The sequence below is a fragment of the Zonotrichia leucophrys genome, chromosome 5 (genome assembly GCF_028769735.1).
Source record: "Zonotrichia leucophrys gambelii isolate GWCS_2022_RI chromosome 5, RI_Zleu_2.0, whole genome shotgun sequence".
NCBI classification, from domain to species: domain Eukaryota; kingdom Metazoa; phylum Chordata; class Aves; order Passeriformes; family Passerellidae; genus Zonotrichia; species Zonotrichia leucophrys.
The window spans coordinates 12116019-12188107 of record NC_088175.1 but is presented as its reverse complement, the minus strand read 5'-3'; the positions used below and the strand labels follow the sequence as shown (position 1 = coordinate 12188107).

At 38.1% G+C, this 72089-nt stretch overlaps 1 protein-coding gene and 1 long non-coding RNA gene across 2 annotated transcripts; one reads left to right on the top strand and one right to left on the bottom strand.

Annotated features, from left to right (window-relative positions):
* Window positions 1–17512: 17512 nt before the first annotated feature.
* Window positions 17513–23993, bottom strand: LOC135448586 (uncharacterized). Its single transcript, XR_010440508.1, has 3 exons — window positions 23905–23993; window positions 20839–20957; window positions 17513–17709 (listed from the first exon to the last, which is right to left on the bottom strand). It is a non-coding gene; the product is annotated as an uncharacterized LOC135448586 (long non-coding RNA).
* A 10408-nt stretch (window positions 23994–34401) lies between these two features.
* Window positions 34402–71510, top strand: TDP1 (tyrosyl-DNA phosphodiesterase 1). The gene is made up of 16 exons (XM_064714751.1): window positions 34402–34474; window positions 35157–35707; window positions 36782–36825; window positions 37459–37514; window positions 39410–39506; window positions 40580–40614; window positions 41710–41802; window positions 43285–43449; window positions 44965–45043; window positions 47842–48021; window positions 48768–48816; window positions 50355–50421; window positions 55257–55364; window positions 56864–56966; window positions 65495–65609; window positions 69663–71510. The coding sequence occupies exons 2-16, from the start codon at window positions 35161–35163 to the stop codon at window positions 69734–69736; spliced, it is 1812 nt and encodes a 603-aa protein (XP_064570821.1). The 5' UTR covers window positions 34402–34474; window positions 35157–35160; the 3' UTR covers window positions 69737–71510.
* The last annotated feature ends 579 nt before the right edge of the window (window positions 71511–72089 follow it).

Genomic DNA, 72089 nt, shown 5'->3' with positions numbered 1-72089 from the left:
TCACTGACAAAAATAAAGGATCAGTCTAATTTATAAAAATCCACTCCTGGAACACATCCTGTGATGAGCAGTTTACCACTCTGTGGGAGAGCCCAGATGACCACTGATACCTCCCTGGGTCTCAGCTGTACTAAGGGCTAATTTTTACCTCTCATAAGAAATAAGAAATCAGATACTCCTGTCCATTGACAGAAACTTACCATGTAGGAATGCTTTTTAATTTTTATTAATATTACACCTGCTTGAAACAGCAGAAAAAACTATGATTTTTGTCTGTGAGCTTTAACAAATTGCAATCTACAGAGCAGATTAAGTTAGTAAGGGCCTTACTTAAACATATACTGAATGTATTCCATCCCTCACAGACCTTAGCCCCTTGTAACTAAGAAATCTAAATTTAACAGTAGGGTTAGCTGCTGGCCTAGCTACAAAAAGTAAGATTTTCTTTTCACATACAATTCCATGGTCATAGATGAAGAACTGAAGATACAATTCCTACCCAGAGTCTTTGTGAACCATGTAGAAATGAAAGAAAAACCCCAGACTCTTAGCACTATATATCAACTGTCCAGAGTTCAACTACAAAACTTGCTTATTGGAGAAAAGCTAGTAGGAAGCATCAGATTAGATTCTGGTTGCAAACAGAATTAAATATTTTATTTGACTACTCCCCTCATCAGTCTTACATGCCTATAACCACAGAGGCAGAGTCTATGAGGGAAAGATGCAAATTTTGCTACTTATTTCATTCAGCATGGCATGATGTTTCTTGCATTATATCTCGTATGGTAAATTGAAGTAAGAGTTACTTCTTCTGCCTGATGAACAAAGAAAATAGAACAAACCATAAATATAAGAAAAAAGTAAGAAGTTATAAAAAACTGTATCAAAGATTTGGCACAGTCCCAGATCATCCTAAGAATGGAACTTAATTGTGTACAAAGCCAACACACATAAAGCAAATGATTCCTAGAATGGCAGAAACTCACTAATCAAAAGATTTGCATAATAATCATCCATCTGTATGATGCACCATATGGCAAACAAGACTGTAATTTCACTAAATATGTTTTCCAGGGGAAACAGGTTGCTTGCGTTTTCAACTAAGTGAAAAAAATCCCCCAACCTAGTCATAAATGACTGATATACCCAAGTCAGGGAAAACTTTTCATGTAAATCTGAGGAAGGCATGGAAAGCAGCATGTTGCAAGAATCACACACTCTGAAAAATATATTTCATGCGTGTAGCAGAATATGTAAAAAAACAGTTTCAAGAAGAAGAAAAGCAGTGAGCTACTGACAATGAATTACATGTTCCAATCTTCATAAGATTTGTAAACATACATAATTCCAAGTTACTAATGTACCGAAAACTGAATTCCAGCTTTGCTGTTCAGAGTTACATCTGTACAAATAAAATGAACACTTCAACACTACTTTGGCATACATATCTGAAATAACAGAAAATATAATCAAGATTACATATGTAGGGATAAGAGTCAGAACGCCTCTGTTTATGTAAATTCTGAGGATATTAATACTGACAGCTTCTTCAGGAAGAGAATCAAACTGTAGAATAGTTATATAAATCACGTACCAGTCTTCCTAAATTTAAATAACTGTGCTTCACCAGAAACATGAGTCCACAGATTTTATAGTAAACAACAATTTTAGAAAAGCAATACTTTCAATATGGTTTTTAGGAATGCTGGGGAACTGCATGCTTCCTCTTTTTAACCATTGCTGAGACAGTTTTTTGGGAACAGCACTTAAATAGACTATTCCAGGCATTATAGTACATAAATCTTGTTTTTTACAAATTCAGGTGCTTAGAGAAATGTCCAATCAAGGAAGAAACAGAATGCAGCAATAGCTGAATGGGCCTGTTGTGTGGATGTATTTTTACAAATGGGGTATGGTGAGTGGGGTGAGGAGCCTCTTGCCTTTGAACAGGAGGACAAGCAAATCTGCTTTTGAAGCCATATAGTCTGAGCTGCTCAGAGCTTTCAGCAGAACACTCACTAAGAAGATACAAGAGCAGCTGGGATTCAATTTTAAGGAAAAAATCCTGTCAAATCTCAAAATCTATGGGAGTAAGTAAATAAATAGAAGAACAGGAAGAGAGTAAAAGGTTGCATTGACTAAACCAAATAATTGTGACTACATAGTAGAATATGTAGGATTCTTTTATGAACCTAGACTTACAGAATGAAATATCTAAATGGAACTTGCACCAAAAGGAAGTACCTTATGGAACATGATTTTAGTTTCTAGTAAAAGGAAGTTAAAAAAACCCTAAGAACCTGAGAGGTGCTGTTGAGAACATGCTCATTTTGCCTCCACTAATCATGATTTCCAGCATGACAGGTCTTCTTGTCAGCTGACCTTGAAAGCACTAGAAACTGTCATAGAAATTAAAACAAAAACAAGTTGGAAAGAGCTTCTCAAGCTTATCTAAAGAGAGGTTACTTGAGAACAGAAGTGACTCCATTCCATGTCTTTGGATGAAATCCTGTCCCACAAATACAATAGGAATTAATAATTGTGATAGAATCAGCCATGCATGTTTCTTCCCATGTAACAAATTTTATGTGTTCATATTAAAATAGAATCTGCTCCAAAAGCAAAAAATTCTGGCACTGCTGTGCATAACACAATTTTGATCAAAGAAACTTAAAAAATCCAACAAAGTATGGAATTTCTGCCATCTTTTCTTACTCTTCATACTTGAAAGTACTTTGAACAACTGTATATTTGGAGGAATTGGGCTCTGTTCAAAGAGATTTGTAATTGGACAGAGGACTTCACCTTCAATTTTCCAGATCTTATCTATGTTCTTTAAAATTCTTAAAACCATTAAACCAATTATTACCCAGTTACAGTATTAATCTAGTTTTTTACAAGTTAATGCCTCTGTCAAAAACCTACCACTTGCAATAGCTCCATGTGCAGTCTCAGCAAATAAACTTGAAGGTAAAAGCCAGGAAAACATAGAAATCAAGTGATAAAATCAGCACAAAAAGGAATTCTTTACTTATTGTTACAATGGGCTCCACTAGCCTTGGCTTGAAGCACAAGAAATGGGCAGTGTAGAACAGAACACAGTGGAACTATACCTATAGTAAATAATTCAGTTAAATAAAACATAATTTAATCTAATTTTAGATATGGTCTCTCTGTATGGCCATATATTTATGGCATCTCTGTATGCTCATGCAAAATCTTGAGTATCTAAGAGACAGAGATTCCCCGACTTGGATAATTTTAGATTATGGAATTACTTTTGAATATTTAATTTGATTACAAAGAAACAAGAGCTGTGATTTATTTTTCCTTCATTTGTATGCACAAGCTGGCCATGAGCCAGCAGTGCCCTTGTGGCCAGGAGGGCCAATGATATCCAGGGGCGCATTGGGTACAGCATGGCCAGCAGGTGAAGGGAGCTGATCCTCCCCTCCTTCTCAGCCCTGGTGAGGCCAAATCTGCAGTGCTGTGTCCATTCTGGGCTCCTCAGTACAGCAAGGACAAGGAGCTGCTGGAGAGGCTCCAGCAGGGGCCAAAAAGATGAATGCATGTAAATATCTCAAAAGTGGGTGCCAAGAGGTTGGTGCCAGACTGTCTTCAGTGGTGCCCAGTGACAGGACAAGGAGCAATGGCCACAAACTAAAACACAAGAAGTTCCACCTCAAGACAAGGGAAAATTTGCTTCCATTGAGGGTGGCAGAGCACCAGAAAGCTGCCCAGGAGGCCATGGAGTCTTCCTCTCTGGAGACATTCAGAGCCCACTTGGGTGAGATCCTGCTCTAGGTGACAGTGGCTTGGTTGGATTGGATCTCCAGAGGCCCCTTCCAGTCCTAATAATTCTGTGATTCTTACAATAAAATATTGCTAGTGTCCAAGGAATGTATACCAGGAACATGGTTTTGAAACACATTTTTCTGACCTTTAATAACATTATGTTTTTAATTCTCAAAACTGGAGCACAGAATTTTAAGCTATTTCCAGGATCAGCAGAGTCCATAAAAGTTCTATAGTTTTACCACTTAAAGAATTGTAAGCCTTCTTAACATTCCCACTACTTATTTTAAAAAAAAAAGCATAAATACAAGATATTAATGGGTTTATGTGGACAATAAATTTCACATATTAAACTTAAGATACTCAACCAAATCCAGTACATGTAAAAGAAACTGATTCAGGCTCCATATTTTTCTTAAGTATCTTGCAGAACTCCTGTTACTGATTACATATCTTTATGAAAGAGAAGATGTGGGTAGGATAATTAGTATTGTCAGGTAATCATGAAAAAATACACACATAGGGCAGGTAGGGGATTCTAGTTAAAGAAAGTCTTTTTACCGACAGAGTCTTCTGAACTTTTCTATATGGTTGCACATATCTATCATGTTCATTTTAATGAGCTCTACAAAAAGGTTACATTTTTGACCTCCAGAGCTCAAAGATCAAGTTATCACAGTTTTACTTCTTGTTAAAAAACTCTGGAATCTATTCATATCATGGGCATTATATGACCAATTGTTATAATGAAAATTGGGGAAATTCTGAAATATGAGTCAAAGTAACATGTTGCCTACAGCTTCAGTGTCCATAATTGATTCATCTTTAAATAATTACCATAGCACCTATAACCCTGCCAACACATGTTTTAAGACTCAGGACTCTCTGGAGAAAACTGTGTTTTATTACTAATTGCTGTAGAGAGAAGAAGATGGAGGGAGAAGGCAGCTGGCTTTATCTCTACTTCTTCAATGTTAGGATAAAAAACAGGTAATTATTTCCTTTTCTGCTGAGCTTCAGTGTTTCTAGGTTTTTTCAGTGCCCACCTTTATGTAACTGTGTAGCAAGACTAACTTCAGGTTAGTACCAGGTCTTCAATGACAAAGCTGCAAACTGCCTAATTTCAGCAGCTATGGTGCAGTAATCTCACTTTGCACTTCACTTTGCTTTCTGAGTAGAGTTAATGAAGGTGAGGCACACACAGAACCTGAGGCAAAATACAAACCCCCATGTAATTATTTCAAAAAGATGGCAGGAACCATGCAGTAGTTCTGAGTTTGTTTCCTTTTGCTAAAGGACATGGACCCATGCACACTGAGTAACAGAACTATGATGCTGAATGTCTTTGAAAATGGATGTTGTAATGGTTGGTTAAACAGGGGGAAAAAAGACCTGTCCAAGGAAAAGAGAATGACTTTGGGGTCCCTATATCTGTCAACTCTCATAAATTCTGTGTTCAGCTTATGTTTCACCTACAAATTTTATGTGTTATCTTCTGTATGTCTCATTTCTTTGACTCAGTGTTTGATCTGTCAAATGAGAATTAAACTCCATATTTATTTTCCTTCTCATTTCCCTCAGCTCTGCTATAATTCCATTTGAGACTATAACAATGTAAAGAACCTGGATACACTGTCATAGTTCATATTACCTCTGAATGGTAGCAGTAAAAAGCATGGTCTTTCCTGTAACTTATAAAAAATACTAGTGATACCTTATAATGGTCCAGAAAGCTCAGTCTCGAGCTAAAGATGAATATCAGACACTTCAGAAACTTGTTAACCAAATAGCATTATTAAAACTATAATTAAATGTCATTCCTTTTGTCCAAGCTACATGAGATGGGAACTCTCAAGGGCACTTATGCTTCATTGCTGGTATGTGACCTAGAATTTAAAGCAGATGGTTGGTTTTGACCCAGATCTGGAAATGAGACATTTGCATCTCACTGGGCTGCCTCACTAGCATCACTGACAGTGCTGCTGCTAGGAGAGGTCTTGGCTACATGTCTACATCATCCTGTGAGCCTGCAACAAGGGCCTGAGGAGTATCCTGAAGACATTCTCTGGGAATGGTGAGCCATGCCTATGGATGTGCTTAGTAGCTGGGTACACCATGACACACAGCTACACGGGCTGTCTGAGGGTTACCACAGAGATTAATATGTTAATCTGACCAATGACAAATGTTTCTAAAAGTAAAATGAACAATTTACTTGCCTTCTGCAACTGGAATTGCTGGCCACATGAGGAAAGGCTGAGAAAACTGGGTTTGTTCAGCCTTGAGAAAATAGGCTTAGGCTTTATTATCATATTCCAGTATATAGAGGCAACGGGTACAAGTTACCCCTAAGGAGATTTCACTTGGTCACAAAAAGAAATTTTTGTACAATGAGAAAAATCAGCCCTTGGAATAATCTTTCCAAGGAAGTGGTGGATTCCCCAGTGATGGACACTTAAAAGATCCAGATAGACAGGGTGTTGGAACATGTTACCTAGACTGTGCTTTTGCCAATAAAGGCCAGACCAGATGACCCATGAGGTCCCTTCCAACCTGGTATACTATGTACATGGTAGAGTTCCTTAAGGTAATATTATACTGAAATCACCCTCTGGCAGTAATATAAAATTGGATTCCCATTCAAAACCCAACTCTTCACTGGCTACTTCCTATTCAACAGCAGAAAAATTAGCCATCACATGGGTTCAGGAATGGACACAGAAGCACCACAGTTCTACTTAAAAAGTAGAGTAGTAGAGTAGTAGTAGTAGTAGAGTAGTAGTAGTAGCATAGTAGTAGTAGTAGTAGAGTAGTATTTGGTAAGGACTTTTATAAGCTGTAATTATCACAAGATTGATTATTCCCTCCAAGCAAAGCACATGGATATGTCTGCTTTAACAAACATATTTTTGAGGAATCTCTTTCTTCTGAGATTAGAACTACTGTTTCTACAACAGAAAGTATGTTACTTTTGGAAAGATTTTGACTATTAAAAATATATTACCAAGAAAGTAAAATGAAAGAGAATGTCAGGATTTGGAAGTATTTTCAGTCTAGATTCCTCTTATCAACTCTATAAGAACTAATATGTTACAGAATTTTTACCTTAAACCTAAGCCAAAGGTATTTTATTGTGTACCTGTGAAATTGGAGTCTTGCCTGTATTTCTTAATGCCCAGTTCAGAGCAGCACTTGTTGACCAATTGATTCTTGATTCAGCATATGCTGCAGTACCAGTGCAGCTGTTAAAACCAATGGATCTCAGTCAAGAGTGCAGCACTGATTTATCTACGTACAGGCCCACAATTGGAATATTTATTTGTTCAAGATTTAAAGAAAGATTGAAGAGTCAAGATCAGAAGTCAAATCCAAACCAAATAGTCATTAGGGTAGAACAGTTTTCTACTTGTTGTTTTCTCTAGGTAACAACATGAGTGTGAGATGGCTAAGGTTTGGTAGCCCAGCCTAAGCAACTAGATACCCATTTACAACTGATGAATTCTGGCACAAATTCAGATAAAGATTGAATTTACACACAAGACTGATAAAGAAAAGCTTGGCCTTCTGACCTCAAAAAAAGCTGTTACATCTGAAAACCTTCAGGTTTTCAAACTGCATCAAGTTTTCTACAGAAAATATTATTTACAACCCATCTATGGGTTTGTCTCATCTATGTCAGTGCTGACATTTGGCCATTCTCTCACTATATCCAGCAAAGTTGAAAGCCAGCTCCCATCTCAAAGACCTTTTAGGATCCTTAAATATGGAGAAACTTTGTTTCAATGTTCATAGCATAACTTTCCTGCACCTTCCAAAAATTGCAAACAAGAATGAAGAGAAAAAAAAAAACAAAGCAAAAGAAAATACTTTCTTCATCTAAAGAACATTTAAAAGATGACAGGTATTTTACCACAAGATCACCACATTTTACTTCTATGAAATGAAAGAATGACACTCTCTCTTAGACAAAGAGATTTGTGATGTGCTGATGAGAAGTACTATATACTAATCAGGTATTTTTTATGAAGTTTCCACTGATCAGGCTCTCCAGAACTATATCTTATTCTACCTTTGATTAAAACATACTTTATCTTCCACTACAGAGAAGAAAAAAAAGGGTAATATTTGATAGAATTGTTATAAAAAATTCTTAGCCATATTTGAAGACAGTTAAGTGAACAACTGCACTATAAGATACTTTGTCTAAGCATTTGAAAATAAGGCTTTAGAAGAAAACACATGGACACACTGTTTGGAGAAGTGATTCAGAGACAGGCAAATTGGATTTTTGCTAAAAAAGAAGGCTACTCTTTCAAATGCTCATTTCCTAAGTAACTTAAGTAATTAAAACTCTGTGATAATTCTATGTTGCCAAATAAACTTTTATTGTATTTTCCATTTATTATTTTGTGTGAGTGCTTTACATTTTTTATAGTCAATTCACATTTTCAAATTTATTTTTCCTTACAATAAGCTGTATTATAGTGAGGCATTATTACAGAGGAAATTGCTGCCTTTTTTTTTTCTAGCTAATGTTATTGGGAAAAAATCCATCTACAAAGAATAAAAAAAAAGTTTCACTATTTCTCACAACATTCTTTAAATCTGTTTTTTTTCTCCATCTTTGCTTTTCTCATCTTTTTTGTATTTCTGGTTGTTATCCATACCATGCCATGCACATGTCTTTTTCTTTTAATTACTTTTTTCATCCACACTTTTACTGCCTGTTGCTAAGCAACATGCATAACATTAGGATATACATTCATTTATCTTTGAACAGATTCTACTTCCTGTTTGTGTCATTTGTTTCCAGTATTTTATCCCATTCCATCCTGCTGTTATTTCCACATTTTTTTACACCTTGTTCAGAGTAACTTGACTAAGAATACCCATAGACTTTTGAAAATAATTCCTAAACGGACAATATAGTTTAGTATGCAATGTTGATGGTATTTCTTTGATTTTTATCTCTATTTATTTAAAAAGAAAGATAATACACAAAATATTCTCTTTGAAGAAATGTATCTGTTAACTTGGATACAGGTGCAAAGTCAAGAATACAAAAAAGAGAAAAATCTTCCAAAATAGACCTGCAGGAAGGGTAGAAGACACATGAGCTAGTACCCAATATGGACCTTGTTTCATAAATATGACAGACAGAGTAGAGTAAATCTGATGTAGTTAAGACAAAGGAGCAAATGTAGGAGTTAAATCATAGGATGTTTTGGATTAACCAATTGCTTCATCCATCAGGAAACAGAAGACTTTAGTACTGTATGTTTCTTTTAAGATACACAGAATTGCAAACAGGTTAACTTCAGTAAGCTTTCTCTGGGAGACTGTTAAGACTTCCTATAGAGACATCACAGGTGTTTGCTTTCAAGCATCCCTATTAACACTAAAAACTGAAAATCCTTGGCCATAAGCTATTACAGAATATGAAAGAAATTCAATCACCTGCCATCCTTCAGTCTCCTGTAACTCTATTCATTTTTGTTCTCTGACATTCTTTCAGAGTCATGGAATATTTAATCAATTCTCTTCAAAAAGCCACTCAGGGTTATAGCAGGCTAGTAAGGGGTTAATAAGGTCCTAAGGAATTAGCCTTGCCAATAACAGATGCTGTCAGCATCAATCCAATTTTCTCTTCTAGAAAAAAAATTACTTAGAAGAGTAGAAACAAGTTGTTTAATGAAGGGAGAAATAATTCATCTAGCCTTCCACAGACTTGTTTCATCTACCTACCACAATAACCTGACTCCTCAGTGACTTCTCACTTTACAATATTCCTCGTTCTCTTCACGCTTCTCACCCTTTTCTTTTTCCTTGTTCTTTGGCTGAGTAAGAGACACTATATGCCACAACTGATTGAAGCCTTAGCTATGTTTAAAAATAATATATATGCAAGAAATTAATAAATACAGGCTTAACAGATAATTTGCTTCTATTTCTCAGACAATTTCTGCCTCAGCTGGAAAACAATACATGTTGCTGAATTATAGAAACTTAGGAAGATTTAGCCTCTATTTGTCTTTAATTCGGTTGAAATTGGACAATGTGTTAAAAAATAATTAAGACAGGATAGGCAGAAAGTGTAAATGCATTGAAATTACTTCCCAAGAAAACCAGAATTGTATACAGTGAAAGAAAAAAATAGTCAGTATTGATCAAAAATCACCACAGAGAATGAAAAGCCAAGGTGTCTCCCTACTCCAGAGTAGGCAGCATGCTGCAATTTGCTCCAGCTACCTGGTCTTAGGTCTTTCTTCTACATGTCAGCACATACACTGTCCCTTCACAGGGCTTCTAACTTGGCACTGAATTATACAATAAAGATCGACCTCTTCAATCAATACTATATTCAAGCACTGCCAAAAGTACTCTGTACCCCTCTCTGAAAGTACACCAAATGGCACCACCCACAGGCAATGCATAAGATCTTTAATAAATTGCAGTTATATGATATGTCAGTCTTGAATCACTCTTCTGACACAAAGAAGAAAGCTTTATTCTTTGGCACGGAACTTCATCTCAACCAAGTTTTTCTATTTCTTCAAAAAAACTTGTTGCACTTTACACGTCTTCCTGGCACTAAGAAGCATTAAAACATTAATAGGGCTGAGGAGGAAGGTAGTAGAAACCAGAAATTCCATCGATACAACAATTTCTCCTAAGGTTTTCTCTAACACATTATACCATTCGTATGGGAACACAGTTTGGCAGCACCAGCTTCAGCAAACAAACCAACCAAATCAAAGGTCCCATATCCCTTTGGTCACCAAAGGTAAATCACAGCTGGATGTGGCTGGACATCTGCCATCATGCTGGATTTTCCTGAATTTTCAGAAGATTAAACCCACTTAATCTAAATGAACTTCAAAACTATCAAGTATGCTTCATGATTCCTTATTAAAGCTGCAGTCGTAGATAATATTTTCTGTAACATCTAAAAGGCCCTATACTATTGGCCTGGTTTTGGCAGCAATACATGTTTTCCTAGTAGCTGGCACAGTGCTGTGTTTTGGATTCAGTATGAGTACCATGTTGGTAACACACTGATGTTTCAGTTGCTGTGCAGTGCTTGCCCTAAGCTCTAAATCAAGGACTTTTCAGTTTCCTGTGATCTGACAGTGAGCAGGTGCTCAAAAAGCCAGGAATGAGCATGGCCAGGAGAAGGGACCTGAACTGGCCAAAGGGATATTCCACACCACAGAGCACCATGGCCAGTTTATAAACTGGTGGAATTGGCTGGGAGGGGCCAGTCATTGCTGGGGAAGTGGCTTGGGGTCACTCTGTGAGTGGTGAGCAATGGTATTGAGCATCACTTGTTCCTCTCACCTTTTTATTATCATTATTTTACTTTGTTTCAATAATCAAACTGTTCTTATCTCAATCTGATTTACCTCCCCACTGGGGGTGGGGTCAATAAGCAGCTGTAGGCTTTGAGTTTCCAGCTGGAATTAAACCATGACAGTTATCAAGTCACAAGACTATGAAGGAGATCACATGACACTAGGAGGCTGTATATGGTATCTTGTTACATTGAAAGTTCATGAAGATTTGAAAATGAAATAACATATATGCTAAATAAGCAATAAATGCATATGAGTGCCTCTGTAGGCTTCTTTAAGCATTCAGTTCAGCAAGATAACATCATTTCAATTCATGCCAGTGAAAAAATCCTAATCAAGTTTCATAAAAACCTTTTGATAAAGTTTTATGGCATGGTCACCATGTTCCTTGACATTAATTATTGAGTTCTGGACTTAAATTAGAATTAGTTGTTACCAAAAACTAATTCACCAAAAAACTAGGAAGAAGTTATTTTCAGCTTCTGTGTAGATATTCCACTCCTAAAAGTGCAAGTATAAAGCAAGATAAAGTACAAAAATGTCCACTATTACAAGCCATTACTATGAAGAACTGTTAACATGTAAGAACAGTATTTTACAAATCCATTAAAGTCTAACTACAGACACTGCTCAGGGGAAATCAATGATCTTTGAGCACTGATATTAGTCACTTGACTTCAGAAGTACTAAAATTCATACCGTCCTGAGTTATCTGTAGGCACATATATGAAGTATGACTATTGTTTACTCTCTTCTAAGTGATGGACATAAGCAAAAGGAAATCCACTATGAGAGTGGGCTGATGGTGAAAATCCTGCAGTCCCAAACAGTCAGGATTTTAAATGCATGAGAAAGAGAGGAATGAGTCTATAAAACAGTAGGGCTGGGCTTTGTACATCCATGAAAACAAGCACAGCATATATAAAGCACTAAGATAAACAGAAAAAATTGCACTAAGGCAAGGGCCAGAGAAGAAATTAGTTAATCAAGGCTTGTTATTGAAATGCATCTTTGACTCCTTACTGACCATTTTACTAGATGACTGCAGATATGACTCCATTTGAAGTGTTTATGAAGCACAGTTTGACAGCAGGAAAATGTTTGTCTGAAGAATGTAATAACCTTCCAACATAAGAAGCCAGGAGGAAAAGAAGAAATAGTAGATCTTCTCCTTCTTTCAAATAAAACATAACACGCCCTTTAAAATTACACTGAAGTGCTACTGGTTTTTGCAGAATTATTATTTTTCCCTATAAAATTAATATTTTAAAAATCTATTAGGTCCTTAAATGGGACTAACACTCATGCTTAAAAATTCTAGTCATAGTGTATTATGTATATTTATGCATAAGCAGAAGACAATGCCACTATGCATTAACATTCCCTAACTTAGGTAGAGAATATTACATTTGGCATTGTAGTGCATATACCATATTTCTGTTACTCAGGGGAGAAAAACCCAGCAGATAAAAACCAATAGAAGGAAGAAGAGATTTGCTGCCAAGTTTGTGATTTAGATGTGTAAGACAAACATCTTAGTATTTATTAGATTGAGCAAGACACACAGTTGCAGTAGATAAGACAAATCAGAGCTATCTGTCAAGAAAACAAGGGCTGGTAATTTGCTCATTTCCTAGAATTATTTGATTCCAAAAGAGATTAACAGTACTAGGGGTTTATAATCAGAAGACAAAGACACACATATAACACAGCAGACAGACTAACTAAGAATATGCTAAATAAAAAAAAATCCTTAATACAAGGCAGTTACAAAAATTCATTATTTTGCTTTGGTAAATGTACTTATTAGTTAAATTACAGAGATCATAGATTGCTTTCTCTACAGCAAAACTGCATTCTGAATATGGGAATTGACTTGCTTTCATCAAGACTCATAAATAGCTTGGAGAATAAGACTTTGACTCATGAAGAACTCAAAATAATTTCTTTACCTGTTTCTGCAGGCCATTTGGGAATATGAAGTGTTGGGTTGTCTTGATAGTAAGATCTGAATCTGTCTCCCTATGCATTTTTGAGTGTAGAAATACAACCTCTGCGTGTCTGAGCAACTGCAGGGCTGTTCTCTACTGCTTGAACAGTGCACACATATTCTAAGGCCTTCTACTAATTCTGACACCAGGCTTTCAACAGTCAGTCAAGTAATTGATTGAAACATGACAAGTAAAACCTTGATTTTCTTGGAGTTGGTTTAAATTCCAGACCAATTATTCTTATCATCAAATTCTATAAAGAAAATACTTAAACAGATACAAGAGACTCCACAATGGCTAAAACCCACAATCCTATTTATAAGGGAAATCTTTGTGAATTCTAGATTGTTAGCAGCCAGTTGGAAATGAAGAAGGAAAAAAAGAGGGGAATCTCTGCTTCTAAGCTAACCAACAGTCTGAGTATCAGCAATGTGCTTTAAAACTCTAAGGCTATTGCTACTTGATTATTCTCTTAGAGGAAAATATCTTGAAAGAGAAAAAAACCCAAATCTAAATTATTGAATGAATTTAGAGTTTGTTAAACACAGGTACACATTCCAGAAATTCACCTGCAATACTCATGCAGTATATACAAGGCATATCCCATATTAAGATAGAAAGATTATGTCATGCCTAGTAGTCCTGACAGAGGACCCAGAGCATTGGTGGTACATCAGATTTTTATAAGAGGTTAATTTGTCTTGTTAATATCTATCTGGGTACAAATTTAAGTAATGAGGCCACATCAGATTAATCCCATGCTGTATCAAGTGATGATAGAATTGGAAACTTAAACCTTCACCACATTGGCAGGATCTGAAAATAAATAAATAATAAGAATTGATTTAGAAAGGTCTATGCAAAGAATACAATTTCAGCTGTTGTTCAATTCTAGGATACAGAACCTGAACAGGACAGTTCCTGACTGAAACGGAATTTTGAGGAGCTAGGGAAAAATAATGTTTTTCAACAGCAACATAGCAATAACAACAGGCTATCTGATGAGTAACTCCCCCATTACCCACCTATCACAGTGGGCATAATCAGATGTTCCAAATAAAGAATAATTATGGAGCACTTTAGTTTCTAACAATTTTTTTTCCTATTCCTAGTTAATAGCCAAAATGGACAAAGAAATAAATATCATAAAAAATAGTTGTGAATTCATAGGGAGGGTGAGATGGGATGAAAAACTAAAAAATTTTAAGACATTAGAAACCAAAGACCAATAGCATGAGTAATTGCCATGAAAGATTTATTTTGCAAAGGAATAGAGAATTTAGCGTGAACCAACTGCCTTTCCTACAATGACTGCAGTGTATAAACACATTGAAGAAATCTGACCCAATTTCTGGCTCCATCTGAGAGAAGAAAATCTACAGTGGGGCTATTCTCAACAATGAAGATTTTTTTTCTCACATTCAGCCAGAATTTTCCCTGGCACAATGTGTACACACTGCCTGTTGTCATGGTGCATGGTCATCTACTGAGGGCTCCTCTTCTGCAGCATCATCAGCGCACCGAGATGCGAGATGCAGCATGTGCTCCAGCACAAATGTAATCTTATTTTTTCTAGGAATCTCCTCTTTAAGGGAAGATTAAAAGGGAATCTTCTCTTGACAATAAGTTTATTTCGAGAGAATTTGCACAAGGTGTAAGAGATTTGGAGGAAAAAATCAGTGAATGCGTTTCAAAAATTCAGATACTGTTTTAAACTTTCAGGATTTATGGCACTATGCTTTCCAAACTGCTGAGGGAAATATTACAAGAAAAGAAGATAAAATTATAGATCATATCAAACAATTCTGGAAATAGTTGAACTAACAATTCCTGATTCCTTGTATATTTGTATGTTATTACTGACAAAGTATCAAGTCTGATGAAATCTTTGTCTAAACCTTCTCCACAGTTGGGTCTTCATGAGGTCTTGCTTCCATGAAGATTCTGTGATGCTTGCTAAGATTCATTTTCTCATATAACATCCCTTTCCTCTGTTGGAGTAATTGCAGCATCTCTGTCTTCTTCCCTCACCTATTTTTATAAAACTTGCAGAAGTAAAATGATTTCTTTGATCTCAGCTCTCACTGAAACCAGCCTGTAAGCTCCACAGGTGTCAGTAAGTGAACACCCATTATTCTATAAGTCTCATAAGAAGACAGTTAAAAATCCCACAGAAATTCTTGTAAAGCTGAAACAGGAATGTTTTAATAAACTTTGTTCAGTTCAGGAATATAGGGATTGCTAAGAGCATATAGATCAGTTAAATGCTATTAATAACATCATTAATTTAAACAAAATACTAATGATGAAGGGACACCATGCAGCTGTTTTATAAAGAGTATATGTTGCCACTTAAATTTATTAAATTAAATAATAACTTAGTCACGTTAAAAACAAGTGCTGTCATCAGGTATTTTGTATTTTTTAAACTAGTTAGCTTAAGTTTTGTTAGGATGCAGTATTACAATATCCCCTTTTTAATTGTGTTACATTTCTGATGCTGATTCATTTTCTCAAAATGCAGCAGAGACTGCAAGAGAAGAGAAAAAATCCAAATCCGAAGAAAACTAGCTAACTATTTGACATAAGACTCTTGTTTTACTATGCCATAGACTGGCTCATTTTTATTTTTGTCATGTTTTTTCCTGCTATAAAGGGACCCTGGACTTTGCAAACACTTCTTTGCTACTGCAAAGGAGTTATTGCTATTTATATTATTCATACTATTTGTACTGAATTATTCTACTGTACTCTCTGTGGGGTTTTGCCTCAGTCTTTAACAACACTGGTGGACCTTGGTCTGCTCAGGCCCTTGACTTGGACTGCCACAAGTGTGGGCACAGTGACTTTCCATTTGGGGACACAGAATTGCAAGGGATCAGCTGTACTGGCTGAATGTTCACAGGTACATAAAGCCTGATGGGATCCATCCCATGGTTCTGAAGGAACTGGCAGATGTTAGGGCAGGATCCCACTCTGTCATCTGTCAAGGATCTTGGGAGCCTGAGGAGGTCCCTGCTGACTGAATGCTAGTCAGTGTTATTCCTATCTATAAAAAGGCTGTGAGGAAAAATGCAGGAAACTACACATAGTCTAACCTCAGTTCTTGGAAAAATTATTGAGATCATCATACTGGGTGGTATTGAAAGGTATTTAAAGAATACCACAATCATGAGGCACAGCCAGTGCAAGTTCACAATGGGAAAGTCTTGTTTAAACAATTTCATATCCCTCTATGATATGGTCACCCACCTAGGGGATATAGGGGAGGCAGAGGATGTAATTTTTCTGGATTTTAATAAGGCCTTTTATACTGTTCCTCATAGCTTCCTTCCAGACAAGCTGCCCAGCTGTGGAATTCACAATTTAGAATGAGCAGTCTCATTGTGTACCGGGTGAAGAAGTGGCTGAAGAGCTGAGCTCGAAGAGTTGTAGTGGATGGGGCTGCATCTGGCTGGTGCCAGGTCACCAGTGGTGTGCCCCAGGTTCATATTCTAGGGTCAATAGAGATATTCAATATAGGTTCAATATATTCATCAGTGATCTGGATGCAGGATTTGAATGCACCATTAGCAGGTTTATTGATGATACCAAACTGGGAGGTGCTAGGAGGAACAGAAGACATCGACAGAGGGATCTAGATAGACTGGGGCTTTGGACAAGGACTGATGGGAGGAAATGTAACATGTCAAAATGCTGACTTTGGCACAAGGACAGAGCAGGGCCAGGCACTAGTACAGAAAGGGAGAGGAGTGGCTGGAGATGAGCCCAGCAGAGAGGGATCTGGGGTGCTGGCTGGCAGCAGCTCGGTGTGAGCCAGCCGGGTGCCCAGGCAGCCAGGAGGGTGAGCCCCAGCCTGGGGTACATCAAACCCAGCACAAACAGCTGTTCAGCAGAGATGGTTATCCCACTGCACACAGCAGGGGTGGGCCTCACCTTGACTCCTGGGTGCCTTTCTGGCCTCACAATTTAAGAAGGATGTGAGATTCTTTGTATGCATCCAGAGGAGAACAAAAATCTGGAAGGAATGTCCTGCAAGGAGCAGCTAAGGACTTTGGGCTTGCCTGGTCTGGAGAATAGGAGGCTGAGGGATGACCTCATTGCTCTCTGAGGATGGGAAATGGAGAGGGAGGTGCTGACCCCTTCTCACTGTGGTTCAGTGACAGGACATTTGAATGGTTCAAAGCTCATTCAGGGGACTTCAGACTGGGCATTCCTTACCTAGAGAGTGATCAAACCCTGCAACAGGTTTCCTACAGAGGTGATGGATCAGGTTTTCAGTCTATCAGCATACATCAAAAATTGCACTTCAAAAGAAATCTTTTGTTCTTAGTTCTGGAGAAAAATCTGCTTTTAATAAAATGTATGCTCTGAAAGAACTTAAGTAATAATTTTCCGTTCAGAGTAAAGGTTCAGCTTCGGATGAAAATGAGCATGAGCTGTTGTCATCTAATGGCTGTTCAATAATTTTGTTCAACTCATTTGAAATCAGTTGGTTGGGTCAGTCTTTTTTGCAGTTTCTATCATCCAATGCAATTAAAAATCATCAGCATCTGTGTGGGTAGTCCCTGTAAAGACATCACCAAACGGAATAAATACAAGCTATTACTAAAAGAAGTGATTGGCATTTGAGGCATGTTGGCAGGTGTACTGCTATTACCACAGATGTTAATCACAATAAAAAAAAAAAATAAATCTTTGATGTCTATTTTATAGCTGTCACATTCTAATAGTTTTATTATGTCACAGTTTTACTGAATATGAAGGAAAACAGCTTGAAAAAACAGTCCTGAGGATATGACCAGCTAAGCACTTCCTATGGCATTGACATATTTCAAAAAATTGTATCACCATGAATGCATTATGGCAACTGACCACGTGCATATCCCTACTTGCAGCAATACAAAATAAAAAAGGATTCATGTTAAATAAGAATGGTCTCTGTTAAAACAATTTACGCTGAACCTCAAGGACCAATGAAAGAAGGTCAGTGTGAAAGGCAGGAGTGAGAACTAAGAGGTAGGAACCAGTGACTTATTTAAACTTTCTAAAATAATTTTAAACACTTGTTTGGACATACACTCAAAAATATAAAAACAAATTTTAAATTTACATATGAACTTAATTTAGATCAATAACTTCAAATATTCCATGTAGTAATTTGGCTCAAATTAACTATTTAGAAGGCATAAATGGGTGTGCAGCACATTGTATAACACTTGCATGCTAGGTTTTGCTTTCAAACCTGAAAAAATACATACCTGTAGTTATGCAAAACTTTCTTCAGAAAAAGTGATAAGCAAGAGAGGTCAGATTTTTAAATGAATTTTATGTAGTATTGGGATAACAGACAGACTTGGGTTATAACCACTAAAAAATATATTTAAAATTTTTGTTAGAATGATTTGGTGCCAGATATATCTTTAGTACTTGTGACAAGATAGGGACAATAGTTTTAATTATTAAGAGGGTCTGCTGCAAGGAAGAATTTTTACAGTGAGGGTTGTGAGACACTGGAACAGGTTGCTCAGAAAACTTGTGGATGCCCCACACCTGGAAATGCTCAAGGCTCTGATCAGCCTGCTCTAGAGGAAGATGTCTATGTCTTCCTCAGATGCCTATGTCTGGGGAGTTGGACTAGACAATGCTTAAAGGTCCCTTCCACCCTAAACCATTCTATGATCCTTTGACGTCATGCTCAGCAATTAAAGTTTAGGGAACAGAAAAGGAAGGAAAGGAAGTTTGTGGTGATGGAGTTTATCTCCCAAAGTAATGATTAGCTGTGCTGCTTTCCAGGAAGCAGCTAAACATCTGCCTGCTGATGAGAAGTCGTGAATAAATTCTGTATTCTGCTTAGCTGGCATGCTCAGCTTTGCTTCCCTCATTTAAGTGTCCTCATCACAGCCCACAAGTTCTCTTGCTCTCTCCTTGGATTCCCTGCCCCGCCCCACTGTGGGGGCAGCCAGGGAGTCACTGGCTGGGGTCAGCCCACCACAAAGAGCAAGTATGTTAAGTAATTGGATGACAGAATTGGCAACAGAGTTAGAGATAGGAAAAGCAAAACAAACCTCATTTGTACTACTACTACCCAAAAGATACATCTATCTTTAGGTGTTAACTGACAAAGTTTGCTCGCAAAGTATCACCCCACTTACACAGGGCCTGGGACACACAGACTCTTCATTAATGTGTTGGTTCCCTGTGCAACAAATTATGAAACAGATACTGCCTCAAAAAAGAACTTGTGTTGGGGTACAGACTGCCAATGCAATAAACATTCAATTTGACTCCTGTTCCCCATAACACCCTTAGTATTTTTTCAGGTAAATTATGAGGATCTCCTTTTATTTCTCCAATTGTTCCCTCACAAGCGTGAAACAGAGGGAGTATTTTGAGACAGTTGTTGGATTTTTGTACACTTCACAAATACCAGCTAAGGACAGGTGGGACAGTCTGATTAATTTTCCTTTCTGTCTTCCTTGGGTAGGATACTGGTTGGAGAAAATAATTCTTAACTCTAGTCCCTGACAGGAAATGGTAAATAAAGATGCTGACACAGATGCCTTACATTCTGATGTGCAGTCTGGTGCATCTTTTTTTACCAATGTTAGGACAATGGCATATTATTTTTGGGCATGGGACAAGCTTTTAACCCATGATTGAAAAAAAAAATAAACGTACTGACATGTACAGGTAGAGAAAAAATGGATCTTTTCTATTAGATATGGTCCTCAAGAGATAAGGAAAAAGATTTGTATAGGTGATGGAGTGTGATAATATGAAAGGCTGCAAGACAGTTGCTTAAGAAACAAGAACAACAAAGGGATAAACTACTGCAGGCATCACCAGAGCTGGAATGACATTGTACTGTGTACTATGTTTCCATAGCAACTAGCCATAGGAAGATGAATGTCTCATATTCACTGTGCTCTGCACTACATGTCTATAAATCAAACTTGCATAGAAGAGCATAAGATTTCTTCCATGGGGTGGCTCTGGAAAACAGGTTATTTTCTCATTACTAGATAATTACATGAAAGAAAAATGAGACAATTAGGTCATTTTTTTGTATGGAAAGTACCAATACATACAAAAGTACTAATATACCTCTACTGTGAGATACTATCAATCTAAAGGCACAGTAGCATAAAAAGCTGATCATGAATGCCTTCTTTTCTTCCTTAAGATCTGAGTTATGCTTGCTAGCTTTAAAAACTGTATGGGAATTTTCTGTCCACTTTTGGTTTGTAAGACATTTTTCATCATTTATAGGTTCATCCACATTTACACATGGTTGGTTTTCAGCTTACTACTGTTATTATTCCCATTATCATGCTCTGAGGCTTTAACATACAAATAAACTGTTTTTCTGAGCAAATGTTACAGCTAGAACAAATATTTTTTTCAGCATATGTAATTAATAATACTGTATAATTCAAATATGACATTCATATTCATAAAAAAAGGAAAACTGTACTTTAAGTAGTTTTTTAAGAATTTGAATCCCACCTTAAATGACAACATGTTCACTTACAGATGGCCATTTATCACAAATAATTTTTGCAAAGGACTTGGCACACTTCATATACTTGTAGCTACATGGAGATCAGCAGCAATAGTATAAAGCAATTCTTCTTCTTCTCATGGGTGTGTTACCCATCACAGAGAGCCCCACCATGGAGGAATACACCATTTACCTTAGCAGCCACTTCTGCAACTCCTGTGTCCAGAATGTTGAGTTTTTATGGTTCAATGGCATTCTACTCAGGTGCACATCAGGTGTATAATAAACCCCTGATCATTTTGTTGAGTATGACTGCAATATTAGATCAGAAACAAATGTTACTCTACTGTTCAGGCAAGATTACAGTCAGTTAATACAATCAAATATAAACTGAAAACCTGTCCATATTCTCCAAACTTCAGCAACAGCTGTAAGCAGTATATTACTGACATTTGTAAGAAAACAACCCTGGAGGAGAAAGAACATCTACATGAAATATTATTTTATCAGTCTGAGATGAGATTAGATATGGTCCTCAAGAGATTTCAGTAAATTCAGTACAGCCACTCCAAGTAACAGGCCACAACTCTGCAGAGAGTTTGCAAGGACTGAGGCTTTTCAGGCTTTGTCTGAACTTGTTTGACCTGCCCTGGAGATTCCACTTGCTTTATTTATCTGTAACAACAGCTCTTTCAAGGAGCAGGTGGCTCTGTCTAATTTGTTCTTAACTTTATACAGGATAAACATAGCTTTACACAGATAGTAGTAACAAGAATTTATTCTATGTAAAATTATATATTTATGTAGAGAAATACAGGCCTGGCATGACAGCAGATGCAATAACATGCCATATGGAGTAGTAAAGGCATGGGATGTTAAAATACAGGGCACAGGCTAAAAGTGAAAAGCACACTGAAAGACCAAGACTAAAAACTCACTTATGGTCAGTTAAAGACATGCAGACACAGGAACTGGACAAAAATATTTTTATAGGTGACAGAGCAAAGAACAAATATCTGAAATATGTAGTTTGTGCCATATATTGGAATACAATGTGGGCTTGCAGACCTGAGAAGAAAGACAAAGGTGTAAACTGGGCAGGCAAACATATTTAAATTACCCAAAGTAGATGCTAGAGAGACAAGAAAACATGAATATTACACTCCTTCTGGTGAAAAGTTTGGATAGTGGTAATTCACCCTAGCATGCCTGCCTTGAACCTGTGGGCTTGGGGACTGAGAGGGACAGTGGAAGGTTGAGAGAAACCACAGAGAAAGGGATAGGTAGTAGGAGGAGCATAACAACTGCTTTGAGACATTTTGCTGCATTTTGCTGCATAGTGCTTTTTGATCTCTCTTTTTTTCAATTATTAAATCTGTATTAAAATAATTCTTTAATTAGATTGCTAAGATTTTAGTATATAGTAAAGATAAATACTGGCTTCAAGCATCAAGTGGGTCTCCTTTGTAGCCAAATAAAGATTTTGAGCATAAAAGCTCTTAACGGGTAGGTTAGAAGAATAATCCAGAATAATCCATTGTTCTTTCTTGCTACGTCATATTTAAAGATTTTTAATATTAATAAGACATATATATGAATGATAAAGAAAAGGATTCCATTTTCAAGCTGCAATTTTGTTAAAATTAGTTCAACATGTATATATGCCCCTATTATGAGCATTTTGCATACCTACAAATCAACTCTACTTTCTCTGAAAGGTAAATGACTCTGGTGGGGCCCTTCACTCTTCATGCAAATCAATTACTGCTATTATTCCTTCCTTGTGTTCTGCATAGCTTGAATACACTTGTTTTCAATTTTACATCTCAGAATATGTTGAGAATTACATTCCATAGCATAAAATTTCCTGCTCTGCATGGTAAGTAGACAAGCTAAGTATCATGAATGTGCCTTTGACTCTTTTCCTACCTCCCTTCTGTTCCTGCCTTTGTGACACTAGGCACAGACTTCACTTATTCTGCAACATCTCACTTAAAGTATAAGAAAATAACACATGCAACAATGCATTCCAAATTAAAGGAACCAGTCTGAAGCCAGCACTTCCACCAAAGAGAAAATTTTATAAATAAACATAAGGAACCCTTTTCATTTAACAATATCACAGAGATCTGAATATACAAATTAAACTTTTCCCCCTTGTCTCAATATTTACCTATGCTTTACTTTAGACTTGGAATGCTTTTTTATGTTGAATTTCCCTGTCTTCATTACTGACTGTACTATGGGGAACATCACAGTGCTCACAGTACACAAACTGCATTTATTCCAGATGAAATGAAACTGAAGGATATGCTCCTGGCATGCACCCAAAGCACTCCACCCTCGGCTGACCAGACTAGAATTGGGCCAAGTAACCCCCTCAATACAGATATTGGGTCCCCATCATAAAATTCCTGCTCTACAGACCTAATCCCTTTGTGTTGTATTAACTGCTAATACACAGATAATTTTAGAACTCATATATGGTCAGTCATCACATTTAAAAACTCTTAAAGAACTTCTAAGTATTGTACATTATTTTACTTAACATAAAAGAAACACTTTGAAATTATGTTCAGTCCCAAAATTTAATTTTGATCTCTGTGGTAAAAAGAGGGAAGAACAAGAAATGTGTCAACAAATATGAAAATATATATGCTTCATTTATTACAACAATCTATTGTAATATAGATTCTGTGTCACAAATACATGAAACTTCTCACAAATATCTGTGACCAAAATATTTCTTACGCCTTTCTTTTCATGCAGTCTTAATCCAATTGTACAGATCAATTTAGGACGAAAGTCTCAGCTCTGTTTGCCTAAATAAAGCTCAACATCCACACTTCTGAGCCAATCTCACCTTGCAAGAAATCTCACCACTACTACCTTGCAATATACACTCCTGTTTAAGTAAATTTCATTGAGACAGCTCTTGAACACGCATTTCCTGATTAGAAGAGAAAAATGTAAAAGCAAATAGTTTTAAGCTTCTTAAGAAACAGTACAGGCAACAAATTACCTTCTGTGCCTGTTATTTATTTATTATTATTTTAAAAATACTAGTTATAAAATTTATATTAATTATTGCATTATTTACACAATAATTTGTGTATAATCTTTATTAATAAAGACACTGAAACAGTAATGGGTGCTGAAGCTTTTATCTTCAGCTGCATGATAAAATCGAATAATTTCAATTAACTGAAAGAACAAAAAGACTTCTATCCAGGAATATGGATCAATTTGTTAATCTTACCTGGTGGCTTCAAATAAGATTTTCTCAGATAACTTTGAAGAAACAGAATTGAAAGCTCTCTTGAAGTCTTCAAAAGGCAAAAATCCTCTATCTTTAAGATTAAGAATAGGCAAGAGAAAAATAATGTAAATTAGGGTGTTTTTTAAAACTACTTAATACAATGTTTGCATGTAAGCTAATCAATTCCCAGTTTTGAAATGATGATACACTCTAAGTTACTGCATTAGAAAAATGTTTTAGAAAGGCAACTATATAAAGCTGAACAATCTAAAACAAATTTTATACTGACTATTCCTTTTTGCTAGTGTGAACTCTCCAAAAGTAATGTGCCTACATCTACAACTCTCTTATTTAAGTTTTCATTTTACCAGTAGCATTTTGAAAAACTGAACAAACTAATTGAAAATTTGAAATTTGCAAAGCTTTGAAAATAACTATAAGATATTCAAAATTACTTTTCAAATCTACCATTTTCATTGACAACTTGGATATTTTGAACATTGTGTTTTAATTTTTTTTCACAAATGTTACTTACTCAACCTATTAGTTCAGTTTAATCCTGCTGAATGCATTATATCAGAGCAATATCAGCTGATCAATCACTCAGGTTATGAATTCACTTCCAGACTCATCTGGAAAATAAAGCATCTCAAACAAGGCTACTGTAGACCATAGCAAGGCAAACAAAAGCACAGTGCTTGAAACAGTTAAGTCCTTTGAAATAACCCACTAAAAATAACACTTGAAAAGCTACTTTTAGTTCATGGCAAAAAGCTGAATGCATGCTTATCAGATCATCCCAACATCTGATCTGCCATATGTTTCACTTTCCCTCTTTTCAAAGACCATAGTCCTGTCTGAGATCAGGAAAAAAAAGGCAGAGGATCTGAAAATCCATCAGCTCAGAGGTTTCTGATAAAGTTTTCCCTTTTTCAGTTTGCTGATGGCACATCCTTTGCTATTTAACAGGAATGAGAAAGAATCTCCACATCTACTTCCCAATGAGAATGAGAAAAAAACCCCTCATTATTGGAATAAGAATCCCAATATAACCAGTTAGATTGTGCCTGGGTCAGTGTGACCCTCGCTGCTGGGCCAAAGGCGGCACTGTGGTGCTTTACCCCAGAGATACCTTGGCTGCTGGAGATTGCAGCGGGGCACTGGTGCAAGTCCAGGCTTGTCAGGGACTCCGTTTACCTCAGGAGAGAGAGCTTCTGGCAATGGTGAAGAGATAAAGGAGTGGATTCTGCTGGAGGGTTATATCCAGATGTTTATTCCATGGTTACAGAGGTCTGAACCGGGGCAACTGCTGCCAACAGAATGCAGGCCGCATGTGGGATCTCAGCACCTCGGGACTGAGGTGCCGAGTCACCGAGACCACCCTTGGGGGGCTCGGGAGTCCTGGAATGTTGCCAGAAGTGTCTGGTGGCTGGACTTTGATCCTACACGGGAGACGACACCTGTATGAGGATAGGAGGATTTCACCGGGGTGAATGGTGAAGGGATTAGTTAGTTAGAGAGTGAAGCACAGGGTTTAGGATTTCTGTACAGGGGGGTTTAGAGAAGTAAGATGGAGGAATTGGGGCGTGTCCTGTCCTTCTTCTTCTTCTTCTTCTCCTCCATCTTCTGTGGTGATGGTGGCACTTTGGGATTGGTCATTACTAAAAGTGCACCGGGCAATAAGGGTGAAAGGTATTGGGGAAAAATGATAAATATTGTACACGTAACTTTGGGTATAAAGATAGGTGACCGTCCGGAGGGCAGGACAGTGTGCTCATGGCTGGCTGCTGAGCAGACCTGTGTCGGGCCGAGAGAAAATCTTTTAGATAAACAATTAATAAACATAGAGACCGAGAAAAGATCTGAAGCCTCTTCTGTTCCTTTGAAACGCGGGCTGCCCCAAGGCCACCCCGGGCCTTTCCAGGCCATCCAAACAGCCGAAAACCAGACAGCCGCATGGTCTCATTAACCTTTTAAGCTCCGGGACAGGGGAAGGGGAGGGGACAGGTGAGCTACCAACCAGGTGATGGGGCAGGGTCTCAAGGGACTAGGGACACCTATCCAATGTCCCCCAGGCCTGAGGGACCAACCACACGACGCCTTGCTGGAATCTTAAGCCTGATTGACAGGGCACACTCAGCAAGGGGGCGAGGGGGAAGGGAGAGAGGCATAGGCACACCTGGGATGGGACCCGGAAGTTTAAAACAGGACATTACAACACACCGCAACACCTCATTCCTTTGGTGTCCCTTCCTTGGTCTGTCATGAGAAGTAAAAGAAATCTACAGCCACAAGCAAGGGAATTGGTAAAACCTGTGGCACAAATGAGTGGGGAAATGTGAGTCATAGAGACACAATGAGAGGCAGCAAATAGGAGAGGGGAATGGCAGAGATTTCCTCTAACAGCTGGAGGAGCTGCTGCCACCACAGACAGAGTTACAGTCTAGAACTCTGCAGGCAACTGAGCCCGACTTATTCAGCCACATCAACACCATCTTTATTAGCTAGTACTGCTTGATTTCATTTTGCTGCATCCAGGACATCGCGTCTTTTTATTTCCTTCAGGTGTTCTGTTCTGCTTAATTGCTTCAGAATTAAATTAATATTTCAAAGATGAAGAAGGAAAAATCCTTATAGTGCGTATCAAGAGCTGTAAATATTTACTTGTTTCATTACTGCATAATGGTGCAATCTTCATTGTCCTCATAAAACTTAACAAACTTTTCAAATAATGGATCTAGAAAAATGTAAAATAAAATAAATCTCCCTGCCAAAAACAAAAAGCCAGTTTCATTTTCCTCCTTAAAAATATGTACGACTAAGGTCTACTGATTATGAATAGTTTTAATTATAGAAATAAAAATAAAACTGCAATAATATCCTTCAAAGTTAGAGAATAATCATGAAAACATTTCAATATAGTTAAATTTTTCTCACATATTTTCTATACTTGAGTATAATACTTCTGTTTACCTCTACTTTTTTTTTTGTTACCTGCCATCTCATGTTTCTTTACACTGGAGAGAAACCTGGACTTTTCTAAGCCATTTGCATGCCATGGATAAAGATCCATGCTGCATAAACAATCTATCTGGCATCATTCCCAGAAGCCAAGTCTGAAATAATGTATAACCCCAGCTAGAGATTCCTGTGAAACCCATAATAAAATTGAGTGTAAAACTGAATTGGTTATTCCTTCTGTATGTATGCTGTGTGCAAGTCTTGTACATTTATCTTTACCTTTCTAAGGAACAGAAAATTAAAGAAATTAAAATATAAATCTTGTTTGTAAGCTCTGAATCGACCATTTATTCTAAAATCAAATACAACATAAAAATTAAGAAACAAAAATCTGACCCACAAAAGTTAAGGTCTCTCCATAAAACATGCAAAAATCCTGACACAAAAATTCAGCAGATGCATGTTTTTTGGAAAAGGGATCCCACTTCAACTCAATGTATAAACACACATTAATACTCTTCTTGCATAATTGCTGATATATGACTTATGTTCATTTAAAACAAATTACTTTTCTTGAGAAGAAAAGATGACTGTATTCTACAGGAATTTTTCCTTTATCTAGTAACATAACAAAAGCTCTGCACTTCTTTTCCTTTTGATTCATTCATAGTCTCTTCTTCCTGCGGTGGTTCAAAAGCACAACTCCTTCAGCTCCACCTGCTGTCTCAATTTAAATCTATCAGTGTACAGATTTCCAGTGCCTTTTTGCTTACTTCTTCTTGAAAATCATATATTAAGAACTATTACCATCTCACTTTCCAGGATTACACTGTCTTGCTGCTTTCAACTACCAGGTTCTGTTCATGCACCATTTCTATAATAACAGAGGTTGCCCAAACATGCTGAACTTGCCTGCATGAGCAGCTTTCCATTCAATTGGATAACTATGGAAGGGAAATTATAAAAAAGGCAGTATAAGCTTTCCATCCATTTATTCCTTCTCTTTCCTAGTAACATGAGAGCCCAGAAAATGACAGTATACAATTTTCCTTTTATAGAATGACTCCTATAATAGAGTCCCGCCCACTCATTGATTTGGAGAGCTGCCGACTCATGTGCTACTAGAAAAGGCTGCAGAGCTATGTCAACACACAAAAAGGACAGCTTAAAAATTATAAAAGCCACTAGGTATTAACAAATCCATGATCTATCTTTTTATCTTCACTGTTTCTTATTCAGACATTCATGTGCTTTTTCTCCTGGAAAAAAATCCCAAGCCAAACAATCTTTATTTTGTATTTGTTGCCTAAATTAAAGATTTACCAGAAAGGGTGTGGCTTAATGAGCATGTGTTCTAGCATCATAAACAGAATCAGCTTCCCTAATGCCTTTCAAACAAATTTATACAAATACCTGTGGAGTCATGTGGCAAAAGGGAAGATGGAATTTAGCATAAAAGCAACCTCAGTTTTTTATAACTTCATTTTTTGTATGAATAATTTGTGCAATAAGACTTGCCACATGACCCCACAAACAGAAGTTTGAGTGTAAATTGGTAATGTCAAGGACAACAAAACCCAAGCAGGATTATATAAATGAGAAGCTTATTTCTTGAATTATGGCATAGGAGTCCAGTATTTTTCCATGTTAATAGTGTGTCATTATCAAAAAATTCATATAAATTTTCATCACCAGCTTGAACACTCAAAGTTACTAAATACTTTTCTCTGTCATTAATCAATATAATGTTGCTATTAAGAAATGCCACTTTGAGTGGCAAGAATAAGTTCAAGCTAAACCTAACATAGAAGCACTAAAAATACTACACAACTGTATGAAATGTCTTTAATAGCCACGGTCAGCTCAGTTACAGAATGAAAGATCAGAATCATGGCACCATTTAGGTAAGAAAAGACCCTTAAGACCTTTCAGACCAAGTGTTAACCCAGCACTGCCTTGCTCACCACCAAACCACATCCCTGAGCACTGCATCTACCAGTGTGTTAAATACCTCCAGAACCTCCACTGCTTCCCCAGGCTTCTGTCCCAATGCCTCACTGACCTTTTGCTGAAGGAATTTTTCCTAATATCCAGTCCAAACCCCCTCTGGGGCAACTTGAGGCCATCTCCTCTTGGACTCTTGCTGGCTGCTGGGAGAAGAGACCCCCACCTCCTTTCAGGTGGTTGTAGAGAATGATAAGGTCTCCCCTGAGCTTTCTCTTCTCCAGGCTAAACAACCCCAGATCCCTCAGATATTCCTCCCATGTCTGACTCTCCTGACCCCTCACCAGCTTCGTGATCAGTCCATATTATACAACACTAGCGACTATGGCATTTAAGTAAGAAAATATTTTATTCTAATTAAAATAAAACCACCTTTTTTATCCAAAAAAGAAGTATATATGTAGTCCTAACAGAGTACTAATCAATATCAAAATCTCAAACTCAGTAGTTTTAAACAAAGATGCTTAACTTTGTAGAAATTTGAGTTCTTTATGCACAAAGGAACTGTAATATTCAAATCTAACTTCTGGAGCATCAGCACCCACATCTGTTATTTCCTCTAAACAATGAAAGAAATTTCTGGTTTAATATTCAGATTGGAATTTACTGAAGACCAGCTGGATCAAAATTAATTTGGTAAATCTGTCTAAAATAAAAACTTCAACAAAAATATAGAAAAAAATAAGAGGAAATGCGAGAAATATTTGCATCATTTATGCTTCTACAGCTTTTCTGGAACCCATCTTATTTTATGTACTATATATATCCTTTAGTGTCTTTCAGCAGGTTCTTACCTCACAACTTTACCTGACAGGAACACTGGAGTGACATATATTGATTAGCAAATTTCCAAGATCCACTAATATTAGTGTGTTATCAGGATTCATTTATAGTAAAAAAGCAATAAGCTAAATTACATGAGGAAAACAGTAAAAAAAAAAAAAAAGATTTTTCAGAATTGATTTAGGAGGTGACCAAGAGATCCCTGCAAAACATCTTTAAACAATGTAAGGATCAGAAAGGGAGTATATAGACAAAGCAGAGAGGTCCCTTTGAGCTATATTATATTGGTTTTTGATGTGACTGCATGCTCATGAGTCTAAACCTGTCACAGAGAGCTGCTAAACTAAGAATAGAATAGAAAGAATCTATAACAAAGTTCTGTGTCCAGGGAATCTGTCCCTGAGCTGCTCCTGTGATTGGCCCTTAATGGTACACATGGAAGATGAGCCAATCACAGGTGCATCCTATTGCATTCCACAGCAGCTGATAACAATTGTTTACATTCATCTTCTGGGCCTTTGCTTCTCAGAAGATGGACAAATCTGAAAGAAAGGATTTCTATGAAAAAATGTCTGCAACATAAACCCTTCCATCTGTGTTATCAGAGTACAAGACTGCACACAGCTGCAGCACTGAGACAGCCACCTGAGGGGATGGGAGCAGATTCCAGAGCAACCTCAGCTTATTCCAGTCTGGAGAAAGGACAAGCCAGACATGATGAGCCCACTTAAGCTAAGGCTGCATGTTCCACCACGCCTGCAACACCTCCCCATGACCATGTCAGAAATATTAACAGGCAGGGAGTCCTGCCTAGAAAGCTCTGATAGGATGTGCCAGGAGAGCAGCTGGAAGCATCCTTGAGCTCACACTGCCCTTCTCTGCCCTGCTGCTGGCACCTCGTTCAGCAGCAGCTGCTGACCTGCTGGGGTCCTCCTTGAAGGCACAGCCTTGGGACAAGGAAAACCCAGGACATTGGGGCCTGGCCTCCCAGGAACACTGCAGGGAGGGCTTTTAGTCAGGTCTAAATGTAACAGTACCAGGAAGGAACTTCAGCTTGGAAATTACATATTTTAATGACTACAATTCCTTCAGTCCCCTTTTCAGTTGGAAGACTAAATGCCAGGAGCTAGTTAGCTGAATGGTTGCTGAAATATAAGAGCATTTTAGATGACTTCAAATAATTCTGAGGAAAAGAGGATCACTGAACCAAACTGTCAGAGAATGAAAAAATAAAAGTCACATAGACATGATTCCCACAACGTTGCTAGTTCTCAGAAATGATAGTATTTATATGCAGATATACATACAGTATCAGTTCAACAATGAGCTTAATCTCTGGTTACAGTTTTCCCAGTTATTTGCCTCAGAAGGTTTAATTTTAAACATTAAAATTACATAAAGTTCAAAATTTATATTAACAACCATACTAAAATAATATTTTACTCACGATATAGCATTGTTATTACAAATTATTTAGAAAAATCAAGCAGAATAGGAATGTGATTCAAATTTTTAGAGCTCAGCTTTTCCAAGGAAGAGTTCATTCATGACATCTAGTGGGTAAAGTTAGTATTACTTTTAACTTTTAGAATAAATGCAAACGTGATCAAAAAAAATGCAGCAACAATTTACTAAAAATTCAGTTGCTTGACTGCAGTTGATGATGTTAAGCAATTGCCATTTCTACTGAAAGTGTTAGTTAGTAGTGCAGCTGAAAACCAGTTTCACCTTAAGAAATAATGAATGCACACCATTCCCCATGTCTTGCAAAAACAATTGAAAGGACTCTCCTTGCCAGGGCTGTTCTTAATCGTTTCCAAAAAAATAGAAGGGCTGCTCCTGTAGCCTAGGATTTTGTGAATTTTGACAACAAAGCAATTGCACAATAACATGCTCAAGAACTGGATCCTAGCAATTAACTTTTAGGACTTCAACATCTGCATTTGGTTCCTCTCTGGCGCACAGAGAAAGTTGTGTTTCTCAGAAGCAGATTAAAAACCACACACATGCTGAAAGAAACACACTCAGGACCTAGTCATCAGCAAAAGCAAAACATGTGGCTGTGCTACAAACCTTACTTAATGCACACGAGCAGGAGCCACAAAAAGAAAAGTATCTGCCTCCCCAGGGACCTTTTAGGGATCTTCACAACGAGCAGTAATTGGGGAAAGGGCAACAGTTGCTGGAATTGGGCCCACTTAAGGAGCAAGCAAAACCACGAGATGACAGAATCAGCCCTAGAACAAAGGTTTCTTAATTAATTTTTGTGCAGCTGCACAGACCAAATGGTCACAGCAGTGCCTAAAGCCACAGCAGGTGTGACTTGGCACCTTTTCAGGGAGAAATAACTAAACCTGCATCTCCTGTTTCCCAGGAGTCCTCTACTTGTATTCTCCTTCCAAGGAGATGCCAGCAGTGACTCATGCACAGAGCCTGCTCTTGTTTAAATGCCTTAAGCATGTTTTGAGCACTCCTGCTGGAAGAAACATCCAGGGAATTTGACAGAACACTTAATTTTATATGGTAAAAATAGCTAGGAGAAGATAGATAAGGAAGAAGCTGAGCATTCTGAGATTCATAATTCAGCAGTTAGGGCTCACGTTAGAAGCCTTAAGCATTTTTAGATCTGGCCACAGTTCATTGAGAAAATGTTTACCCACAGCTGAAATACATCAGAAATTACTACTCTTATAGTTTACTAAAATATTTTTGTGGGTTTTACTCTAAATTATCATAGACACAATTTTGTTTATGACCTTGTCAAGACAGTTTTTGTAATATATGTGCTTAATTTGAAAATAATAATAATAATTAGTCCCAAGTGGTCATTAGGGAAGAAGATTGCTCAGGCTGAAGAAGAAAGATGATTCAGCCTTTCTATACTTTACATATATAATGCACTTTATAGTAGATTAGTCTCATTTATTGACATGCCATGAGAAAGACACACACACTGTGTGTATTCTAAAATCTTTTGTGTTCTTCATACTCTTTTTTAATTCACTTGTACTTACTTGAATAAAAATGTGACTTCTAAAACTACATCAAGACATACAAGATATCCTGTATTTTCCTCTAAGCATGGAAACACATTCTTTCTCTCAATCTTTCTTTTCTTAAGATTTCTGTACAGTTGTTGATTTACATTTGAGAAGTCATGGCTAAAAATGTCCAACTATTAGCTGAAACTAAAACCAGATATATTTTTGAGAATACACGTTTATTACTGGGATATGCAGCAGTTTCACATTTACTGAAACCACTGAATAAAGAATTGAACGTTCCACTAATAAACACCAATAACAAGCTCAGTAAGTCACTTTTTATATCTTGTACATATATGAAATACAATACAACCTTCTACTCATCACAGTCTTCAAGAGAAAAGCCAGGGGTTTGATGATTTTCTTTTGGAATAAATAGGTGCAAATTAGAAAATTACTTTTAGAATTTGTAGGTATTTCTGTTTACCACACCTACAGCAACACACTCCAATTAGTGTAGACCTGTGTTCTCAACAGTGAGACATCCATAAGCTGGATCTTCAGAACATAAAAAAAGTATGTACCTTTGAGGGTTTCTAGCAAATAAAACATTACTAGACCAAGTGTAGAGTCTTCTCTGCTTAAATAGCCCTTCCTGTCTTCATTGCACACTTCAAAAACCTACAGAAAGAAAGTAATTTGCATTAAAAACCAATAAACCTAACCTAGAATTTTTATTTTGCTTAACTGTTATAGGAAAAACAGAAGAAACACTAGATAAATCACCTCTATTCATCTACTCTGTTCCAGCAAAATTGAAAATGGGCAAGTCCATTGAGTTTGGGATTTTTAAGTTAAAATAAAATTTTTCATACTGCTACATTTTATGTGCTTACGATGAAAAAACTTTTTGCAAACTTAGAATACATAGTACAGACTCCCGGGAAACAAATCACATGAAATTTGCTTCTACCAGACCACCCATTTTTTCTAGAAAAATGCCAGATAGCTTTAGTTCTCATTAAGCCACTATACAGACAGGAACTATGAGGAGAGAGTGCAATGAAAGTGTAGTCAGAAGCCATCAAATTTTCTGAGGTACCTATAGAAGACAAAACAGCATTTCCAGAGAAGAGACTACACACTTAACATAGGAATCCATCCAAAGTTCCTCACAGAACACCTTCAGCAAGGGTTGATAATACAGCATCATATCTGACAGTAGCGAAGGTTTATCCACATAAAAGCATTTCAGGGAAAACCGCTATACACAGCCCTGCGGACAAGCACTGAGAGAATTACACAGACCAGCTGAATTTTCAGGAAAGCTTTTCTAAGAGTAGCCTGCCCTTTACACTGCGTGTTGACACTTCCAGAATTTGTTAACTGCAGCCACAAGCTTACAATAAATTAGAGTAATGAGAACCGAGAGCTCAGTTCACCGCAGCAGCCGAAGTGCGCTTTGATGCGGGCCACGCTTCTCCTTTGATTAACGTTCCACCTGCTTTGCTCCTCTCCTTGCCGGAGCCCTCACGCAGTTATCTCATTACCGGGGCACTTCACACACAGCAATTAACGCCGCGCCGAACGAACCATTATGCAAATTCCGCACCTGCCCATAACTAATATTAAGGTCCAATGAAGGCTCGTTAGAATAACTCAGCTCACTGAGACGCACCGGCTTTGCCGGTGCAGCCGCCCGGAGCCGCCGGGCCCCCTCACGGCGGCCGCGCGCCTTTGCCTCGGGGGCGGGGCCGCGCCGGAGGGGGCGGGCCGGGCCTGGGCCTGCTCTCGCGCCCGCTCCCCAGCGCGGGCGCTGCCGGGCGGGCGGCGGGGCGGTGAGTGTGTGCTGCCGCCGGGCAGGGCGGGCGTGGGGTCGGTGAGTGAGTGTTGGCGAGGGGCCCGGCGGGCTGCAGGCCCCGAGCGCCTGCCGGGGCTCTTTGGTGCCGTGGCCCGCGCGGCGCCTCCCCCGGCTGCGGGCGCTGCTTTCACTATGGAGCGGCGGCCTCACGGCCCTCGGCGCGGTGGGGGCGGCGGCTGCCGGGTTCTGCCGCCGGGTTTAGGGGGGAGGCACAGCGGAGGGGCTCGCCGGAGCCACGGGGTGACGGGGGAAGGCCGCGGTCCCGGCGTGTTCCCGCGGGGCTGCCGGAAAGCGCCGCCCCGGCTGGGCCCGGGCTCCTCAATCCGCTCCGCAGGGCGCGCTGGGTCGCTCAGCCATGGGGCAGTATCTGTGTCGTGCAAATCACACTTCTGATTTTTAGAATGCTTTCTTCTATCTTAGCCTGTTTTCCATGTGCAGGTTTTCACGTTTGCAGCTTCTCATTTGATGGTTACCCCCATTGCACGTGTTTCTTTGTTTCCCGGCCACCGAAACAAGCCTTGTACGCTGGGAAATTTCCCTGAGCTTCTGCCAAACCGAAGCACAATTCTTTAGTAATAAACAAGTGGGAGGTAGGAAGGGAGACAGGCTTGACCATAACAGAAACGTTCAATTTCTGCTTGGTGTTTTTTCATTCCTAGGAACATGCTTCGGGAGGACGCACACGGTAAATGGACAGTGTCCAGCAGTGATGAAAGTGCCGAGGAAAATTCGGACAGTGAAAAACCATGTACATCTTCACTATCGGATGCTGCGTGTGGTAGTACTAGTGGACCACAATATCCATGCTCTGAAGCTAGGAAAGCTGCTCACAAGAGAAAAGCTTCCCCCGTGAAGTTCACTGATACGAGTCTTTCTGCAGAAGCACCTCCAGCAGTAAAACAGAGACCAAGTCAAGAAGGTTCAGGTTGGTGTCTTTCTAGTAGTGATGAAGAGCCTGAAGACGAGCAAAAGCATGCCCACAAAGAAACAGTGAAAGAAGAAAAACACGATGTGTCCGAAGAGCATCCTTTGAATCTTTGCAAAGATGACAAACTCTCAGAGAATCTGAAAGAGGAGGAGTATGATGTAACACCCAGTGAAGCCCAGGATACCTGGGATTTGGTGACTGGAGGCAATCCTTTCAGGTTTTTTCTCACTAAAGTCAGAGGAATTGAACGGAACTATAATTCTGGAGCCCTGCACATAAAAGGTGAACAAGTGGCTTCTACTACAAGAGGGCTTTGGGGAGAAAGCAAGGGAATGCTTATTTTTAGTTAGTGGGTATTTTTAAATGCAGCTATTTCTTGGTGTTGCTGAGGTTTCATATTCTGAACGTGCAGGTTTGTAGAAATTGATTCTGTTATCTGGACCTTTCTCTTTTAGAAGTATAGTGTATACAACATTATCTGATGATACTTAATTGCAACTATTTAGCCAAGGCAAGTCATGCTGCTTCTTATTGCTGCTTTCCCTGTGAGCTAGTCTGGGGAAAAGCACCTGTGACTCTTAAGGGGGTGCTTTACTTGGGTGCATAACTCTGAGTTGTTGTTTGCGCTTGCCTTTGTGCTATTGAGTGGTTTGGACCTAGTAATTCACTATTATTAGGTGAAGTACTTCTGAAATTCTGTGTCTGGAGTTCATGGATCTGTTTAAATTCAGATGGGAGAGAGCTGTCCATCAGTTAATATGGAGTGGAGTCTTTGGTGTACAATACAGATGCCTCAGGAATGCTCTGTTAGTTGTTTGATGTAAGGGGGAAAGCTTTCTGCACCTGTAAACATCCCTGTAGTTAGAAATAAAATCTTACACATCACAAGACAGAATCAGAAACGAGATCTAATAAGAGAATTGTGTACAGTTTGCTATGTTAATGTGATTGAGCTATGGATACACGTATCCCACAATCAGTCTGCAGCAGATAAATCAGCATTAGCTATGCCCTTATTGCTGCTACTCTGCCACAGTTCTTCAAGCTCACTCAGCAGGGGAGAATATAATTTGTTGTCCCTTTCTCAATATGATGTTGGACTTTTTCCTAATCAGCTTTTAAAACTTGTTTTTTGTTTTGAGAGGATTATTAATTTTTCTAAGCATATGATCCTAAATGATTCACAGGAGAGTTAATGACTTGAAATACTTGGAACAATAAACTTATGAATGCCTCTGTTACACCAGGTCTATGAACAATCTGGCCCTTGTACCGTGGTAGTTATCAAGCTGTTCAAGATGCTATATGTTTACTTGAAGTTTTTTTTATTTATTCATGCTTTAATATTTTTAATAGATATTTTGTCTCCTCTTTTTGGAACTCTCATATCTTCTGCCCAGGTGAGTTTCCTGTTTGTCAAACTGATTTCTCTTGCTTGTTTCACTACATTAATCTTAAACTTGATAATCCATGCCTGAGCCATGTACTGATATTAAATGTTTCCAACTGTTAAACAATTTATTGAAATATAAACATCATCCTATGTTCTGCTGTAGAATTTAGGCAATTATAAAACTACTTTCTCCTGTTTTTGAGGAAAGTGCAACTGAGAAGCGTGTATTTATGTTAATATAAATGAGGTTTTTTGAAAGAAAAAATGCCTTGCAATCCAGGAATAATGTCTTTGTTATTGCCTAGAAGTTTTGCTATCATTCATGATATAAACACATGGCAAAGAGATGATCCTTGAACCTAAGCTTTTACATTATGTGCATGTGATTCTTTTTTCCTTGGATAGTAAATTTTGAGCACTAATGCACACTTTTGAGTAACTTAAATTCATTCTTTAGTTGTTAAAGAGGAATGAAAGAAAGGATATAAAAGTCAAAAATACCTGTTTTTAGAATATGCTATATATGAGGTAAATACTTATGTGTGATTAACATAAAAAGCTTTTTTGCTGTAGTTCATTGGTATAGCTGGTTTTTTTTTTTTCTTTTTAATGAGTCTGTTTTCTTTTTCTTACATTCAAGTTTAACTACTGTATAGATGTGGGATGGCTTGTAAGACAGTACCCGCAGGAATTCAGGTATGTTTATTTTACAAATGTGAAATGATGACATTTCCAGATCATTTCTGTTCATACAAGGTCCTGTTATAAGTGAATGATAAGCACTTCTTGCACTGCAGGTGATTGTTACCAATTTGATATGCACAGACTCTTAGTGTTCTTTCTTCTCTCATTCCACAGCTGTAGTTCTCTGATTTCTTGACTCTTTTCTAGACTGGAAAATAGTTAGAGTTCAGGATAGCTGGTTTCTGATTGTTATTAGTTCACACTGAGGAGGTCCCACTGTGGGCCTCAATGAGATGGCAGTAGGTGACCTATAAAGGTGGAGCAAGAAGCTTTTTTCCCTACAGTTCACTGAGTCAAGAGCCAGATAGTGCAAGAGAAAGGAGAGAAAGTAGGAAGGACACAAGAAAACTGTGTGGCAAGGATCAGGATGGCTGCATGGATATGATATAGTAAGTTGATGGGTATTGTCATGAAAGCAGTTCTTGTTTGCTTGAAATTCCTTTCTGATAATTGCAAACTCCTGCAGATGAAGTGAGCATATAATGTGCCTTTTTTTGTTTTGTTTTGCTGGAAGTGCAGTAGAACCAGAATTCACAGAATCACAGAGTGGATAAGGTTGGAAGGGACCACACCATTCCTTGTGGGATCCTCCACTACATGTGTCAGAAAGCTGTCATCAGTGCTTTCAAGGAGCTTCCTGTACTGTTTGTTTTGCTGTGTTCCTTCTCCACACACATCAGGGTAGTTAGTTCCCCACAAGGACCTGGGTCTGGGGCTGCTTGTGCTGCTGCTGTAGAAGGCCTCATCCTCTTAGCCATGCTGATCAGATGGCAGCAGCAAACACCAACAGTGTCACTCTTACTCATCTGCTTTTTTATCCTAACCCCTGACATCTTGATTGATATGTTCCAAGTGTTGCCTCATGTAGAGGGCAGCTCCACTACTGCACCTTCCTGTCCTTCCTAAACAGCATGTAGCCCTTCATGACAATATTCCAGTTGTGTGAGCTGCCCCACCATGTCTCTGTAATTGCAATGGATCAAAGCCCTGTGAGTGCACACAGCTCTCCAGTTTTGCCTGTTTGTTCCCTGTACTATGGTGTGCTGGTGCTTTATGGAAGTATCTGAGTGTGCCAGTATCTCAGGGGGGATGCAAAGGGATACCCCATAGTCCTGTCTTGTAGTTATGCATTTAACTGCTTTACTCTGTGCAGTTAGCTCCCCCCTGTCCCATCATTCCCTGCAGCTGGCAGGAGAGAAGAGAACACAACTTGGGCTCCAGTTGTCCCAAGGCCTTGAGGTCCCTCTCGCTTGTCTGCAGTCTTGCTGGGACTTTGTGGGTACTCTCTTAAAAAACCCATAATAATCAGTGGGCTGAGTTTTCTTGGTGGTCCAGTCTCTTACCTGACACACACCTCCCTATGGATTAGATCTGGTTGGCAGGACCAGAAGTTTACTTTTAGGAAGTGAACACCAAATTAGTGCCAGAATAGACCCTCTCCTTTTCCCTATCAGTGTTCCACCTTCTCTGTAGATAATAATTACTAAATTGTCTTAGGTCCACATTGTGTATATCGGTGCTTTTGAGAGCTTACATTTGTCTGTTCGAGCTCTAGGGAGAGTTTCTTTCATGATCTTGTATAAAAGTTTTTATTTTGGTGCCTGCTTTACTCCACACTTCCTGTTTCCCTTTTTTTTTTTTTGTTACCATTTTCCAGTGTCTATTCTTTAGAGGTTCTATTGTAGTTACTTGTATTTTGAATTAGTTAATAAGGCATACTGATTTCAGTGCCATCTTTCTGCTGGACTGTCAGATTTAGGGGCCAGATACCATAGCTACATGAAGGAATGGTTTAGGCTAATTGCTGATTCACTTGATGTTTTAATGGTAATCTCCTTTTGTTTAAGGAAGAAGCCATTGCTGATAGTTCATGGTGAGAGGAGAGAATCCAAAGCTGAACTAATTGCACAAGCACGGCCTTATGAGAATATTAGCTTTTGTCAGGTAATTAACATTTGTATCATTCTTTAGTTGAAGTTAAGCCATATCTTACACTCAGAGTCTTGTTACTGATGAAAAGACACCTTATGTGGGAAGGTTTTTGTTACACTTTGAGGAATATCCAGGATACCAGGACCATAGGAACATGCTAGCAGTGATCTTGGTCACATGTGATTATGGTAGGTTTCACCCCAAAAGTTTGTACAGAACAGCTGCCCACAGAAATGTCACAGGGCTCACAGAAGAGCTGGTCACCTTCTCCACTAACATGTTGCATTCAAATTCTTAAAGTGGCTGAAAAGGAAGCATTGTTTTTGTGTGAAACTCAGAACTTAGTCCTAGTGTCACTATAATCTTAAATCTCATCAAAGAGTTATTTCCCAAATACATTTTACACAAGAAAATGCTTACTGTTAAAATTGCTGTGAGCATGCCTCCTGGCAGGTGCCATTTTATCTCTGATGTTCTGTTCCTTGTTTTGCTGTCCCTAAGTGGTGAAGCCATTGGCTTCATCCTGGGGGAGGATGTGGCTGTGGCAATTTTCCAGTGTTTCAGGATTTTGCCAGGTGAAGTATATTAATGATCATGGGGACACTGTGCACTTTGTTAGTAGGAGAATGGTCTTGGAATTTTTTTCTCTTTGAAGCAGTCTGGTAATCCTGAGTTTCTTGTTGAATGTGAACCCAGTACTACAGGTGTGTCCTCCCTGGTGTTCAACAGTGGGGAAGCATCCCCTCCCTTGACCTGCTGGCAGCACTCCTCCTAATGCAGGCCAGGACCCTGTTAGTCATCTTTCATGCAGGGGCACATTGCTGGCTTCTGTTCCATGTCCAGCAGGAACCTTGAGTTATTTTCTGCTGACTCTTTCTGAAAATGCTGCTAGTAAAAGAGGTACAAATTCTGGAACAGTTCCAGCATTACCATCTAAAATCTAGCTTGTGGAAAGTGCATTAGAAATATGGAGAAGGAAGAAGATAATGTATTTTGTGATCTGTCCACTAGAGAGCAGTGAAATTAAACAAAATAAGAAGCAATGCACAATAGCAATTTTTAATGATCAACTTTTAATTTTGTAGGCTAAACTGGATATTGCATTTGGAACTCACCATACGTAAGTAACACCATGAAGCAGAAAAGTCTGCAGTAGAACTGGATTTCATAGAAATTGTTGAGTCTTAAAGCTTCCATAAGCTTCTTCTATGTAGAGATGACAGGATTGTTCTAGTTTAATGAGACAAATTAGCTATTTGAGTACATATGAGATGTGGAGGTTAAACAGTTGAATTTGAACTGGTCTAAGACAGGTGGACTGCAGGTCCTGGCTCTTAACTCATGCCTTAATACCAAAACTGTTAATGCAAACTTGTTCAGTCATAGGCAGGACTGACACAATACTGATTTACTGATCATGTTTTTCAGTTCATAAGGAGGATCTGAAAATAACTAGCAAATCTGGGGGTCTTCTCAAGAAAAAAACTTGAATTGGATATAATAGAAGTGTCTCAAAGAAAATTTTGTAGATGGAAATCTACAGAAAAGAACAGATCTTATGTTTTAGCAAAGATCAGTTGAGTTCAGTTTGAGTTTCAGATCTCATCCTTTGGGATCACATGGATATGCTGCCTTTACACAGCTAATGAAAACTTGGATATGAAAATCTGAGCAATTTTTTTACAAAAGATACAGATGTGTATGTTTATCTCAGTTACTAGTTTTAAAATTTCTTTGTGCTGTAGCTCAAGAGTTATGATAAATAAATAGCTTTTTTGCCATCACAATGTTTAGCTGTAAACATACCCACTTTTAAGGTAAAAGTCAGTTAAAGAGGAAGTAACTATGTTTTTTAATAAATTCAGTTATAAGTAAAGGCCTTTCAGTGTTCCTTAGTTCTTTTTCTGATTATCTGCAAAGAGATAAGTGTCTAAAGAGCTGTGCAAATATAGGAAGTGTTCTGCAAATATTCACTTTGTTGTGGGTAATTAGTTGCATGAGATGTTAAGTTGTACTCTGGGATGAAATATATGGGAATAGTCTAATGACTGCCATGTGAGCTTGCAATGCACATGGATTGAAGTCATAAGTGCTTGCATGGTGCAGAACATGTCTTTGAAAATAATTACCTTGGTGCCTTTTAATGAATTGCTAATTTATCTCCTACTCTCAGTGTAATTGAAATAAATGAAGAGTTATATATCTTTTTTTAAAGGAAAATGATGTTGTTGCTGTATGAAGAAGGTCTTCGAGTTGTGATACATACATCCAATCTTATTGCTGATGATTGGCACCAGAAAACTCAGGGGTAAGCAACAATCCCTAGTAGGTGAATGTTTAATACTTTCCATAGGTGTTTTCTTCTGCTGGAGATGGGATATTAGATTATGTAGTGTTGCAAGCCTTGACATTCTTAACATAGAGCTATTCTAAAAAAATTTAAAAATTGGACTTAAAATGCTGGTAGCTGTCTGGGTCTGAACTTTTCTTGCTTTCTCCTGTAAACAAAACTGTTCCTAGTAGGCTGATGGCTTAAAATCAATCTGACTGATACAAAATTTTATCGTGCTGTGCTGTCTCTTTATGAAAAAACTTTGTAGCTATAAAGTACCATTTATATAGAGCTGAAACAGCTATTTAAAACTTGCCTTAATACTTAACACTTGAGAATAAGGTGGATGTGCAAGTGTTCTGCTTTTGTTGTGATTGTATCTAGAATGCAATCTGATAAATGTTGGGCATTATATGACCTAATCTTCACACAGTATCTTTTCCTGGGAAGGAATTTTTTTCCTGTCTTATTTTTTGGTAGAAGTCTTTAAACTTAATGACCAACCTAGGACATAGTTTTGTTGAGAGCACAAAAACAGGATGAAGTGGCATGTTCATATAAGGGTCCTCAAACTCTTCAGTTTTTTGGCTATTTTATGGGAGCATTTTTTTAGTCAGATGACCGCAATAAATCAGGGTATAAAATTTCTTCAAACTAATAGAAAGTTGTTTTTCAGAGGTTACTGTCACTTTGACATCCATTTTGCTGCCATTAAATATGGCAGGGTTTTGAGACTTTACTTGTCTGAGACAAGCTCTTTGAGTGGCAGAAATAGACAGTGATTTTTTTTGCCTTTAAATCTTATGAGTGGCTTTAGTATCTTATGGCAGTTAGCTTTTCAGAAAGCTGAGAAGGCATGAAAATACCTACTGGGACACTTAGCAAGTTCCCCTACTTGTGAAATATGAGAAATAGTTTTCTTTTTTAGCTTTTGCATACTGCAGTGTTATGCAGGATCACAGTATGGTGGTTCTGAATTTCAATGGGTAGTATCAACACATTGTAAAGTTGATAATGCAGAATCTTTGGGTCCCATGGCTGCAGTAATGTGTGAGTGGAAAGAAATACTAAATGTTTTCCCTGGTGGTCTCTATCCTATTTTACTCTGACAAAGGTTCTTGAGAGACAATGTATTATTGTGGGCTACTCTTCAAATATATAAACCTTTCAGATGCTTTAACTGGTGGTTTTCTATGCAGTTGCACAAACCAATAGTTTAGCAGAACATATTGCAGTGTTCTATTCCTGTAGAAAATCTTGAAGAAAGAACTGATGGTTGCTAAGTCTGAGCCTGACCAGTTAGTAGAGACATTTATAGTTAGTATCACAATGAATCTGTCAAGTATTTGTTTAGGACCTTCAGATGTGTTTTATTCCCATACTAAGCCCATGTGTTATTAATGCATGGTGTGCTTGTTTATATGCCTGATTTTTTTTCTTTTTTTTTTTTTTTTTAAGAATATGGTTAAGCCCTTTATATCCAAGGCTACCTGAGGGAGCATCTGGTGGTGAATCTGCAACTAATTTTAAATCTGACCTAATAAGTTACTTGGCAGCTTACAATTCTCCTGCACTCAAGGAATGGATAGATCTGATTCAAGAACATGATTTATCAGAAACAAGGTATATAAAATCTTAAGGTAACTTGCACTGTGGGTTTTTTCTTTTTTTTTCTAGAAATTAAATATCTGTGTTAGGATCTGTTAGACCTCATGTTTATTTTGTAAGGTAATCTTGTTTCAGGCTTGAGTGTTCAAACGTGACTCTGTGGTTTTAAAAAAAATTCTCTAATGTAGCTTATGTCAAATAGACCAACTTCTAGTTTTATAAGCATGCATTTTAAAAGAAGAAAGAAAGGTGCACCAGCAGCAACTTTACAAAAGGTAGCTATGAAGTAATAAGGACTTGGTTTCATTTGAGCCTGTCTAGCTCAAGTATTTACTCCAGTAATATTACCAGTAGGAAAAAAACCTGTTGTATAGGGTTTATCATGTAAGAGAGATCATGTAAGCAAAGATTACTGGAATGAGGATTTTATTCAGAACAGGCTTCTGTTGGTAAGGCAGAGTTTAATCAACATACATATCTGTAGAATTTTGGATTGGTTTTGGTGGGCAGTGTTGTGCCTAACTGGTCTTGGAATAGTCTTCTCTAATATCACATTGCTGATATTACTTTAAAATAATTCAAGATGCATCATTTACTTCTAATAAGTAGTTGCACTTAAATATGAGCATTTACTTCAGAAGGTGTAAAGCTCCCTGGCAACTTAATTACTGTTTTATAATTTGAACAAAAATTGTTGAAAAGAAAAGCTGAAAATGATTACATACTGTGGTGGTAGTGAAGACTGAAACCTTGTCTAGTTTATACATTATTGGAGGGGGCAAGAAAAAAAGTGTGTACGTTATAATCAGGTGAGCTAACAGCTGCTCTGATTGCATTGATCATCAGCATGAGTTTAAACAGATGAGTTGAGCCCTAGCTCAACTAGCTAGTGATATGCATGTGGTAGGAAAGTCACTTGTTAGAATAAGGATTGCCATTTGATGTGCTGTAGGGGGCATTCAGTCATCAAGAAAATTAGGCATGAGATGTATACAGTAGGGAACATTAGCTTAAAGCTGCTTGTTGTGACTTCAGGCAGGTCTCTTCCCTTTTTTCAGGGTAAAGTCAAATAGGTTACTAAACCCATTACTAGGAAGTGTTGAAAAAGCTGTACTTTGCATCTGAACTATTAGGTGCCCAAATGAAAACTCATACCTGAATCTGCTGATTTGGATGTAGTAGTAGATTGGCTTTACTCAAAATTGCGTGCCCAGTTTGGGACAAATGAGCTGTTTGTGTGTATTGCCAGCATTATCTATCTTCTCCATTTTTGCACACTGAAAAAGATCTAGCTCTTGTCTCTGCTGTAGAACAGCCTGGTGATGTATGACAGCCATACAGGAGGTTGATAATAAATTATACAGCTGAAAATCCACTTTTCTTTGTATTATGAATCCCATGAGAGACATTAAATATTTCTGGTTGCACTTGAGTGTTCAATCTTGCTGGTAAGTTTTTCTTAAATAACTGCTACTTTAAAACCAAAGCACTTGAGATCTACAAAAATCTGTTGGTTTTTTTTTTTTTTAGAGTGTTTCTGCTTGGTTCTACCCCTGGACGATATCAAGGCAGTGATAAAGAAAAGTGGGGCCATCTTAGGCTCAGAAAGGTACCAAAACTGTAACTTTTATTGTTAATATTCTTTAAAATGTAAATAGAATTTTGGACAGAATTCTTCAGTTCCTTCCAATTTTTCCAGCTGTCATCAGTCTTTTAATACATTGTTACAGTTAAAGTTAGCAGTAACATATGTAGGCTTGCAACTTGGAATTTAACTTAATCTATCTGCTGATGAAAAATACAATAAAAATGCTTTTATGAGTACAGTAGCAATAAAAAGAGACTAACGAGAATCTCCATCATTTATTGGATGCAGGGAGAGACATAGTGACAAAGGATGAGGCAAAGGCTGAGGTGCTTGATGCCTTCTTTGCCTCTGTCTTTAACAGTAGGACCTGTTCTCCATGTGTTCAGCTCCCCAAGCTGGAAGGCAGGGACAGAGAGTGGAATGAAACCTCCATAACCCAAGGGGAACTGGTCAGTGACCTGCTGCAACACTGAAATGGACACAAGTCCATGGGACCTAATGGGATCCACTGAGGGAGCTGGCAGAAATGCTCATTGAGCCACTTTCAATCATTTATCAGCTGTTGTGGTTAACTGGGGAGATATCAGTTGGCTGGATACCCAGGTCATTCGGCCCATCAGCATGAGTATGAAGGCAGGTCCTGCTTGGCTTGGCTAACCTGATCTCCTGTGGCAGCCTGGTGGGTCAGGGAAAGGCTGTGGATGTTGTCTACCTGAATGTCAGTGAAGCCTTCATACAGAATTCTCCTGAGAAACTGGCTGCCCCTGATCTGGGCGGGTGCACTCATTGCTGGGTAGAAAATTGGCTGGATGGCAGATCTCAGAGTGGTGAATGGAGTTACATCCAGCTGGCAGACAGTCACAAGTGGTGTTCCCCAGGGCTCCTTATTGAGCCCACCAAGTTGGAGGGGAGTGTTGATCTGCTGGAGGGTAGGAAGGTTCTCCAGAGGGATCTGGACAGGCTGGATCGATGAGTGGAGATCAACTGTGTGAGATTCAACAAGACCATGTGCCAGGTTCTGTATTTGAGTCACAGCAGCCCCACGCAGTGCAACAGGCTGAGGCAGAGTGTCTGCAAAGATGTCTGGTGGAAAAGGACCTGGGGGTGCTATTGCCAACAGGTGGACATGAGCCAGTGTGTGGCCAAGAAGGCCAGTGGCATCCTGGCCTGTGTCAGCAGTAGTGTGACCAACAGGACAGTGATTTTCCCCTCTACTGAGCACTGGCGAGGCCACACCTCGAGTGCTGTGTTTGGGCCTTTTATGACAAGAAGAGCACTGAGGGGCTGGAGTGTGTCCAGAGAAGGGCAGCAGAGCTGGTGTAGGGTCTGGACCATGGTGCCAGAAGCAGCTCATGGTGTTGGAGGTGTTCAACCTGGGAAAAAAGGGCTCAGGAAGACCTTATTGCTCTTTACAGCTACTTGGAAGGGGGTTGTAGCTGAGGGAGGTTGGTTTCTTCTCCCCAGTAACAAGTGATAGCACAAGAGGAAATGGCCTCAGGTAGTGCCAGGGGAGATAAAGTTTGGATATTGAGAAAAATTCCTTCAAAGTCTGTCCAGTATTGGAACAGGCTGCCCAGGGAAGTGTTGGGGTCAGCATCCTTGAAGATATTTAACAGATGTGCAGATGTGGGATTTAGGGATATGGTTAGGGGTGAATGTGACAGTATTATGTTAATAGTTGAACTCTTGCCTTTAGAGGTCTTATGTTTATTTAGGTAAGCTGTAGTGGTAAATTTTCAAGAATGCATATATCAAGTTTGCAGGGACCCTTCTTGTTTGGTTTGGACCCTTCTTTTTTTTGACCTTCTTTTTTGTTGTTGTTTTTCAGAATGTCATGAGGTATTTCATGTAATCTATTAAATGCTTCTCATAATTGAAGAATTTTTAACCTGCACCTCCTGCTGAAATGGCATTATTTCAAATACTGTCCTGAATTTTATATGAAAATCTAATGCTGTCTGTGGCAAACTTCTGTGACATACAGAATATTTATGTATCACATTGCTTTTCAATGTGAGGTTACTCTTGTGGACATCCCTTTGCTCATTAGGAGCTTGTCCTTTCTACTACACTTTGTTTGATGTTTTTTGCCTATTTAGACATAGAATGAAGAAAAAGAAAACAGAAAAAGCTTGTAAGGGAAAAAGACGATTTTGTGGCAGATGTTTCTGTGATTTAAAAAGGTTTTTAGTGACAATGCAGGTAGACCTGATGATACTAACATTGATGACTGAAGCCATTAGATTGTGTGTTTTCTCTAGATGGGGTAAAGGTGGAAACTACATGCAATTTAATATGTCTGTATAAATCTGTTTTTAATGTGACTTTAAATTCCATTCACAGCTGAAGAACTCCTGTAAAAGAATCATTTCAGTTTTCTCTTCAATTGTTCTTTTTTCCCCTCTTATTGTAGACTTCCATTGTAGCTGGGTGTCATGGCTTTAGGATACAAGAGGATTTTTATGGCCAACAACCACCAAATATGAAAAATATTTAGTTTTATTTGTTGGAACTTCTGAAGTTAATGTTTCATGTTTTTAGAAAGAGTTGCTAACATTCTTTTCACCCATTATTTAGTGGGTGGCTTTGGTGCTTTTGGATAAAACTTGTGATGTTTAATCTTCTCTTGAAGTGAGTTTATTTGGAAAGCCTGATGTTTTTTTTTTTATTGCAAAGTTAAATATGTAGTATGAATGTTAATCTCCTTCATTATCAGAAGTAAATTACAGAGGATTTATTGTATCAAAAGTGATATGAAGCTGATGAAGGTGTTCTGTGTGTGTTGAGGTCTAACACAGTGTTTTAATTCCCCTCACCAGCTTCTGAAGGAGCATGCTGTGCCAATAGCAGAGTCCTGGCCTCTTGTTGGGCAGTTCTCAAGCATTGGTTCGGTGGGAGCTGATGGGTCCAAGTGGCTTTGCTCAGAGTTCCAGGACAGCCTGGTGGCTGCAGGCAGCAGTGTGACAGCTTTCCGGAAATGTGATGTCCCAATTCATCTGGTATGTCTTTGAGGTGCTGGTGACCTTTATTTAACACTGAATCATTTGTTTTGGAAATCTTAGTCATTGTTTTGCTTTTAACTTTTGGAAGACAGTAACGGAGTTTTGGTCATGAAATTATATATGTGCCACTTAAAGCCATTTAGTTGTATGTGGTTTGCTATAAAAATGTACCACAATTTCCATCTGCCTGAAGCTAGATTTATATCATCTCATTAAAATTATCTTCTCATTCTACAGCTTGTCTTCCATTGGGTTTTGTAGATGCAGCTGTTTTTCCTGCTGAGATGTAGCTGAATCCTTAGTCATTAATACCTGTGGTTATTAGCAGAATTAAGGGGAGAAGTAGAAAAGTTTGTAGCAGGAGTTTGTTAAATCAAGGAAAAATGAGGGTCAAGCTATGCCTTTACCATGTGCTAATCCCCTGCATACTCATACCTTGTATTTGAGGTGTGAGAGTAAAATATAAAATAATGTTAAGAACGAACTTTGGCTGCTGTGGAAGTGGCTGAAGCAGTATTACTTGAGACTTCCTAGCTAATTTTGGTTAGAGTGGAAAAAATATTAGATTTTCTGTGTTACTGGCACAATTGTAGTTGTAAGCTGCAGTGTAATTTTATTACTTCAAAGAAATGAAGCTTTTAATTTTTTTTTCTCAGGTTTTCTTTAAAGTGTTTTTGAAAATTAACAGCTTGTCTATTCAGAGCTGTGTTATTAAAGTTACTTTTTGTTCTATCTCCATGAAGGTTTATCCCACTGTGAACAATGTGAGGCAAAGTCTAGAAGGCTATCCTGGTAAGCAGATGAATCCCCATTTATTTGCTTTTTGTGGTCATAATGTCCTGAAAAATCACTTCAGTGGTTGATGTTAAATGACCATGAAGTTCTCATCTTGCTGATAATGTGATAGAATAGGTGGCAGTAGAATCTTTCTGCTTTTGCTGGAGCTGTGACTCCTGTTGTGATGGAATAGATAAGGTTTTGTGGGCATTGGTTTGTAACGTTTGTCTGTCCTAGCCATGTTCATATGTCACTGCATAGGAAATCAACAGCTCCTGTCCACTGCTCTTACTCCAGTCATAATTTCTTTTTGGCAGAAAATTCAGGTTTGAGTGTGTCAGATTCTTCTAGTTTGATTGCAGTGTTATTCTGCGCATCAGATACAATGGAGGCTAAAGTGTCATTGGTCTTTCTTATTTAATATTGTATATACAACTCTTTTGTTCATTATTCCCATGTTTATTTTCATTAAGTCATATTTGTAAAAGCATGGCCCCAGCCAACCTGAAACAGGAAAGAGTACTGTTCCTGTTCCAAGCTATATAGGATAGCTATGCTCCTATGCATGACTAGCTTTTGAATTTTAGCAGCTGGTGGGTTTTGAACATGGAGCTAGCATGAATGTTTTCAGAAGTTTTTGTCTTTCCTCTGGTTAGTGTTTGGACATACATAGAAATTGCAGCCAGAGAATTTATAGGCATAGAGTGTGGGGAAAGAGACGTGTTCTGAAGGTTTATTCTGATTTCTTGTTATTTTTCTTTTAATTCTGTTAATAAAGTTTTCTTTATACCCTTTAAAGTTTGACCTACTTTGCTGTCTTCCTAGTTCTTTTCTCACAGCAGCAAATGAGTAAATAATTCTAGAGGGTGAGACCCACTACACTTGGTGAATTACATGACTCTGTGTTTGTGCAAATGAACAGTTCTTTAGACTCCTGCAGTTAGTGCATTCCTGAGAGTAGTAAAGCTTTTGTAATGAGTTCATTTGGTGTCTTCCAGGACATGTCAAATACAGTAGGCTTTGCATCATGCTTTTACTACACAACACTAATATAATTTTGTATGCCTGGGTGATTGTTCTTAAATCCATTTCAAGAAATCACAACATGCATTAGCCAAAAGAAAAATCAATACAAATATAATTTTATCATAGAAGTTCTTTTTAAAATGACATTGATTGGGATTTGGAAAGTTTATTCTTTCATTCTTTCTTCTGAAAGCTGCTTGATTTATTTCTTCTGGTTTGTATGGGTAGTGATTCCAATCTGTTGGTATCAAAAATCTGTTGATATAAAAAAACTACCCATAGTTCTCCCTATATACAATTTCTGATTTTCCTAGTGTAAATATGCTGTGTAGTGTTTAGGAATTGGCTAAATCATAAGAATGGAAAGAACTCCAGCAAGCATATACCATTTTATGCTCCTGGAGTGCTTAACAATTTCCTGAAAGTAACTCATGAAGGTAGGACAGATAGCTTATTCCCCAAGATGCTTGCTGCTTTTAGAATGTCTTCCAAAAAATAAATGTACATGTTCTGCTTTTTTCCTGAAGCTGGTGGCTCACTTCCGTACAGTATACAGACAGCACAGAAACAGCTGTGGTTGCATTCCTATTTTCAGTAAGTAGAACTCAATTCTTTGTTGTTCTTTTTAAATTCAGATTGTATGTTTAAAGTTACCGTGCTATAATGTTTGAGTGTTAAAAGCAAATAAGTGGAAGTGGTTACAAGTATGATATTCCTAAACTCCTTAAAATAAAGGCCTTTAGTTACTTATCTGCTGAGTCTTCTCTCCAAAAGTTGGTAGAAAACATGCTGTTCATCTAGAAAAATTATAATTTTGTTCTTGTTGGGGTAATGTTGCTACTGGATTTAGGTTTCTGTAAGCTTTTATATAATGTTTCCTTCTCTGAACAGGAATAATGTTACTCCTTTTTTTTTCCTAAACTTCCAGCTGTATTTCACTTTCCCCACTTGTGCCTCTGTATTAATGGGATTTCAGCTGAGCCACAACAGGACTAGAAAGGCTCTTTTTGGTGGTTGCTTTATTTTTTCCTTGTATGTACAGCAGTCCTGCTGCAAAAATTCTCAGTCCCTTGTGGCAAAATCTTTTGTTAAAGATGCCTGACATTTTCTATTAAAAATTTCTATTTCCATATGCTACTAGTTGTGCCAAATTCTAACAGTCTGACACATTCCATGCCAGATGTCTCCCTCAGGCTGAATTGTTAAAAACTTATGCATGTTTAGAGAACAATGGGGAAAGTTGTTTTGCAAAGATCAAAAATAAAATTAATAGAACTTGTAACCTCTTACAAGACCACAACTTCCCATTCCTTTCATCAGAAATTGTTAACTCTTCTGGACAGAAGTTGCTCTGGTAAGAAAATTTACCAAGGAGGATTGTGTTCAGTTGGGTGTATGTTCAGGGGACTGAAGTAGAATTGCTTGTGGCAGAGAGCATCTTTCATTCTAGAGTGAAGGTGATTGCTGTTCTGAACCTTGCTGGTCAATGTCCAAGGAATGGAACTCAGGCAGAAGCCATGTGAGGCTCTGTCTCCTGCCTTTAAACTGTGTCCTCTGAATACAGTCAGCAAAGGAAGAAAGCTGCAATCAACTTGAAGCTTTCAAGTTTGTTCAGTTGTGATTCAAAAAGCAAAATACTCATCAATCTGGAGGTGTTTGTGCAGTCTTAATTTGGTTTCTGTAGTCGTACCTCATGAGAATCTTACTAGAAAACAGATGTAACCTTTTTTCAGTTAGTCTCTTATTTAATACACAGAATGTCACTTAATAATGATATAATTCATTGATTTATTCCTTTTCAATGAGAAAATGCCCACATAGCTGTCTCCTTGGACATACAGGGACCTGCTCTGGCAGCAGAAGGGCTGTTTGAGGTTCAGCTGTGGAACTGGCTGCAGATGGCAGTGGCCCTGCAGAATTGCTCTGTAGTGACTGCCCAGGTGCAGCCCTTACCCTGCCATGATGCAGCACAGGAGCCTTGAGCAGAGCCTGCATGTGAACTCTTACCATAGGGCAGGAGGCAGACTGCCCCTTTGTATCTGGAACCTGGGACAGAAAACAGCAGATTTCACTAGATGTAAATACAAAATGAGCTGTCTGAAAGACTTGCTATAATGCAAATCATTGGGCAGTGGAGGGATCAGAGGAATGTAGAAAATACTTTTTCAAACTGGAAAATAGTATGAAACCAGCAGGAAATTAGGGATTCTACCAAAGCTGCAAGGAAAAAAAAAACCTAAATGTTTTATGCTTACAGTAAAGGAAAACTAATAACTCCTTTTTGCAAGTAGGGAGAGATTAATGCAGTTGGAAGATGGTGTCCTGCAGCCTCTCAACTGAAGAGGCAGGATGTCTGCTCCAGGCACGTGACTTTTTATAATGTCTGTGGGCTGATTTTCTCTCTCCTGCCAGTTGAGTGTGTTTAACCTATAATACAGCTCAGAACTTTAATTTTTTTTAAAATAGTGTGACTAAACTTAATATTGCTTTTACTTTTCTGATTGTAGCAAATGATGACTAGACTGCTTTGTTAGATTAGCTACTGTGTAGAGTAATTTGCAGAGTTTTCTCTCTGGTATTATTGCTTGTTTTCCCTTCCAGTATTACTAATTTATGAGGACAGATTTGCAATTATTAATAATTTTTGTTAATTGCTGCTTTCAAAACATTTGATCAGCTTTAATGGTATTGTATTTTAACATTCCTTTTAGTTTATTTGCTTTTAATATGGTGTGCCTTATGTTTGTGCAGTTACTTTGTCAAATATTGATTTTCAAAGAGTGGAAGAGGTTGGTTTGACAAGAATTTGTTTGACATATGCCTGACAAGTCCACAATGATTGTTGTATTAGAGCTTTGAGTGTTCTTTGGATTTATAAAGTTTGGAATAATTGAGTTTTCTTCTCAGTTTGCAGAAGTACAGTGTTGTTCCCCTAAAATCATAAAAGATGAGAGACAGAGATCATAAGTGTTCTCTTAGGTTGAAACTAATGATATGAGGTGCTTTAGTTTCTCTCAAGCCTTGTTGCCAGTACCTTAAGACAGAAAATTCTTTCAGTATTTGAAGTAAGAGAACTAAATGCTGCAAGAGGTGGTGTTGTAGAAAATTAGTTATCCCTGTCTCTGCTTATGAATTGGATATGTCTGTACAGTTAAATTTCCAGGATTTTGTGGTGGCTTAGTCCTGGCCTGTAGCTCAGCACCACAAAGCTTGGGCTCCTCTGCCCTCCTTTCTACCCCCCTAGTGGGATAGGGGAGAGAATCCTAAGAGTAAAATGGGAAAACTTGTGGGTTGAAGTAAAGACAGTGTGTTAATTAATCAAAAGCTACTCATAAAAGCAAATCAAAATTAGTTGGTTTACCCCACCCTGGGCAGGCAGGTATTCAGTCATGCCCAGGAAGGTAGTTCTCTGTTGTGCCTGGTGGTTGCTTGGGCAGATAAAGGCCATCACTCTGAATGACCCCCCATCACCATTTCTTCCCTCAGCTTCATGTGTGAGCATAATGGTGCATGGTCTGGAATATCCCTCTGCTCAGCTGTCCTGCCTGTGTCCCCTCCCAGCCTATTTACTGGGGTGGTGTGAGAGGCAGAAAAGGCTGTGTGTGACAGCTGAAATATCTGTGTTTGTGCTGTTTCTAGCACAAATCCAAACATAGCCCCATACTAGCCAGCATGAAGAAAATTATCCCGGCCAAAACTGGCATTCATTTCCCCTTTTAATCCTTACATGTTTGTGCTGTCCTACTAGGGAAAACATGGCCAAAATGTATTTTCCCCTTTCTGATTTTAACTTTCTAAAATAAGAGTTTCAATCATTTTAGATGAAACCAAACTGCAGTTAGAGTACTGTAGGTAATAGATAGAAGTGGTATTACTCTTGCTAAGGCCACTATTTGTATCTGTCTTAAGATAAGGAGGCAGAAAGGCAGTAGACTGAGATAGTATCTCAGAATAACTGCAGTTAGTAGTGAGGGGAGGAGTTTGTCCCAGGGCAAAGCAGTGAGGTAAATCTAAAGAAAATAAATTTTAAATTCCCAGTTTGTCTTATTTTTCCTGTTTTTCGTTTTTACAATTTTATTGGAATTACCTAAGTCTTTTTGTCCCATAAACTTAATGATACTTGTCAGTTGTGAGAGAAAAGCTATTAACCAGGGTGGTTGAGTCATGATTCAGCCTTACAATTTGTATGTATGGAAAGGGTGGAGTTTGTAGGGGAAGACCAGTTTAGTCAGCTAATTCTGTATCATATATATCTTCATCTGTCCTATAGAAAGAGAATTTGATGTGGCTTGCATCAAAATATAAAGAAGTCTAGTTTACATCAAATGTGCAGAGTGTTTCAGCTCTTACCCTTTAAGAATACAGGACCAGTTCTCAGAGGTCTTTTTTCCTTGATCAGGGGAGATAGGGTTGCTAAAGTAACTAGGTCCTCACCCATGAAGTTCAAAGCCTCTTAATTTTAAGTGCACTGTATTGTAAGTGTTAGTTCTGAAAGTCAACCTAGGTAAATAATTCCAGCCCTTCCAAGTCAGTCTGCTCAGGCTTTTAGAGGAACACAGTGCACTTAAGTTTTTCAGAGTTAATTGATTCTTTTGGATTTGCTAATTAGAATAGAATGCTAAGTTAGGGAAGCAGGATTGTGACAACTGAAACTGGAGTCTTCCTTCAAGTCTGTGGAAAGAAATGTCTCTGGGAAGGTGTGTTAAGCTTTCTTCCTGAATTTGGATGAGAACTAACACCTATGAACATAAAGTGCTTCTTAATGCTGTGACTGCATACTTTCAGTTATGTACACACATTTACTGCTTGCTTACACTTTAGTACTGTAACATTGATGCTGAATCAATCCAGCAATGGCTTGTTTTTTTAATCTAGTTTTTTTATATGCACATAGATATGACCTCTATTGTCTTAAACCCTCAAATTTCTCAGTAGCTTAGAGGCACTGAAGGGGGAAGAGGAAGAGTAGCGGCAACAATCTACCAGTTGCTCCCTGCCTTTATGTCATGGATAATAAATTGTAATAAACTCAGGATTCTGTGGGGTTTAGTTTGGTTCCAAACTCAGTTGCTTGAAGTCCTAACCATTGATAGTCTTCAAAGAACGTGTATTGTCCAGAAGTTTAGACTTTGTTCCAGATAGCACTCAAGGAACTGAGAGATGGAAAAAACTTGTTAGGAGAACCTGGCACACTGAGGAGAATATCTCTGTGGGCTGGTTGTAAGGAAAAAAAACCCTTGCCCTTCTGACTTCTAGTAGAATTGTTAGCAGTTCAGTTAAATGTGGTATTTTAAGATTTTCTCTAGGAGAAGTAAGTATTGAGTGTGACAAATATAAGTAGTGCTCCTGAAATCATGGTGCTGTTGTGTGGTATTTTTTAGACCTGAAAATAAAACCATGTATGAAAAGAATTCCTTTTGCTTTTCTAGCAAATGGTCAGCGGAAGTCACGGGTCGAACTCATGCCATGCCTCACATTAAGACTTACATGAGACTCTCTCCTGACTTCCAGAAGATTGCTTGGTTCTTGGTAACAAGGTAAACATCTAACCAGTACAGCTCTCACTTCAGAACTTTATATATGGGGTTTTTGTCAGCTGAAGGCCCAGGGGAGTTACTTCCATAACCCACATAATACTTCAATTAGCAATATGAATTTTTGTCCATATTTAATGTTTCTCCATTACATTGTCCTGTTTGAGGGTGCAGATTGAAATTATTACATCAGAAACAGTTCATAATCACACTAAAATCTTGTCTGAGTTGTGACTGCCAGTTTTGGGGTTCAACACCAACTAAAGTGATAAATATTTTAAATTTGGGTTAAGTTTCTTTAAGGTATGGTGTACTATAGTATGAATGTGCTGGTTTCTACAAAACAGAGTTTGGGTTAGCTGAAGTTGTACTTGGGCTACCCTACTGTAATAAAACATAGAATTTGGAATCTGATCTTTTGTCAGATTGTGTTGCTTAGCAGTCTGCCTGGAAGTACAAGCTTTATATTTCTGTTGTTTAGTTGTTAAAAAAGCCATAAGAGGAAGCAAGAATTTCTTGACTTGAAGGGAGAATGTCTTGTTGTAAATGAAAAATACAGATATGTTTCAGTTTTTATGCCACCCTATATTCGACAGATTATGATCTGTCCTTACTCTTAAATGCTCAGTTACTTTAATATTTCTTTCTCTTTATATTTAGTCTCTTTAAATTTCATCACTCATAGATACTGTTGCTTGCAATAGTGGTAATGATTAGTTTAAATCTGATGCTCACTCCATCTAATACAGAAATTCATGGTTGCTTTATTTTCTTCTCATGTTTCTTCTGCTCCACCATTTGCTGTTACCAAACAGTATCCAATATGTCCATCAGTTGAAGCATAAGGTGTAAATTTCATATTGTGCTGTAGAAGTAGATTTTGACAACAGAATTGCATATATTTTTGACTCCCAAATTGGTCTCCTCTGTAGTAGATACTGATGAAAGATTAAATACAGCATGGTGCTGAATAACAAATTGAAACAAAACCTCTTTGTATTTGTTATCGTAAAACCTCTTAAGTATTTATCATAAATAGATCCAAGAACAAAATGCCAAGAGCAAAAGATACTGTTTAACACTCTATAGTAAAATGTAAAATGCAAACCCACTCTGTACTGAAGGTATTGTAGCTAGTCCTAACTGAGGTAGCCTTTAATCTGCTTGAGTCATCAAATTGAAGCTATTTACCAGTACCAAATTCCTTTCTGAAATGTGCAGAGAAGATTCAAAAGGCTGAATTTGTCTTGTAGATCTGTATGACAGAAATAGGCTTGTATAATTATCCACATGTGTTGTATGAATGCCTTTCTACATATTGTCTCTGTTGCTCCCACTGTGCTGTAAAAATAACAACAAGGAATAACAACCAAGTCACTTTTTGTGAGAAGACTATTCTGATTGAATTTAAGTTCTCCTGCTAGAAGGACATTGCTAGGCTATGTTCTTTAAACATTTTCTGCATTGAAGATTGTGCCTCACTAAAATGTTTCTCTTCATAGTGCCAATCTATCTAAAGCAGCCTGGGGAGCTCTGGAGAAAAATGGCAGCCAGCTGATGATCCGTTCCTACGAACTTGGAGTTCTTTTCCTGCCTTCAGCATTTGTAAGTCCATAGTTCAAGCACAAATCCTGGGATATCATGAAAATCTGCAAATAGTTATGAATACAAGCATAACTGAATAATGTGATCAGTAGGTTCTGTATTTCCAGATAAGGTTAATAGGAAATCAAATTTGTGAGGTATTCATAGTCTTGTTTTCCTACACAGCAAGTATGGATTTGGTATTATGGCTTTTTTCCTCTTACTGACAGGCAATAATATTTTGAAATTGTAACATATACCTAAATGTTATTGGAAAGGATGATCAAATCTCTTCTTTTGGGCTTTTTAAAACTGGCCTGTGAGTGCATATTCACATTAATGTAAGGTGTGTGTGTTGTAACTTGAGAAATTATTCCTAATCTTGCCCCAGTTGCTGCTCTTGGTCATTCTCTGAAATGCATTTGCAGTCACGTGACTCTCTCTTAATATCAAGTTCTTTATTGATCTACATTTGCTGGTTTTTAGCCCTCTATGAAATCCTGTGCTAGAAAGTCCTTAATTACACATTGTATTTAAGAAAAAAGCTTCCCTTCTTTGTTTAGATTGGGTTTTGTCTGTTACCTGATGGGAGGAGATGCAAGATGTGGCTGATTCCTCCTTCTCTCTGATGAGCTGACAGTACCAAAATGTTCTCAACAGCAGTTAGTCTGTGATCACAAAGCATTCAGACTTCTTCCTGTGTGAAATTTCTTCTTTCCAGGGAAGACCACTGCAATTTTCTGTGGAAAGGTATTTGTATGCTAAAAGTCCTTAGAAATATTTTGCTGATAAAGAGTATTTATTTCCTAGATAATGTTCACAGATGATCACATAATGTTCTGTCATTTCTACTGATTAGTAATGTAGTCCCAAATGAATATTTACTGATATTATGGAATTGTAAAAATGTTTGCCTACCCTAACTGGATAATTGTAGTCTCCTGAGATTGCATATTAAGATTGATGGTTTCTGAGTGCAGCTAAAGAATTCCTGCATCTCAGTCTTGACGTTTATAATGAGTTTGCATAGTAGTGAGGTCTCTGATATCATGAACCTTAGAGATGCTTTTCTCCAGCATGGTTTAGGGGAAGAAATTGTGTTTATCAGAGAGTGAAACAAAAAATCCTACAGCTTCTTATAGCAGGAAGCATTATTTTTTATATCAATAAGCTCTAAAAAAGGAAACACCATTTGTGTAAACAACTGTTAATAACAGAATAATGAAGCACTGGGCAAACAAAGCTGTGCAAAAATTTTTAACAGCAACTGACCTGAAAGGGATAAATTAATGTTCTTGGGAGTTGGGTACTCCAGCTTCCAGTTGGCTATCTCTGGGTGTTGCCAGGCAAAGAATCTATGGTACTGGTGTATTTGTACCTAGTAAATTAAGGGGTTTGTATAAACATAACTGATCACCAGATGACACAGTCATGTAACTTTCTAATAATAACTTTCTCAGCATGTCTTTGTAGGAGAGGTGCTCCAGCCCTCTGATGGTCTTTGTGGCCCTTCTGTGGGCTTGCTATAACAGGTCCATGCTGGGTGAAATTATAATGGCCAGGCATTCATGTAGTAGTTTGTCCCTGCATATTTCATGACTTAGAGGCCTATTCTGTGAGCATCTCTTGTCTGCTCTTAAATGTCTGTAGGCTTTTGGCAGTCACAGTCTGCTCTGGCTGAGTTCCACAATGTAATAATGTCACATGAGGCAGTTCTGAAAGTTACTCATTTGAAGGATGTTTTCCTTGCACTGAAAGATGCAAGACCCATGTGATCCCTAATCATCCTTTGCATACCCCTCTTTCCAGACACCTTTATCTTTGTCTAGAATGATGAGTTCTTATCCTGCTCAGTTGTTCCTAGGGGGGAGATTTTTTGATCACTTTTATTTTTCTCAATTTTTTTTTTCCCCTCTGTATCATTTGGGTTGGGAGGGTGGTAAGTAGAGGGACAAAGGTTGTACTTAAAATGCAAATATGATTCTAGAGAAACAGATCCAGATATAAAACTATTACATAATGATGTTCTCAGGGTTCTCCTCACTGGGTCTGTTTGGCCTGCTGTATTTTTACAAAGTGGTGTGTAATGGGTTAGCTAACCATGGTGTGAATACAATGCTTTCTCTCTACAGCCCTCACCTCTCTTGTCTTTGTGAACTATGGAAAGCTCCTATGGTTTTTTATAATTCCTACAGGCTGTACTAAAAGCTGTCAGTGTGCACAAGATGATCTTGTGTTTGAGTTTCAGACCTCTCAGAGCATAACTTAATTGAAGCTCTTTTAAAACTTGCAAGAATATAGAACGGTATGTATTTTGGAAGAGAATACTTAGTTCTTCTCCTAGTTTCCTACATATTGATAATTAATTGTGAGGACTGGCAACCAGAAGAGGTCACCTGATTATCACATGTGTGATATCCCACAATGTATGTGGGAGCAAAGCAGGGAGAAACACTGCAGCTGCTTTCCTTTCTTCCTTGAGAAGTGCATGCCTGCAGAGACTCTTGGTAACAAGGAGGTAGTCAGACAAATACTGATACTGAGCTTATGTACATGCAGTCATCTGATACTCAAGTTGCACTGCTTAGTTTATGAATTTCTTATGCATATGCCCTGCAGTTAAACTGCATAAAAAGTGCTTCTTTGATAACTTGTCTGCTTGTCACACTGGTTCATTGTGGTTTTAGAGTGCTATGTGGTGGGGTAGTTTTAAGTGAAGATAACAGAGAACTGGGAATAGACTAAAATTTTTAGAAACAGAAATGCTTGTTCACAGCTAAAGCTATGCAAAATATAAACTACATGAAGTGCTTTGAAACATAACTGAGCTTTCCTAGGCCTCAAGGGACTCACCATGCTCTAGCTATCAGAATGCTGATTTAATGCTGCCAGTTTCTGATAGTTCTGTTTCTTTAGGTTATTTCTTGCAGTATTGTCACAAAGTTCATGACAAGTATTCTGGTAGAAGTTAAGACTTAGCATAGAATCATTTAGGCTGGGAAAAGACCTTTAAGATCATAAAATCCAATCCAATTAAAATATTCCTGGCTGTGATGGAAGTTGAACCCATGTCCCAGAAAAGACTGGAGCCTTAATCCAGCACCTGGGACTACTTGGCCATCCTGGTGTGTTTGCATAGCACACACTTCATGTCACTTATCTTAAGAACTTCTCTAGCTCTGCAGTTTGTGCCTTCTATTTTCTGCTGAATACAAATTTGGAAGTGGGTCGTTCCTCACTTGCTATCAGCTGACTGCCAGCTTTTGTCTTTTTTTAAGAATGCTTCCAGAATTATACTTTGGGGTTGGATCTTGGTCTTAGTGTGCTAATACAGACTCTCTGAAATATGTTGAATGGTTGTTCCCAATATAGTAACAGCTGTTATCATTTACAGTTTTAGTGTTTAGGGAAAAATCAGCTGATGCTGGCATTAGATCACAAGCTTCTGTTCAGTAAAAAATAATGTTTATTATAAGTAAGATTGTCCTGTATTTGAACTACATTTCCCTTTCCATCTCCATTTCTCACCTCCTACATCCACACTCTCTCTTTTTCAACTTGCTCTTTCAGCTGCTGGGGATTCCTTTCCAGAGGCTGAGATAAAGTACATCTTTAACAGGTAAAACATGCAGTGAGAATGCAATGACCAAAAAGTATGGAGTTCTGGGAAACATGTTCCAGTAATTATTTTGTTTGAAAAGTCTTGGAAGTGACTAATGGAAAGCCTTTTAAGTAAATGGTTCTTCCTCACAGCTTCTGTGTCTGATAAGATGCTAAGATAATTTGAGCTTGACCTGTAAAATAGTATAAAAATTTGTGAAATACTTATATCTTTTTAGAGGTTTGTTGAATATGATACTGGCTCAGTCAGCTTTTAGAAATACAAGCTCAGAAAAATATAACAGATGCTATTAAACTGGAAACCTACCCATAATTGCCTACCTAGTGCTATCAAATCCTGTAATTATATCTACATAATCAAACTCAGACAACTAACAACAATATTTCAGATTCTGAAGTGCTGTATTTGATGTTGAATACTCACTGGAGTGAAGTGCTGTTTTGTACTTGACTCTGGGTCTGGGTGAACTGGATCAGAGATCAGCCAGGCATTAGCATGTGATTTTCAGAACTGAACTGCTTAAATTTGTACTGCATTTGAATAACTGAGCCAGGCACCTTCTGTCATAGCTCAACTTAGAGCAGAACCAAAATCAAGCTGGTTCAGCTCTTTGACTGTAATATCAGCTTCCAAGGCAATGTAGTACCACTTTCTTCTTTGGTTTCTCTAGTTTTAGATGAAGTCTTTCATCCCATGTGAAATGGAGTGGGAAAGCTAATACAATGTAAGTAAACCAAGGTTTTGTATGTAGACTTCAAGATGCTAAACCTTGCTTTAAGTGTTCACAGAACTGCCACAAGGTTTTCAAATTCCAGTATTAAAGACACCCAGACACATACATTCCAAACCAAGAACCTCCAGGTTTAGATACCTGAGTTTGTCACTGTTGGCTTCCTATTAAAAAAAAAATACATACATCTTCTGGTACAGTTGGATAAAGCTCTCTTTGGAATAATTGTGCCCAGTGTTGAGGAAGGATTTTGTTGTGTATTCTGCTGGCCTGATGAGCCTGGCCCCTGTAGTTTGTGTGCATCCTTAATTCTTTGCTGCTGAAACCAGCAAGTTTTTAAGTAGTTTTGCCAAAAAGGACTATGTTTCTGTTAGTGGCATTGGAAACATCAATCCCATAATCATCCAGTGGGATAATAGTTGTCTCCTGTTAAAAATTACTTTAGTAGTATCAAAATTCTGAAATGGTATCAGTCTTAATTCCCACTTCAGTAGGGCTAGCAATTCTTACCTTTATCTTGTGATCTCTTTTTTTACAGCCTGCAATCTGCTTTGTGTTTGGGGCAAAAAAAACCATGCAAAAACTGGAAGACACTATTTTAAGAGCTGTTAAACTTCTTTTCCCATTTTTCCCAGTGTCTGCTTTTTCAATGTATGATGCTAAGCTACTAATAGAAGCCCTATCAGCACCTAAAGTTTTAAAAGTACAAAAAAAATCTTTCCCAATTGATATATGTATTTATCAGCATTTCAAAATGTATTGCTGTAAGCAGCAGTCAAAGAGCAAAATAAAGCTGCTGAGGGAAAAACTCTGAAAGAATAGAATATGGCTGAGGAAAATTTATAAGTCAGACAAAATTATTTTCTGCAAGATCCTGCTGGTTTGTTTTTTGGAAACAGCAGTGAGAGCTGTCAACATTCAGGAAATGCTCAAAACAGACAAAGTGTGACTTACTTCAATTTCTGTGTGAAGATAGACACGAGTTATTTTTAAAGGCATGTGAATCTCCTCAGAGAGCCTTGTTAAAGAATGTATTCCACAAACTAGACACTTACTCTAGTGTGTTCTGAGAAAAAACAAATGTCTTTTCTTAGATGAATATTTCCTGAATGGAAGATCTCTATAGGTTAAGTTCTGACAGACAAATAAAACTGTTCTGGGATGAACTGAGTCAGGCTGCACTGGGGGACAGCATCAGAGGAAAGGGAAATATATTTGCTGAGTACTGAGGAAGAAAAGGCAGAGAAAACCGAAGTTGTAGAACAAGAGAAGGAGGTAAAATGCCTGGAAAGAAAAACGCTGAAGAAGTAACAGGGCATGGAATGTAGAAGAAATCAAGCAGAAACAAAAATACTGCTAGGTTGAAGAAAACAATGGATAACAGGGAGGAACAAAACCAGATGAAAAGTGTCCTTACTTTGTAGGTAGAGGCTGAGGTGGGTTGTGTTTTACACTGTGCTTTGTGATAATAAGGGTTTCACAAATGTCCGACTCAGATGGTGCCAGGCAGCAGCTTTGTAATTGTGGTGCTGTCGATCAGGCACGTGGAGTTTGTTGTAGCATAAAACCATCTCACAGTACGGCAGAGGAACCTTCCCTGCTGTTCCACATTTCTTCTGTATGTGATGTAGAAGACCAGAGAAGCTCGTGGGGTGTCTGGGCAATCAGACCTCATACATGTCACATACATGCTGACAATTTAAATGCCATCTTGTGAGTAGTACCTAGGAATACACACCACCCAGACCCTCCTGCCAAGTGCAACCTGACTGCTGTGAGTTATGAAAAAATATATTTCAGCACCACCACCACTTACAAAGTTCCTGTTGTTTGTGAGCTGTAAAATCTCTGGCATACTTCATGTTCTTTCAACTACAAACAGAAGTATGGTTTTTGCATCTTTACATGATATTTCTACCAATCCCTGAGTGATTCAAATTCATTGGAAGTAAGTCTACACAACTTGATTGCATTTTGTGTAAGTAATTATGAACTTTTTCCAGTAATTTTCAAACCCTTAGATGTTTATGAGCTTTTAAAAATAATCTTGCATATTTACATTGGTCTGTTTTGAACATATTACTTGTTACCTTAAGGCTTAAGTTCCACAAAATGCTGTAGCCTGGTTTTAATGCAGATTTATCAAAATATCTGACTGAAATTATATAAGAAAGGGAAGTTCAAACTGCATTTTCTTTCATGCAGTCCTTTAGCATGGACCTTGTTGTTTCTTCTGTTCTTTCATTTAAAGGTCAGTGGCTTTGTCCTAGTCCTTGAAATAATATACCATGTTTCTTAAATCATAACCTATAGTTCTTACTTTGGGTCATGAGACAAAAGATGCATCTCTATTCTAAAGGAGATTCTTGAACTGACTTGCTAGAACTGCTGTCTGACATTGTCTTTGGCAGCTCTCCTTTTTCTAGGTTACTATTCTTCTTGAATATTAAAGAAAAAGGCATAAGGCTGCATTGATTCCCATGCTTTTTGTGGTCATGTGGATGCTGCTGTCTCCTACTTAAAATGATGGCATTTGATGGCATAAAACTCCAGTGAAGAAAGACTTGCAGTATTGTGTATAGCTGGGACTCTCCATTCAGACAGTGTGTGTGTTTGAATACCATGGGATTTTTTTGGCAATTAGGATGCTTGCTTGTACTATCACAAAACAGTAATGCTGTGAAACTCAGACGGGTGGACCACAGAGCTTGAATAAAGTGTAAGTTAATAACTGGACATGAGCAGCCCAGAGAGCCAGTTGTGTCCTGGGCTGCATCCAGAGCAGCCTGGGCAGCAGGGCAGGGAGGGGATTCTGCCCCTCTGCTCTGCTCTGGTGAGAGCCCACCTGCAGGGCTGCATCCAGCCCTGGGGTCCCAGCCCAGGAAGGACCTGTTGGACTGAGTCCAGAGAAGAGACACAGAAATGGTCAGAGCTGGAGCACCTCTGCTATGGGAAAAGACAGAGAGAGCTTGGGGTTCTTCAGCCTGGAGAAGAGAAGGCTCCAGGGAAACTTTATTGCAGCCTTTTATAACTGAAAGGGGGCTTATAAGAAAGGTGGGGACAGACTTTTTAACAGGAGCTGTAGGGACAGGACAAGGGGCAGTGGTTCTAAACTAGAAGAGGGTATATTTAGACTAGAGCTAAGGAAGAAATTCTTTGAGGGTAGAGAAACATTGGCACAGGTTGCCCTGAGAGATGGTAGATAGCCCATCCCTGGGAACATTCAGGATCAGGTTGGATGGGGCTCTGAGCAACCTGCTGCTGGTGGGACATGTCCCTGCACAGTGTACAGGGATTGACCTAGATGACTTTTGAAGATCCCTTCCAACCCAAACTATTCTTTTATTTTAGAAAGAAAAATAGTTGTCAGTAATATCTTATAAATAAAGAAACTTGATAGCCTTTAAATTTCTAGTCTGTTCTAATCAAACTACTTGATTGACAGTAAGCTATTTAAAAGCTCACAACTAAGAGATTTTGCTTTCATGTAGCTCACTACAGTTGGGATCCAATTTCTCTGGAGAAGTAGCTAAGCAATACCATCTGCCCAAGTTACTCGAATCATTTTAAATGTGTCTACCTTTGTACTGTATTGCATTTTTCTTTTTTTAGTCCTTAACCTTGTTTGACAGTAATGCTGCCATTCTAATATGTCTAGTCTTTGAAGATTTTATGCAAGCAGTTTCAAATCTTCATTAATTTTTTTGTCTGTGGATGATGTTACCCAACATGTCTGAAAAGCACAGATTTGAAGACTTGCTTCTATAACACAAAGTGATATCTGGTTTAGTCCATGAAACATAATGAGCATCCAGTTAACGTGGTCAGAATGAAGCTAAACAGCAAAGACAAATTTTAGAAGCTTTTCACTTCAGTTAAATATTGAACACTGAAGGAGTTCACCTAGTGAACATGAAAGTAAATTGGTGTATGTGTAGGGGCCTGAGAAGGCAGAATGTATCCAATATGGACCCACATGGCCAAGCCAATGGATGTAATAAAAAGAGAAGAGCTGAAATAGTAGAAGTAAGAGAAGCTGAGTTAAGGTGCTTCATGAAGTATCCAATCTCAGTAAAGGAGGCAGAAAGTTTTGTTCATTAAAATAGTGCACTGAGAAAGCATCTATTGTAGATTAAGTTTGTCTTTGTCCCAGAAACTAATGAATATTTTCTTCTGTATTTTTCTGTTCTTTCATAGGGATTGGACAAAGGTTACTTTCATGTAGGAAAGGAAAAGCTTCCAGAAAGGAAAGATTCAGCAACACATTTTCCTGTACCTTATGACCTCCCACCAGAAAAGTATGGAAGCAAAGGTAAGGTGTGACTTCAGAGGAAAAGTAGGCTTGTATTCTGCATGACCTCATTAATTTTTAGCAGATAACATTTGTTGTGTGCAACATGTACATTATTAACTCTTTTCACATTGCTGTTTTGAGCAATTGCAGTTGATCACCTTCAATAGTCAGCTGAACAGCAGAAGGCCATTTGTGGTCAGCACATGTGTCTTTAGGGCAAAACATTTAAAAAATTAAAAACTGGTAGCTGACAGTACTACTCAATATTTAGATAAATCATAAAGATACATCAATGTCCTGAAGGTCTCTGTAGTTAACCTACAGATTCAGGCTGTCATAATAAAAGACTATTGCAAAGCTCAATGTATTGATGATACTAAGATAAATGAAACCTATAGACCAGCAGTATGAATTGAGAGTTCCTTGGAAGGGAAGCTGAAAATTATCCAGTCTGGTGTTTGGCAATCATGCACACAATAGCCTATAAATAAAACTTTGTGTCTTCAACAGTACTCAGATTTTTATTTTTTTGTAGAATCTTCTAAATGAGTACTGAGATTTTGTTGTATAACGTTTTTGTTGTATAACATTTTCTTATTGAGCTCCCATCATCACATCTCAGTTGCAGTATTGCTGTTATCTCTCTTGCCAATAGAAGTTGCTTACTGTAGTCAAGGAGTTTCACTTCATTTGTGATTTAGATATTACAAGGTTTACTGACTGAGGAAATCATCTGTTGTGTGGAGGGAACTCGAAGTATATCAAGGTTTTTTAATAACAATTTGGGGAAAGTCTCAAAAAAGTGCAAAATACTTTTTTTTTCCTCATCACATCAGCACTTTGTTGAGAAACAAAGCAAATCCTGTGTTTAAAGCTGCAGTAGTGGGTGGTGCTTTTTTATATTTTTTTTTTCTTCCCAAACAAGTGGTCATTGTCCTGGTATTCAGAAATCATCACTTTGTTTGTGAATATTCATATAGATCCCACATTTGTTCCCCATCTGCCTTTCCTCCTCCTTGAGATCTTTAAGTATGATTTTTGCATTGAGAGGAACAACACTAGTTCCTTTTCAAATGCCATGCTCATCCAGAGGGAGGGGACAAGAGAGACTGAAGTGCAGGCTGCACCTTTTGCAAACGCTTAAGGAAGAACTTTCCAGATTCATGCAGCAAGGAGTGAGTTTGCCGTGTAGAATGACTTGAAGTCTGGTTACTTGCAACCTTTCTATATATGTGAATACTTGTTGCTTTGAAGCTTTCTTTTTAAATTAAGTAGAGGTAAGAATCCAGTCTCTGGGCTTAGAAATCAACCAGGAGTTCTCTCATCCAGATCTCCACTCACAGTGCAAAATACACCCATAGGAAGAGGATCACAAAGGTGCTTTCTTTGTGTTTTATCCTTTGCTATTCAATTGTGTGTGCCTAGTTCTGAGTGTACTGCCATCTGTCATCTTTATGAGAACATGAAGGCTTGAGGTGGCCTGCCAGCATGGATTCTTTGAGTGATACTCAGGTGTTACTCAAAAAGAACTTGTCTTGTTCTCCAGAGCCTCTCTACCTTTACGTAAAATGTGGTGGTCTTTTAAGTTGTGAGAGAATGTTCAAAAATGTGAGTATAACTGAAACAGTGCTCCACCTGAGCTTTCAGACAATGTTTAAGTAGCAGTGGGACAGGAATGGCTCCATTTATTTTACTGAGTGCCAACTCCACTGCTGGAGTTCTGCTGCTTGTAAATGAAGCAGGAGTGAAGCTGTGGTACCAGCCTAGTAGATAACATTGACTCCAGTGAGGAGCAGTTGGGGTATCAGAAATGAATCACTGATCTTGAAATGTGTGAAAGGTAGGTATGTTAAGGACACTTAAAAATTATTGGGGCTTTTGTTTCCACCCCCTCCCACCTGAGAAGGTCAAAGGAATTAACTTTGCGAAGTTTGTCAGTCATTTTCATGTGCAACAGTAAACAGCTGCCATCATACAGTATTTGTGCACAGTCATTGCCTTTCTCTTGCTGTTATAGGTCCTATTAAAAGTGATGAATAGTTTAAAATTCAACCTTCCATTTTATAAATAACTGAATTATAATTTGTATCAGCAATAGTTCTACACATGACTTATTAAAATACTGTCAGCTGTTTTAGAAAATCAACAGCATCCCATTAACAGAACAAAGTTCCAAGTACAATAATAGCTACCTTGAGCAAATTTTATTTAGATAGCTGCAATTAGAAAGAGCTAAATTAGGGATTGAGACCTCTCAGCATGCTTTAAGGAGGTGACTGGAGTTATTTCTGTACATCTGAAGTTTTTCTCTGCCTGCATGTTTTGCTGAATTAAGCAGAGTCACTGCCAGATGGTAGGAAAGTAGGGAAGATGGATAGGTCTAAGCTGCATAATGTACTCTTGAGTGACAGATTCCAGTGCTTGAGTGGGACTGGATTTATTCTGATGTCATAGATAGAGGTCAGTGCTTAAATCTGAATGTATGTTTGAAATCCGCAATGCTTTTCCCAACATTTGCTTTATTCTGTACCCATTTTTTTAACTGTTAATGTTTACTATCTGGTAAGGTATTCACCTAAAATACCAAAGGTGCACATGGCTCTCCAGCAGGAGACTGATAAAACAAGTGTAGGGAAATAATGGTGCTACTTTTTTTTCTTTTTAAGAGATGACTCAAAGTCTAGATATCTTGTAGTTGGGCCAGAAACCTAGAGAGCTTTCTTGGCAGTGCACTGTGACTTAAGTGCTATTTCTTCTGGTTTCTGGTGCCTTTTATTTTTTATTTGCTTTGAAATCACCTGTCCATTGTAACAAAAAACCAACCACCTACCCTACTGCTCTCTTCCTGCTGTAAGTAGACACGTTTTAAAACATTTGCATAGCTGGGATGTGTTTTACTGCAACATGGAACTACAGTATGAGAATGAACACTCCTGTGGCAAGTAATAATGAGTACTTAGTAGCAGTGATCCCTCTGCCCATGTTTAATTCCCATGGTACTTGTCACAATGTGCTGTTGTGTACTTTATATAACCCTTCATTACTGATTTTGTCACTTTCTTATTCTCCTTTCCTTGCTACAGTAATTCTCACTTCCTATATTGTCAAGCGTTGTCATTGGATCCTGTAAATTTAATTGGATAAAAGTAATCTCAGTCAATAGCTATTCCTGTCATCCTTGGTACAATTCTGTTTAATCTATGCATATTACAGATTAATGTCACTATTCCTTCAGGGCTCATTTTGTACATGGAGAGAAGAAGCAGGCTAGATTTACATAAATTTCTTAATTGAGAAAAATCACTGAAAAAAGGGTTAAAGGATTTTTCTGTATTTCAGTAGGAGTAGCCTGCAAGGAGTAGAATAATACCTTGGATTCATAGAACAGCTGCATTTCTGCCACATGTATGGTAGGAGGAAGAGCACAGAGCAGGTTGCAGAGCTAGCAGTTAACTTTTGCTATGTTGCCTTTTCTCTTTCCCAAGAATGGAAAGAGCTTCTGTATTCTGAGAAGTGGGAGGGAACTGTGTGGTCCAAACCAATAATAGCTACCTTGAGCAAATTTTATGTAGCTCATCTGAAAATGTAATGTTTGAAGGAGTGAGGGGTAAATGTGAACTTTTCAGAGGTCAGGCAGTGTCATTCTTAGGTACTGAATTCTTACTGTCCTTGTGAAAAATATTCATATGTTACAGTGCCTATTTATAATTACATTGGGTTAAGAGAGATGCAGCACAAAACTTGCTGGCACTAGGCCATACCAAATTTGGCTGCATTACTGTACTTGTATATTATCTGAAATACAAGTCTTATACAGCTGGTGAGCATGTTGTGTTATAACTATATTTAAAATAATATCTGGGGGAAAGCAAAGCCTTTTGAAAACTGTTTTACAGTTTAAAAAAAAAAAGAAAACAAATGTCCGCTAAACTGAAATTGCACATGATGTTAATTGAAAATCAGTGAGAATTTGGACCTTCCTCTTCCCTCCAGAGGGAAAAGAGGAAGAGAATCAAATTTTGCATTTGATAAATCAATTTGTTGTGAGTATGTTTCTGTTTTGGTTTGCAGATCAACCGTGGATTTGGAATATTCCTTACACTGATGCCCCTGATACACATGGAAATATGTGGGTTCCATCATAAGTGTTTGCAGTACTCTGTGATGTTCCACTTGCTGACGCTGAGCCTGACTTGCAAAAACTGCTTGTTTCTGTCCTGTAAGCTATAATGTCTGCTCTAATGGCTTATTTGTAGTTGAAACATTAAAATGTTAATAAGGGAGAGATTCTTGGAGAATCTGTAACCACATTATTACAAGTGAACCTGCTTTTTTGAATACCTTTTTATATGCTTTTTCTTTACTGTGGTTCCTAATATGGTTTTCAAGACAAGAACTGTTCTCAGAGAGTCTCTCTGCATTTATAGCTGTAATTAATTTTTAAATTACTGCTCTGTGAGACTGTCAGTTGATCCCAGTAGCTGGAATAAAAATTATATGTAAAATTCAAATTAAAATAAAGGCAATCTTGTTAATATATCCTTTGTTCTGTCTTCTAAATGTGTACATTTCAGATTGGGTTGGAACTTGTATCTTGCAAGTGTACTCCCAGGTATTTGATAAAATTGACAGCATCCCATTAATAGAACACATTGCTTGTATCAAAATTAGTGTGGCCAGCAGGACCAGGGCAGTGATTGTCCCCCCCATGCTCAGCACTTTTGAGGCCACACCTCGAGTGCCGTGTCCAGTTTTGGGCCCCTCATGACAAGAAATTGAGGGGCTGGAACATGTCCAGAGAAGGGCAATGGAGCTGGTTGGAAAGTCTGGAGCACAAGTCTTCCAAGGAATAACTGGAGGAGCTAGGAATGTTTAGCATGGAGAAATGGAGTCTCAGTAGAGATGTTACTGCTCTCTACAATTACCTGCAAGGAGGTTGTGGCCAGGTAGCAATCAGCCTCTTCTCCCAGGTAACAAGTGAGGGGACAAGAGGAGTCTGAAGTTTCACCAGGTAAAGCTTAAATTGGATATTAGGGGAAAATCCTTCACTGAGGGTTGTCAGACATTGTTCAAATTAGTTTGTTAGTGTCAAGGTTATGATGTTCCTGAAGAATTTTTGTTCAGTATCAAAAGTAATGGAGGGCTGGTTTATTTGCTTTTCTGTCAGGATATTTCATTAGGCATAAAGTTGGCTCAGGAGTACATTGCAGCCATTCCAGAGCTTCACCAAAGAAAATCAGTGAGTTTTGGTTAAGTGTACCAGCTAAGCATCTCTAAAGGAGACCTCTAATTAAAAAGTACTGACACTGTCAATGAGAGTAACTAAACGTCTGCATGAGTCTTCCAAGTAATTTGATGATGCATTAATAATAGTAATAATAATTCTGCTCTGACCAGACACTTATTAGTAATCATTATTGGGGTACTCAGTGACTGTTAGCTTTCTTAATTACAGGGCTGCCAGTCAATATTATCAACAGAATTGGTAAATATATTGATTTTTCTTTCCTATTATTTTACAATTATGCTAAGCCTTACCACGACCAATGTGTTGTCCCCAAATGCCTGCACACAGGCACGAGGGAGCTGTGTGCTCGTGCTGCTGAGGGGTAGGGAAAGCAGCATGTTTCCTGATAGTGATGCCAAGTGACTGTTCTGAGGGTAATGGCATTGCATTCAGGGCTCAGGCTTGCAAGATATTCACTTTGATTAGGGGTTAATTAAATGTCAGCAACATGTTTAACTACTTACTTTTTTTGTTTTTTACCTGAAACTAAAAGTTACTTTTTATTTTTCTTATGCCAGTGAACACACTGCATTTCTGTATTCCACCTTGCTTAAATGTTATGGATGGCTGACTGATTGCACTGTTCCTGCTGTCCACACACTCCAATTTTTCCAGCTATTTATCCAAGAGCAGTGGGAATGGTGACCTGTTTTACAATAAAGTATTCTTCAGAATAAGCCATAGTCTCATTTTCTTTTTCAAGATTCCGGTCAATATCAACTTGCTCTTGTTCTATCCTTTAATAGGGAGCATATCCTTAAAAAGACACCTTCTCAAGAGATGATTAAATCACTGCCAAGATCAAAGTTGACAAATTAAGGGAATTTGCAATTTTTGATGATCAATGACAGTAGTACATGTGTCTTTCAAAACTGTGCCAGATGATCTTACCTGCTTTAATGCAGTAACTATCGCTATGCCCAAGACAAACACAAAAATCCACACTAACAAAATATGTAAATAAGGAGGAACTCAATAACCTTGAATAATTTACCTTGGATATTCCTTTGAATAGTGTTATTGTTCATATTCCTTTGAGCAAAAAAATCACATTGATGGTTGCAATCAGCTAAAGGCTCTTTTTCCCACTGTGCCAATCCAAGGCACCCTTGAACAGGTTTGATGGATGGAGCCATAGGTATGGACAAAGGGTGCTCACTCAGTTCTGCTGCCTTTGCTGGTTGAGTATGCAATGGCTGAGTTCTGTCTTC

Bases quoted from the DNA above. Each gene is read 5' to 3' on its own strand.
- TDP1 (XM_064714751.1), top strand. From the start codon at position 35,161: ATGCTTCGGGAGGACGCACACGGTAAATGGACAGTGTCCAGCAGTGAT. The intron at 40,615-41,709 runs GTAAGTAACACC...CTTTTTTTAAAG, and splicing joins GCATTTGGAACTCACCATAC to GAAAATGATGTTGTTGCTGT. The intron at 45,044-47,841 runs GTACCAAAACTG...TCCCCTCACCAG, and splicing joins GCCATCTTAGGCTCAGAAAG to CTTCTGAAGGAGCATGCTGT.